This window comes from Adiantum capillus-veneris, chromosome 17, assembly GCF_014529385.1.
Source record: "Adiantum capillus-veneris isolate H3 chromosome 17, ASM1452938v2, whole genome shotgun sequence".
NCBI classification, from domain to species: Eukaryota; Viridiplantae; Streptophyta; class Polypodiopsida; order Polypodiales; family Pteridaceae; genus Adiantum; species Adiantum capillus-veneris.
In genome coordinates, this window is record NC_140947.1 from 13,571,030 (window position 1) to 13,643,118 (window position 72,089).

Here is a 72,089-nt window from a genome sequence, read left to right on the forward strand (position 1 = left end):
ATGCCCATCATTGGGGTAGGCATGGTAGCCGTGGTGTCATCAAGGGAAAGATAAGCTAGACTTGGAAAAGTAAAGCTATCACTTGTGGGCTCAGATTGCATTGAGACCCCTGGCGAAACAACATATGGGGGATCGATGGGACTCACTGGGGGAGTCTCCATTTGTGATAGAGTGGGTTGTTTCCCTTTGCCCGTGTCTAAAAATCGCATAGGACCCGTCGAAGGTATGTTTATTCCTCGATTTTGCCTCTCGGACTGGATAATCCTATGGATGACATTGCAGATCATGTGTTGTTGTACCTCTAGACTAGTGGCACTAGATGTGGATTGTACAACTTCTAACCAACCCACATGGTATGTGTACCCCATGTATAGGTCAGTCAAAGTCTCCGTGTGTAGGTCATATTCCCAATTTTCATTGAGAAATACCCCGTCCAAACTTGGTGTACTAGAGGGTTTCCGTGAGGTGGATCAATGTTGCTTCCCGTGTTTTGACTTTTAGTCACCGCTACCTTAGAGGCGACTTTGGAAGGTGGTAGCTCGGTAGAGTCCTCATTAAATGAGGTAGGTAGAATGTCCATGTGGACACTCGGAGGCAGTGTGGGGTCTACAGGAGATGTGAATGGTGATTCTACTTCCCCACCCCCTTCGTTTACCTCACTAGCCGTAGGTTCAGAGCGCGTAGCTCTACTAAAAGTTTCCATCAAACGGCTAAAAACACTAGTTCCAGGTTGTTGGGCCCAGCTAGGCACGGTTTCATTTGTTCCCCCGGGGCTTTATGTAAGATGCTCTTCCATAATATCGTAGTCAGAGGAAGAGTCGCTAGCCGCTATATTTGGGTCTTGGGTTGCACTACCTTGGGTCCCCCCCGCCGAGGGCGTAGACCCTAGCGTGGAAGGATAGTGAGTACCCCCGTAAATCGAAGCACTAGCTAGTTGTTCGGACTCTAGCACACGACCAGAGCGTAGATACATGTGTTTTGGGTGCCCTACAAGTGTCGGCAAGTACCCTGAAAGGTTACTTGCTTTGTTTTGTGGGTGTTTTGCACCCCGCTTTCTACTTGATTTTTTCTTGTTTTTTGAATTTTTTTTTAATGTTTGATTTTTTTGATTGAAGTGTGTGATAGCTCGAAACGAGCGTATCACTTAAAGGGTCATTGTGTACTTTACAGCACAATTTTCGGGCATCTAACCTTCCGTTGGTCCTCAAAAATCAATTTTTAGCTACGTGTGAAGCTAAAATTCGTTTTTTTAAAAGGCGACTGAGGCCTAGGCCTGAGCGTGAGCTTGGGCTTGGGTCTGGGAGATATTCCCAATTCCGGTCCTACCTTTATTTTTTTATTTTTTTATTTTTTATTTTTTTTTAAGGATAAGGCCGCCGCGGCCTGCGCGAGAGCACACACACACACTCTCTCTACCTACTTCTAACTAATATACCTAGTCTTACACACTAATACACTCTATTAACTCTCCCTAATCTACTTCCTACTTACTGTACATAGAAAACTAACTACCTTAATACACAGAGAATAAACACAGAACCTTTGAAATCTCTATTAACAAAGAAAACTAACTACCTTAATACACAGAGAATAAACACAGAACCTTTGAAAACTCCATTAATAAAAAAAACACACAGTATAACACCAAATCCCTCTTCTCAACACACACACACACTCCTTCCTTACCTTTCCTACAATAGAAATTGCACCACGGAGAAGCACAGAGTGCTACTCGAGCTTCATGTATGGCACTCTCCGACAGCGGCGCCAAAAATGTGCGCGTATGTCGCACGTGTCAATGCAAGGAACTTGCCGATACACCGTGTGCAAGCCACAAATGGCTCCAAGCACACAACAAGCCTAAACTAGTAAGCTCAAAGAAGGCGATGGTGTGTCACTCACCGCTCTACGCTTGCTTCGTGGAGGATTCCTCGCCGCGAAGAAGAAGGAGACGCCGCTACGCCACGCTCAACCGCTTCACCGCCGTCGTGCCTTCGTAATGCTCGATCGCCCACACACTCCCTCTCTCTCCCTCTCTCACTCTCTCTCTCTCTCTCACACACACACACACACACAAAGAGATGAAGAAGAAGAAGATGGAGATGGAGCAAGAGCACTCTTCAATTGCACAAATGAGAGAATGAGTGAATTTTAGGTTTAGTTGACTTTTATATGAGCTCACCCCATTCACACTTGGGCGCCCATGCTTAGCCAACTAATCCCTTGAATGTCCCAGTTAGAGTGCGCCTCTCATCGGCGATCACTCTTACCCTTTTCCTATTGGACCGACAAGCCCGGTACCTGACTCTACCAAATAAATAATGCAATGTCCGCCGTAGGTTACAACGTCCATCGTAGGTGATAGGGTGTCCGTGATCCGTGAGGGTTAACAAGAACCTATAATCTAGAGGCAAAGAAAATACTCACTAGTTGAGTGTGGTATTTGAAGAAGGGCCACATTTGACGAAATAGGTTTTTCCACTTTCTCATCAAATAAAGAGATACCCCAATTGTGCTAGATCAAAGTCGTGTAAAAATGGAGGAGGAGGAGTTCTCTAACGATGACAACTCAAACAAAACTAACAACCAATTATAGCATCATAGGAGAATCCACTACCAAGTGGACTCAATAGCTCTTTGATGATTAAAATCCTCATGTTCACAATCTTTGTGGAGAAGAAGATGGTTGCAAAGGTCAAAGAGAATAGAAGAGCAAAAACGAGCCTCCAAACACATTGTCAACATGTCTCTAATGACTAAAATTGAGGACTTGTGGACTCAAAATAGAAGCCAGGCTCTGTTGAAGAGGCCATGGCCTTTAAAAAGTGGAAAGAAGCAATGCATTTAGAGTATAATAGCATATCAAATAATGGCACATGGGAAATAGTGGATCGGCCACCAAAAAAGAAGGTCATTGGTACCAAATGGCTTTACAAAGTCAAACACCAAGCTAATGGCTCATTAGAAAAGTATAAAACAAGGTTAGTAGCACAATGTTTTTCACAAGTTGAAGGTTTTGATGTGAGTGAAACCTTTTCTCCACAACTGGAATGACCACTATTTGCCTTGTACTTGCTCTTGTTGCTATCTTTTGTTGGGTTGTTTTTCAAATGGATGTAGTATCCACATTTTGAAATGGACTTCTCAAGTCGCAGGTTTATATAGAGAAGCCACCAAGGTTTGAGTCTCTCCATTGAAAAGGGAAGGTCTGCAGGTTGAAAAATTCTTTATATAGCCTAAATAAATCACCAAGATCATGGTATGTCAGTATAGATAGTTTTTTCAAACAACTTAGTTTTAAGAAGAGTGCTTCTGATACAAATTTGTATGTTCTAAGAGAGAACAAAAAGTAGGTCATTGTCATCTTGTATGTAGATGAGTTGATTATCACAAGTGATCATGGAGAGAGTTTGAGCTCCAAGTTTGAAATGACAGACTTGGGACAGTTACAGTATTGTTGGGGATTGAGGCTTGGCAATCCACAAAGGGCATCTTTATCTCTCAACAACAATATGCAATACAAATTCTAAAAGCAATTTTTATGATTGATCATAAACCTGTGGGAACTCCAATTGAGCTGGATGTGAAACTCTCCATGGAGGATTCTTCTCACTTAGTCAACATCAAAAAGTACGGGAAGCTTATGGAAAGTTTGATTTTCTTATGTCATACTAGACCAAACACTCATTTTGCAGTTTGTGTTTTGAGCAGGTTTTCCAACCAGCTTATGGAATCTCATTGGAAAGTAGACATGTTTGTTTTAATGTATGTTAAAGGTACTTTGGACCATGGCATTTTCTATGGCATTGGCAAAGATACCATAAGTGCATATTGAGACTCTGATTAGGCTAGAGATTGTGATTCTACAAAGTTGGTTTTTGGATATTGCTTCTCGCTTGGTTCTAGTGCGTTTTCTTTGGATTAGCAAGAAGCAACCAACCATCGCTCTTTCTTCAAAAGAAGCTGAGTATAAAGTTGCTTGTTTTGCAGTTTGTAAAGTAGTTTGGCTCGAGAGAGTTCTCATGGATTTAGTTGTTGTTGTTAATTCAACAACAACACTTCTATGTGACAACCAGAGTTGCATGGCGATTTCTATCTTCCATGCATGCATAATAAATATCGAGGTCCAATATCATCATGTTCAAGAGCTTATTGAGGATGAGACTGTGGAGCTAGAGTATTGTTCTATTGAAGATAATTGTGTAGATATCTTCACCAAATCTTGTGGGAAAGACCAACTACTTTAACACCTTCATCCACTCAGAGTTGGTGCGTGGCCAACCTAAAGCATCTTTGGATGTTCATTGAGGGGGTGTTAGTATACCTACAACGCCCACCTATCAGTTTTTCCCACCATAATGTATGTTGCAAAGTTTGTAAGGCCACCATATGAGGAGAAGCCAATAGTGGACATATATTTGGTGTATTCCAGCTCACATGATAATAAAGTTTTTACTTGGGATGCACGACGAGGTGAGTAGCCCCTACTAGAAGTTATAGGAGTCCAACAATCCCCCCACGATTTAGGGACAAATCCCCCTAGGAAATTTTTGAAAGAATATTTTTTACAATACTAGGTCATATGTACATGCCATTAGTACTATGACTAGTGGGTAGTGGCCGGTTGCTAGTGGTTAGTGGCCGATGGTTAGTGGCTAGTAGCCGCGGACAGTGGGTTGGCATCATGCCACACACACACACACACACACACACACACACACACACACACACACACACACACTTATCTACCACCCACCCCTACCACTATATAAGGAGGCCATCTCCATGAACCATGGCATCCTATATTGAAGGATATAAGTTAGCGGATTGATCAAATGGGCACCCCCCTAGCCGACACACATTTGTACTATATTATTTTTCCGAGCTAGTGTAGTGATACTCTGTGTAAATTCTGATTCTAGAGTAGCTGGTCAATTCCCTAAGTTGTAATTATGTCATGACAATTGTAAAAGTCCATGTAAGTTAGCCACTGGCCATTTAGAAAGCCCTAGGTATAAAGGTCAATAGCTTTAATGTGAAAAGAGACTTATCTTTGCAAGAAGAAAGGCTCTATTATACGTACGTTCAAGTAACGAAGCTGCTCCAACTTGTAATCAACTTTTCTAACGACTTGGTAATCCATTTTCAATTCCAAAACTTGCATTGTGTTCCTCTCTCTTTGCTCTTTCATTCAAGTGTAAGCATTGTCAGTTTTGCTAAGGTTCGCGACAAAGTGCCCCTAGGTGTCCTAGATCTCCTCCTAAAGTTCTGTTGCATTTTGAATCCGTTTGAGTGTTGAAATGGTGTGATGACCTAGAGCTGTGAGAAAGGACATAGGTAGATTTCCATGTTCATTGAGTGATTGATTTGCTTGTTGAGTTCTTGTGTTAGCTTATTAGGTTCACTTCTTGAGATTGACAACCTCAAAGAGTCTCTGTGCCCCATCCAAGTCACTTCCCTCAGTATTGACATTATGTTAGTGCCACATAGCTATGCTACAGATGTCCATCACGACGACCCGCTAACATTGGCGTCGTTGCCGGGGATATGATCCTTAGATGGTGAGTGACCTAGTGTGTATTTAGAGCTTCCTTTTTCAAAGATTTGTCTCTCCATTCCATTTACACCTTATCAATGAAGCAGCTAGACACGGGGTTTAGTGCTTGATAGAGTCTCAAAGTTGAGGACTTGCTAGATCTATTCTCGAGAGGTAAAGAGGGTTGTGATGTACCGTTTTTCATTTTGACTTTATTTTGTACCATTTTATTTGTTTTTATTCTATGTTTCATTTTAGTTTTTAGGAGTAGGGTAAAAATTTGATGGTAGAGACCTCAAAAGTGATCCAAATTCAAAAATTTGTGGATCAAGGGCATCAACATACTCTCTAGAAGCAATCTGGAAAGTCTGGCCAGCTTTTGTAGAGGAACATGGATCATGATCCATGTACCCTAGAGACAAATTTGCCAAAAATTGATCAATGACATTGTGCATCAGTGGGACATTGCACTCATCAAGTTTACTTGAAAGAAAAACTCAAAAATCACATCAAAATTGGCTGATAGGGCAAAATTAATAAAACAGGCATTTCAGACACAAAAATTGGGGGTTTCAACTTTTCGAGATCCAAATTCAAAAAGAAGAGAAAATCTGATATCCACAAAGGGCAGACGTACTACTGATCAAATTTCATGCTCAAAAATGGTGGAACATGGATCGTGATCCATGTACCTTTTTACCATTTGGGATTGATATTTGACCAGTACATTCTTGATAACTAGTGGTACAACTTTGCCAAAAGGGACTATAGCAAAAAATTGCAGAAAAATTATCAAAACACCAAAATTTTGCCAAAAAGCCAAAAACCGCAAAGCAGACACAAAATTTTACTTTTGGTTGGGCAAAAGTGATTCAAATTCAAAAAGATTTGGGAAAGAGTGTCACCATAACATGGATTATAAGTTGATAACATTGCATGCCAAAATGAGGGCAAACATGGATCGCGATCCATGTATCTCATCATGATCTTTGGCGGAAAATTGACAAGTGGGTAACTGATATAAGTTGAAATGCATTTCCCAAAAGAACAATTGATAGAAAAGTTTTCAAAAGAGGTGAAAAATTCCAACAATAGCAAATAGTCAAAAACCACCAGAACAGACTTGAGAATTCGCTTTTGGCTCACAAAAACTAGTCCAAATCCAAAACTTTTGATACCATAGCATCTAGTAAGCATGCTGATCCTAATGGTACCAAGAAAAATCAATTTGGCTTCCAAACATAGATCATGATCCATGTACCTTTTTTGAAATTCTGCACAAGAAGTGGACCAATAGGTAGGTGCTACCATTTGGAAACAGCTTTCCCAAAAGAACCATATGTAAAAAAGTTGCAAGAAGTGGTCAAAAGAGCAAAAAGCTGAACATTCTCAAAACTGTCACAACAGACTAAAGATCTCAATTTTGGTTGGGCAAAACTGATCCAAATTCAACAAAAAAAATCATGAGTAGGCTACAAACATCTTAAGCTATCAACACACCAAAGATAAAGTCCAAAAGTGGTGGAACATAGAGTACGATCCATGACCCCCTGAGGAATTTTTGGACAGGTGTCATTAAATATCTAATATCTAACCAACCCAAATGATTTTCTCATATTAAACTGATCATTTAATGTGGGATAATAAACAGGAACAAGGGTTAGAATATAGACATGTGCTTATGGATCTATCTCAACAGGGGGCCAATGGTAAAGGGCCCAAATGAGAGATGGTCTATTAAAGAGCAAGGTTAACTAATGGAGCTTAAAAGACCTTAGGGTTAGCTTCATTAAATACCTCCAATGGTTAGTGTTAAAAGTCCTTTGACCTTAAGCAAGCTAGGGCTGAGCTTAAAGTGGAAACCCAACCTAAACTTGTCTTTGACCTTAAGCAAGCTAGGGTTGTGCTTGAGGTGGAAATCCAACCTAAACTTTCCTTTGACCTTAGGCAAGCTAGGCATGAGCTTGAGGTGGGAACTCCACCTAAGGTGCTTGTCATGCTTGATGACTAAGGTACTTGAGGTACTTGTCATACTTAATGAGGAAGTTGCTTGAGAAGCTTCATATGCATGGGGGGTAAGATGCTTGAGTCAAAAAGAGACCCTACACACTAAATGAGGAAGTTTCTTGAGAAGCTTCCTATGCATGGGGGGTAAGATGCTTGAGTCAAAAAAAGACCCTACACACTGAATGAGGAAGTTGCTTAAGAAGCTTCCTATGCATGGGGGGTAAGATCCTTCTTCTTCACCTTTCTCCTCTACCGATGAAAGCTATGGCTATTCTCCTAGAGAATATAAGAGGGAAGGACATCGCAAATCTTACCCTGTATGGCGAAGGTCACAAAAGCTCAAGAAGTTCAAAGAGGGAGGAAAGAGTTCTCTTTTCTCACCTATGATGGCATCTTTGGTGCTACCGAAAAGTATTGGCCTTCATCCAACAATTTGATGCGGCCTTTGGAGATGAGGGCTTCATGGAGTCCTCCAAGCTACGCCATGTAGCTATGCACTTCCAAAAATCGGCTCGTCAATGGTGGGCTAGCCTTCATGGCAATGGCGAAGCCCCAAAGACATGAAAAACTCTACGACTTTCCATCATGAAGCAATTCCTTGCAAGCTATGCAAAGGACAAAGTGCTCACCGAATGGCGGAGTTTAAGGCTTCTCTCTCATGAGTCTATCCACAAATATGTGGACAAGTTTTGGGATTTACATCTCAATGCTACTGTCTTTCAAAAGATAGACTTTGCTGAGCAAAAATAACAATTCTGTGTGGGATTACCTGAAGAGATGGCCGAGTATGTCAACTCTCAACGGCCTGACTCTATCAGCGAAGTAATCCACCATACCATGGTTGCTTCACGCATCAATTTCCAACAAGGGGTTAGACGGAATGTCAAACCCATGGAAAATAAAGACAAAAGTGATGCAAAGGGAAATATTAATGCCCAAAATTTTTCCCACAGCCATTCCAACAACAACAACAACAATTGGTCCAAGGAGAAAGGAGTTTACAAAGGTAAAAATAAACTCTCTCTTGAAGATCTTGAAACTTTTCACAAGGATCACAAATGTTTTAAGTGTGGGGAGCAAGGACATGGCTATCGTTCTTGCCCCAAAAGAAATGCTTGCAATGAGACTCCTAGAGATTCCACTATCGAAGCTCCAAAAGAGGATACTCATTGCAAAGGATCACCTCTCTCCTATCCTTGGGGAAAGGTAAGGGAGGATGATGCTTTCATTTTGTTTGACCCTGGTTCTACTCTCAAATTCATATCAATGGAGTTGGCCACCAAGTTGGGCATTCAAGCTTTTGAGATGGGAGATGTTGTAACTGCCGATGTCGCTTTCAAGGGACAGCAAGCCTCTATTACTCCCTTGATTGGGAAGTTGAGGCTTCATGTCCAAAGCTATGTCGACAAAGAAGACTTCTTTATCTCTCCTCTCCAACATGAGGATGCTATCCTAGGGATACCATGGTTCAACCGCATGGTTGCCACCATGAAGTTCCCTGAAAGGAGAATCTACTTCACCTACAGGGGAAAGAATATGTATATAGATGCTAATGAGTCTGGTCGTACTATACCACTTGTAAATCCTCTCGCCCTTGATAAATCAATGAAAATCTCAGTTTTTGCGTACATGATTTTTGTCAAAGAATACCTAAAAGGTCCTAATGTTTCATCAAAGGTGAATGGTAGGAATCAAGAAGAGTTAGACTTGTCTAACTTTCTAAAAAGATTCCAAGATGTGTATTGATGATATCCCTATGGACTTACCTCCAAAACGAGGGGATGATGACCACCGAATTGAGCTCCTATCAGGAAGCTCACCGCCTAACAAACCTCCCTATTGAGTTTCACAAGCTCAACAAGAGGAGATCATGAGGCAAGTACAAGAATTGGTAGACAAAGGAATGGTGAGGCCTAGCTCCTCTCCCTTTTGCTCTCCAGTCCTTTTAGTGCAAAAGAAAGATGGTACATACCGCATGTGTGTGGACTATTGCGCACTAAACCATATCACTATCAAAAATAGATTTCCCGTACCTCAGGTAGAAGATCTGTTTGATAAGCTACAAGGCTCTACCTACTTCAGTAGGGTTGACCTTAAAAGTAGCTACCATCAAATAAAGATAATGAATGAAGATATCCTAAAGACCGCGTTTCGTACAACGTTTGGCCTTTATGAATATCTAGTCGTGCCTTTTGGCTTGACTAATACACTAGCTACATTCAATCGATTAATGGAGAAAATTTTTAGACCCTACCGCCAATTCATTGGAGTGTTCTTTGATGATATCATCATCTACTCCAATTCCTTGGAGGAACACAAGCAACATCTCCAAGTGATTTTTCAAGCATTAAGGGAGAATAAGCTTTTTCTCAATCAAAAGAAAAGCGAATTTTTCCTTCAAGAGATTCAATACTTAGGTCATATTATCTCTCGAGATGGTATCCGTATGGATCCATCAAAGTTGGAGGTAATAAAAGCATGGCCTAATCCAAGGAATCTACATGAACTAAGAAGCTTTATTGGTATGTGTGCATACTACAAACGCTTCATAGAAAAATTGTCTCAAATAGCAAGACCATTACATGACTTAACAAAGAAAAACATTAAGTATTCATGGACTGCTAAGGAGCAAAGTGCTTTTGACAAGCTCAAAGAGAAGCTTATCTCCCAACCAGTCCTTATGCTTTTGGATCTCTCAAAGCCATTTGAGGTCCAATGTGATGCTTGTGGTGATTGCCTTGGATCAGTCTTGCTTCAAGAAGGGCATGCCATAGCATATGAGAGCCGAAGGCTCAACACGGATGAACGGGTCTTAGGCATTTATGAGAAAGAGCTGCTAGCTGTTCTACATGTCCTAGACACATGGAAGCACTATCTATTGGGGACTCCATTCATCTTACGAACAGACCATCAAAGTCTCAAGTACTTCATGACGCAAACAAAGCTTTCTGACAAAGAAATGAGGTGGGAATATTTTCTTTCACAATTTAATTTCCACATTGCTCACATTGCTGGTAAGCACAATCAAGTGGCTAATGTACTTTCACGACGACCAAAAGTTAATGATGTGTCAATAGCAATTCACAATGATCTATCTTCTATGATAGATGAGTATGCTACTGACCATGACTTTAAAGACTTAATGTCAGCCCTTGCTTTGGGGAATAAAGAGGAACCATTCACCTTGCAGGATGGTTGTCTTCTCCATGGCAATAGGATATGTGCTACCCACTCCCTTCGTGAGAAAGTCATGTATGAATCCCATGCTCCTCCCTATGCGGGGCATAGAGGCATCCAACCTACTCTTCAAGGAGTAGATACGTACTTTTATTGGCCTACCATGAAAGTGGACATACAAGAGTATGTTTCAAAATGTATAGTATGCCAAAAGACCAAGTATGATAGAGGGAAGCAACCTGGATTACTCCAGCCATTGCCAATTCCTAATTCACCATGGGAGAGTATATCCATGGAATTTATCTTTAGATTACCAAAATCTATCCATGGGAATACGGGAATATGGACAATAGTCGACAGGTTTAGCAAGCAAGCACACTTTATCCCTGTCAAGAAAACTATTGAGGCACACCAAATGGCAACTCTCTTCATATCACAGATTTTCAAACACCATGGATTGCCAACATCCATCGTGTTAGATAGAGATCCTACAATGATCAATCTTACGATTCTTGATCTACTAAAGACCTATGTTACAGAAGTAGATCAACGCTCACAATGGGAAAAGTACTTACCTCTTGTAGAGTATTCATATAATAATACTATCCATACTTCTACGGGAAAAGCACCTTTTGAAATCATAGAGGAAAGGCCTAAAAGTTCCTTGCTACTTAAAGTACATGGGAAGATCTTCGCTGTCGATGAGTATCCGTGACGTGCAAGCATCTTTTCAAAAGATTAAGGAGGCTATATCCATCTCCCAACTAAGGCAAAAATATGCTGCTGACAAGCACAAAAGGGCCTTAACGTTCAAAGAAAATGATTGGGTCTTACAGGGGTCTTACTTAAGTTTCCTAAGGCTCAATTGAGGCAAACGACGGGCAAAAATCCTACGGGCCATCAAAAGTATTCTGCTAAACTAGCAAAAAGATACTATGGTCCTTTTCAAATTTTGAAGCCAATCAATGAGGTGGCTTATCAACTCAAGTTGCCTAACCATTGGCTCATACACAATGCTTTTCATGTGAGACTACTCAAGCCCTACAAAGGAGAGCCTCCAAATGAACCAATTATTAAAGACCCTCCCAAAATCGAAGATCAAGAAGAGGTACTACAACCCAAAGCTATCCTTCGGCATGAAGATAAGGTACTACGACATGGTAAGATTATCCGACGGTATCTTATTAAGTTCAAAAATTACCCTTTTGAAAATGCTAGATGGATGCAAGGAATCCAGCTTAAAGATAGTATGAACCTTGTCAACGCTTACAATGCTACATTAGAGTAAGCAAATGTACATGTTTCTTTTAATGATCAATGTTTTGTCTTATAAGACTAATTTTCTCTCTATTGTGCACAGATTTAAGTAATATGCATACAAAGAATCATGTTTGGGATGACAACATCTCTCAAACACCATGTAGAATTTGTCACTCTAATTGGGAAGATAAAATGGACTAAAGAGAAGACATGCTTGCGGCAGCTATGTCTCCCAAGCACCAAATGGATTAGTCATCCATCTTGGAATGGTGTCGTAGGGTAAAAAGGGATCCTCTACCCGCTAAAACAAATTGACTAATGACTATGACTTTATCTCTTTTACCTCATAGTCGAGGATGACTATGATTTCAAGAGAGAGTAATGTCATTAAATATATAATATCTAACCAACCCAAATGATTTTCTCATACTAAACTGGTCATTTAATGAGGGGTAATAAATGGGAACAAGGGTTAGAATATAGACATGTGCTTACGAATCTATCCCAACACGGGGCCAATGGTAAAGGGGCCCAAATGAGAGATGGTCTGTCAAAGAGCAATGTTAACTAATGGAGCTTAAAAGACCTTAGGGTTAGCTTCATTAAATACCTCCAATGGTTAGTGTTAAAAGTCCTTCGACCTTAAGCAAGCTAGGGCTGAACTTGAAGTGGGAACCCGACCTAAACTTGTCTTTAATCTTAAGCAAGCTAGGGTTGTGCTTGAGGTGGAAATCCGACATAAACTTGCCTTTGACCTTAGGCAAGCTAGGGCTAAGCTTGAGGTGGGAACTGACCTAAGGTGCTTGTCATGCTTGATGACTAAGGTACTCGAGGTACTTGTCATACTTAATGAGGAAGTTGCTTGAGAAGCTTCCTATGCATGGGAGGTAAGATGCTTGAGTCAAAAAGAGACTCTACACACTGAATGAGGAAGTTTCTTGAGAAGCTTCCTATGCATGGGGGGTAAGATGCTTGAGTCAAAAAGAGACCCTACACACTCAATGAGGAAGTTACTTGAGAAGCTTCCTATGCATGGGGGGTAAGATGCTTGAGTCAAAAAGAGACCCTACACACTAAATGAGGAAGTTGCCTTGAAAAGATTCCTATGCATGGGGGGTAAGATGCTTGAGTCAAAAAGAGACCCTACACACTCAATGAGGAAGTTGCTTGAGAAGCTTCCTGTGCATGGGGGGTAAGATGCTTGAGTCAAAAAGAGACCCTACACACTTAATGAGGAAGTTGCTTGAGAAGCTTCCTATGCATAAAAGTCCCAAAGTTAAGGGAATCTTTGACTTAACCTTCCACTTACCAAGGGGCACCCCTTTTCTAAAAGGGCACATGGGACACATGTCAGACTCTCACTAAACTTAACCACATGGGGTGCTTGAATGCTATTGGTTGGGCTAAAGAGGGGTCCAATGAGCTTCTACTTCCATCTAACAAATATCTAGATATTTTCAAGCTCTCTCTCTCTCTCTCTCTCTCTCTCTAAGGGGTGAGGAGGACACTTGTCAAAAGACTACCCATGTACTTGACTGCATGCTGCATGTGATTGGCTAGGGGGAGAGGGGTCCAATGAGATTTATTGAAGCATGTGGAAAATGTACCACTCGCCCAAAGCAAGGAGGGGGGGGTGCTAGGGGGATATACTCCACACACACACTCATTTGGAAGGGCATTCTCACTTGGTGAAAGTTGAGGAACACCACCTCCTTCTCCAAGCTTGTGAGAAGTGAGAGCCTACATCAACACTCTTGGCTATGGAATGCAAATCCAACCAAGAGCCATGCTTCAATGCTTAAGCTTTCCATCTTCTCCATCTCCATTACTATGCTATTATGTATGCTAGCAAGAAGAGTAATGATAAGTGAGGAACTATTTCTTTCTCCTATGGAATGTTTCTTCTTCCTCTTTCCTATCCTCATTCCCCGCTAGCTTTCTCCACCTTCGAAGGCGTTTGAGGCCTTGGGACTGAGGCTTGGGATAGTTATGATTTCTACAAGTTTATGTTATGCTTGTGATGCATGAAGCTTTCCATCTTCAATGTATCACGTAGGTAACAAGGAACACAAATATTGTATTGTACCAAGTCTCACTTGATGGGAGAAACTATAATACAAATGCCTGTTGAAGGGGGGACCGTCTCCATATGAATCTGGTCCTCAACTATTGTCATGTTCTCTAAACTCTCTCTCTTGCAAAAGTATCGTTCATGCCAAGTTAACTAAGTACCATGTTTATGTTGCTACCATCAATTAAGTTCACACCCGCTATGCTCACAAAGTAATCTTTCAAAAATGCTTCACCTAATTTCCTAATTCCTCTATTCTCAAAGTTCATAGGCTATTTACATTACAGTAGGGATCAGTGGACCAAAGAGAAGCTGTGTGCCAAGTTTCAATGCAATCCAACACAAGGGTATATGGATTGTGATCCATGTTCCTCTATCACACACTGATACCAAACTTGCATCATAGCTAGAGGACATCACAAGGAGTCTAGTGGTCTTTTCAAAACTGAATTTGGATATAAAAAACCAAACCTAAAGCCCATAACTGCCAAGTACTTTGACAAAGTGCCACAATTGACCTAATTTTCAATCCAGAGGTCCATTTTCAAAAAAATTGATACCATAGGACCTACTAATCATGCTAATTCTGATGGTAACAATAAAAGTCAATTTGGGCTCCAAACATGGATTGCGATCCATGTACCCTTAGAGATAGCTTGACCTAAAATTTTCTAGATCATTAGTGCTTTCACTAGGAAACATATCCCCAAGTCCAATTTGGAAAAAAACCAAAAAATTTGGGTCAAAAAGGAGCAAAACAAGTGACAGACTGAAAACCACAGTGTCGACCAAGTATTGAGCATTTGACCTGTCAAAACAAGCCTAAATCCAAAAAGATTTGAGACTTAGCTTGTGGACATAGAGTGCAACAAGCTACCAAGAGATCAAGACCAGATGTGGCCGAACATGCATCTTGCTCCATGTACCTCAATCTTAAAATTTGATGAAAATGTATAGAGCCTTCATATGACCTTATCTACGTACTGTCATAATTTGGAGAGAAATATTTTACATGGGTTCATGGATCGCGATCCATGTACCTCAGCATAGTGGGGGTATCTGACTTGATGATCTTGTAGACATACTTGAGTACATCTCAAATCTCAAGTTTGAGGCAAAAATACCTTATGGAGACCAATATACAAGCCAAAGTTTTTGTGTCCTGATCCTGAGACTGTTTTGAGTGTTGTTTTAAGTGAAATTCACCAAAAATTCTTTATCTTTTGATAGACAACTCCAAATTGAGTCAGGTTTCCTAAATCCAAACTTTTAGGGTACCCCAAGACTAGTTTCCAAAGGCCAAAAGAGTCACAAGTTCTTGACTTCTGAGAGACGTGATCAAGGGCAAAAAGGGATAAGTTGCACTAAGCCAAAGTGGGCTTGTCAAAGACTATCTTGAGAGTTTTGAGTGAGCCTTAACCGTGACAAATCATCCACCACTAGGGTTTTCAAGTCCACTAGGAGACATGAAAAATGCAAGAAACGCGGCAATGCTGGCAAGTGGGATTGGGAGAATACCTAGAGGAGAGGCATCCTCTGATCAACAAACTGAACGTAAGATTCATCAAAACCAATGAATCCATGAGAGTGCTTATAGATTACGCTCATGAGGGCTTGTATAGGTTCACATATATCTTCTACAAATGTGTGGAACCCAATGCTAGGGAGTTGACCACCCTTAAGAACCTCTATGCATTCACGTATATGCCCACGGAGTTCAAGTTTTGACGGTAGATAAGAATGGAAGAGAGTACAAACTTGTCGATCCAATTGACCTAGAGAGATATACGTAGAAGGGATCTCCGATTTCTACTTACGTTCAACCAAAAATGATGTTAGAGCACAAATCAAAGAGGATTCCATCGGGATTCCCTCCAAGAGAGGAGTGAACGAGAGACGTCTTTCCAAAAGACTACGAATTGGTTAGATTGGTGACTGGACCACAACGATTAAGACCATATCAAGTGGCCCAATGTATCAAGACAACGTACAATGGGTTAGGGGATCCATATGCTCATGTTTCACTCTTCAAACAAGTTTTGAGTGCTGAATAGATTGCAAATTTTCATACTCAGAATGAGGGATTTGGGCTGACATTGGAAGGAACAGCCTTATCTTGGTTCCGACCATTGAACATAGATGATTTTCCAAACATAGCACAACTCTTCTAGAGTATCCCAAAGTCGTTCTAGAATGTTGAAACTATTGCAGGAATTCCATGAGACTGACAACACAGTTTTGAACTCACAATAGTAAAGAATCTTCGATCGGATTTCAGGCTTGAGCAACAACCTCCATGTCATTACAACTGTGCCAGGGTGTGGAAAGACGTTACTCATCAAATTCTTCACCTCAAGGTTCATAAGATATAATACGAGTGTTATCCTCACTGCATCAACTGGAGCAGCAGTGGCTGCCCGCCTTAGTAGCCTGGCGACTACAATTCACTGTCAGTTCAAGATTCCATTGTCTAAACAACATTTTCCGCAGGTAATACATCCCATAATCAAAAGATTTTTGCCATACGTGGTGCCAACATCATTATCATAGACAATATGTCGATGCTAACGAGTACAATTTGCAACATGATCGCTCGCCAGATAGTTAACATCAATAACATAACACTACTTGACCCATTCTGTCAGCAGAAGCTCATGCTGCTTTTTGAGGATTTGGTGCAGTTGCCTCCAGTCTGCCATTATCAGGGACCATTATGCCATGTTTGCAACATACAAAACTCGGCATGCATCACTACAACCACTACCCACAACATGACCTTCTCAGTTCGCCATGCCGCAGACCCCATGTACGTTTGGTTCGTGGACACAATCTGTGTCTGGCAGCTGACGGAGCAGCAAATAGCAGAGATGCTGTCGCAATGTGTGATTGATGAACCCGAACTCCTAAGAACAATTGACAAATCAACTACACTAATATGCACTCATAGGGAGGATGTATATAAGTACAACAACTTGATTCTACAAAAGTCTTTCCAACCATCTGATATAATTGCTATTGCACTCAAGACCAATGCTCTTGATAAGCCAATGCTGCAACAATGGCTCCAAGACAAGACTTTCCATGAGATGGAAAATATTGTGATTGACGTTAGATGTATGATTACAAAGAACATCAACTTGGCTATAGGTGCAACAAACGGCTCTACCTGTTGAATACTTTCCTATTCGTGTGATTGCACGTGTAATATTGTTCTTATAGAAGTATTGTTACTTTCCATTGGTGCCACCATGACTGTACAAAGGACAAAGCACGCTACCAAGGCAATCAAATGCAAATGGTTCCACAAAAGCACATTCCCCTTGGCGTTGTCTTATGCAATCACTGGACACAAATTTCAAGGGGCGATGATATCAAGAACTCCATCCTCATCATAAAACAAAGCTTTTACCCCAGGCTTGACGTACATCATGTTTGTCGTGTGATAGAAAGACGCCATCTCAAGATACTAAACATTCCAACCCCAAGGATGTTCTAGCCTGCGAGTAAAATGCTCTCCCAATGGTTAGATATTTCACCTCATTTCATCAAAAATATTTTATATATTTCGGTCTTTTAGCTCATTCCCTGTAGAAACTATGCAATCAATTACCCAACAGGTTTTCTTCAATGCATATTTCCTTCACGACGGGTAGGCTCCTCTGACAGCTTCGAACACCGACCAGGTAACCATTTCTTGCATTGTTCTATTTCGTGACTATATGCCTCTATCATTTAGATATTTGATGATTCATCAACATTGCTGCTACCTCAAAAGCAAATAATAGTTCCTGCATACACCCAACTTCAAATCAAATGAGACTAGCAAATATTGTTAGCGAGCCCTCGAGTGCATCTGCTGAAGGCTTTCGCACCACTCAACTCCTCCACTCGTACATCAATAAAGAAAATAATAGTTCCTGCATACACCCAATTTCAAATCAAATGAGACTAGCAAATATTGTTGGCGAGCCCTCGAGTGCATCTGTTGAAGACTTTCACACCACTCAGCTCCTCCACTCGTACATCAATAAATGCACGAACAGAAACAAAGAATATAGAAGTAGTGAACTCAAGTTGGCAATAGGTACTTCAAATTGTGCACGTTCTCACATCATTGACGCTCGACATTCATGAAGTTTGTTCCCCCTGAGCCCTCTATCTTTTTCTGCAGGGTGCAAAAAGAGATACTGCTATGCTTGGGCATTGATTTTGATGCTTCAACTAACCTGCTACTGGACATAAAAGCATAGGAACTACTGAACATGAAGACCACTGGAATCATCACCTACACAATTGATATGCTTCACCATGGTTACAAGATTGCGCTTGACAAATTGCCTGTCCTCGACAAGAATACAACAAGCCAAGCACTTTCAAACATGGTCAAAGAGTTCGGGAACGAACTCAAAGGAAACGAGAGGTCCATCTTAACTGACGAGAGATTTACATGGCATTTCACTAGAGACCTTTTCGATGCTCGATTTCGGGAAACCACCGAACCATTTTGAAACCTTGAACCGCCAGCTGGTGAGCTTCTGTATCACGATTTCAGAATATCATTACTTGGTTAAAAACTAACTGGACGTATGACTGCAGAGGACAACGAGATAGATGCTAGCAATGAGCTACACAACCATGCAACAAGTTCACAAGAGGAAGTAATCCGTTTCGACATCGCTCCACCCCCCAAAAGACAACGACACGCGAAGAGAGCTACATAGTATACTCTATCAAATGCAAAACCAATAACCATATTTATATATGCATGACATCCGATTTCGAAGCTAGCAAAAGAACGCACTTAATCAATCCACCAAAACGAATGAGACATGATGTGTCATCCTTTCCACCCTTCTCTCAAAACTTCGAGTTTCAGATACTACAGGAGGAATTCAATTTCTTTTTCCATGTTACCCGGTTACTCATGTCACATGTCCACAAAGCTCTCCTCTCACCTCTCCTAACCTTCTATGTTTAATACTTGACTGTAGCAACAACTTATACATGTTTCAAAAAACTTATATACGTACCAACAGTACAGCTTTCCTTCGATACAAATTGATAGCGTTCCTTGCTACTGCTTTTCAATAAATTCACCACTGCGATTCGTTCATGAACTACATCGATAAATTTCTCGTCTTCCTTCAACCTTCTACCTCTTTCTGCAATTCCCTACTTTCGCTAGCATCCATTGCCTCCTTGAATTTCTTGTACCCACATGTTTTGGTACATCTGGACGACAACAACGACTACCTCTTGCCTTTGCCTGCTTCGCGCATTTCAAGGCCACGCTTTGCCTCCTCCAAAACTTGGCAATGAAGGCATACTAGGCCTAGTTCTCCTAGATCATTAGACGCGCTGCCCTTCTCAACATGGTTATAAAGGGGAGGGACCCCTTTTGTGTTGACGTAAACGACAGCACAGGCGGATTGCCTATTTCAGCCGGGAGAGTGTATGCTGGACTGGAGAGAGCTTTCCTTCCGAGGAATTCAGGCTAAGGAGAAGCAGGACAGATATTCTCGCTGGCTGCTATTTCCATTTTCTTGAGCTTTGGAGCGATGGAAGAGCTCAAGGGAAGCTTCTCCTTAAAGCCGCTGCTCAGTCAAAGTTTGAAGATGAAGAACTTTGAGATGCCTGATGAGTCCATTCAGCTAGGAATCTGGCTTTTTGCAACGTCTGCAGGTGTCATACCTATATTAGCAACGGATTGTGGATCAGTGACCTCCATGTTTTCAAAAGACCGTGTCCTCTTTTCTTGGGTATGGCAAATGCAATGTGGTGGGTGATATGATCTATTTAGTACTTCGGAATCTTTTTTGTTGGATGCATCTAACATGGGTTTAGTAGCAGAATTGTTGCAGAGTGACGATGGCCATTGTGGGAGACCAATATTTGTAACATTAGTAAGAATCTCACAAAATAAGAGAAAATCATTTAACAAGAGAACAAGAATTACTAGCCATTGTATAGTCTTCCCTTGTAGCGTAGCCAACCGCAACATGGTCCATAAGCTCTTGGATGGTGGAGACTTGCTTGGCCAAAGAGTATTCTTGAAGTGGTGATGGCGGTCGTATGGTGTAGCTAGCGCTCACCGTGGTCCTCCAAGGTTATCGGCTTGAAAAAAGAGATTGGGAGATAGATGTCGAGATTAGGGAGCGAAAAGCCTCTGATTGTAGTCATCCATAGTTTCAACAGTGAGCATTTTCAAGTTATCCCATGAGCGGATGTGAATGTTGAACTTTGCTCAAGATGAGTGCTCCGAATTGTGCTCAAGGGTTCCTTTTACTTAGGAAGGGAGGGCCTTCCGTTCCTTTAGTGAGAGAGTGCAATGGACACAAACAAAGTGGATAAACACTGTGAATGAATGTGTTGAGACTGAGAGATAGAGAGAGAAGAGAATACGACACCAGAATGTTGTCAAACCCTCCTCCGAAGGCCCCACTCTCTATGGCGAGTGTCACGAGGACGTGGCAATTGCTAACCTTAGTTGTTGGTTTCTTTCCAATGATTTTTGTTTAATTTTTGAGACCCTCTTTTTGAAGTTGCAAATGGTCGGACATGTATGGCCAATGTGAACGGTAGTTTCATTCGCAGACGGGAAGTTGGTCGGCACTGGAACTCGTAAAGTAAAGGGATGTCTAGGCTCAGTTCAAGATCATGTAGGTCCCCCGTCGCACTTAGCAAGTTGTAGGATACTAGGAAGTGAACTCAATAAAGGCATAAAGTCAAGGTGGGATCACCAACAGAAAGTGTCCGACAGTTGGGCCACATTGCACTTTTGGATGCGGTCCCAATGAGGATAGATGGTCAGATGACCAGTGGGAGCCCAACGGAAATATCTCCTAAAAATTAGGAAGCTGCTATTTTGGACCGTGAAATCATTACTCTGTTGCAAAGTCAACTGATGTCCCAGTTGAGAGATTTTTAAAGTAGGAAGCCCTATGCGGGGAAATTGCATGTATGAGTGCCAGGTGGTACTTTTTGGTCAATTTACCAAGTCTGGGAGAAGAGAACTCGTAATTGACTTTTTGGAGCAGTTTTGGAGGCTGTTAACTATGATTTTCAGCCATTTCTCTCCATTTTTGAGCTTCCCATGACTTTGCCTAGGTCCAAGGAGCAGTTTTGGAGGTTGTTAACTCTAATTTTCAGCCATTTCTCTCCATTTTTGAGCTTCCCATGATTCCATCTAGGACCAAGGAGCTCATTTTCAGCATTGGAAGGCATCAGATGCGTGTTTATAGGACTGTTTTGCTCCGTTTTCAGTGATACGGAGGTTTTGGCAACCATGGAAATCTTCTCCTTTTTGCATCTATTTGTTCATAGATGCATTACAGGTCAAGGGCAGCAGAGGGGACGCTCGATTTATGCTGGGGGATGCTTCATTGAGAACCTGCCACAGGTTAAGAGCTATGGAGTGCTTCCTTTCCCTCTATGTACAGTGTGGTGCCAGGAGTGATGCCCTGTAGGCTACACATTGCTCTCTCTCTCCCTTACGTGCAGTTATGTGATGCCCCACAAGAGGGCTTTTCATTTGACTGATGTACAGTTGTGTGGTTTCATGCTTTTGTGCCCAGGCAAGAGCCTCCTTGAGCAGGAACGGGGGTAGCTAACTGCTACTCCAAAGCAGGCACCGGTGAGGGTCATAACCTCACCGTACAGGTGGGATTTCAGCGTTGTGTATGCATTGTAAATTGACTGTTTTTCAGCCATACGGACGCCAGAACCATTGGAAATAGTGCCCCACTGGCAGAGGACAGTTAGGAGACTGTTTGGGGCTGAAAACAGGGCAAAAACCAGTAAATACGGCGTGCTGAATTTATTGTTTTTGGGCAGGAATCAGAGGGTTTATGCCAATGGAAGTGAGTTCCAGCAGGGGAATTGGTTCCGCGCAAGTTTTGGGGCTGTTATGTTGCCGAAATTTGGCCAAATCAAGTGGTATCTAGTTGGATATAGACAAAGGATTCCCAGGACTCTACTTTGTAAATTTACCCTCTCAAAGTATAAAGAAATACCGAAAGGGGCGCCAATTTTGGGGCCTACAGGTTGTCGGCGTCTGCTCGGAGCATTCTAGCTTCTGAGCCGTGTGTGTGCTTAAGTGTTAATTCCTGTCACAGGTTTCCTTTGCACGTTCTCTCTGTGTGCGTCTAAAGTAAAGAATTTCGGGTGAAAGCCAACGCCTACCGCCCCATGGGCCGGTTTCAGCGAGAGCGGTCTACTATTGATTGCATAAATCTCTACAATGCTTGGACTTGCTGACGATGTTGACGACGATGAGACGGGTTGAAATCTGAAAACGCTAATGGCTGAAATCTGCAAATCTTTATCTGCTGAATTCTGACTCTATGTCGTTGACGACAGGGATGACGACGATGCGACGATGACGCACTGAAAACGCAGATGCTGAAATCTGCGTTTTTCGGGTTGAAACTGCAAACTTCGATGGATCTGACCGTGCGGCGAGGATCTGTTGCGGGAAGGTGAGATCTGTGAGGTTCGGGGTCTCTACTGCGGAATCTTGATGCTGAAAACTGAAAACGCTGGTGCTAAAGGTGATCTTGTTGCGATGGAACTGCAAAACGCTGATCTGCCATGCTGCTCCAAAAACACTAAAAATGCTAGGGGTTGAATTTGTCCAGGTGCAAAAACGCTAGGGGAATCTACTGTGTCTTGCTGTCGCCGGGCTAATCTGCAATGCAAATGCTGGGGCTGATCTGCAATGAAAAAATGCTGAAAATGCTGATTCTCCTGCCGAGGGGGGTCTTGTTGAGAAGGTGCACTGTTGGATGTCAGGTCCGTGCTGCCTCTTCTGCCAGAATACACTATCGCTGGGTTTTCTTATATATTGGCTTTTTGAATTTGCCCTACCCAGTTTCCAACAAAAGTCACTTCAAATTAATAAGTGAAAATTGGCTAAAATAGAGAAAATAGGTCTATGCATTGTAAAAATGCTCCTGATGGGCTTTGACTGAAATCTGATGATCATGCTGTGTGCAACCAGAGGATATGAATCTAATCTAAGTGCCTGGACATGCACGGTCTGCGAACAGACTCACAAAAGTGCCAGATCACTTCCTAATCTAACTAAACTGAACCCCTGTCATGAAGTAGCTTGTCCATGTACACATAGGGTTAGATGTGCACGTGACATCCAAAGTAACTAGTTGGAAAGAAGCTACAAGAAGTTAAAAATTCTAGAACTTATGATCATAATCTTTAAGCGTATCGTCCTCTTCAAAATAGCAACCGGTTCCATGCTGAGAGAGAATCTGCTTCAAAAGATGGTGTCAACCACCTAGACGCAAAAAGGTGCTTGAATTCACCCCATGTTTTGGGAAGGTGACCTTACAATAGGAGTGTTGACCACCACTTTTGAGCATTCCCCTTCAAGAAAAAGGAAGACTTCCTAACCTCGGAGGATTTTGTGAGATTTCCCCCAGAAAAAGCATAAATTGTTGTATGAAGGCAAAGGCCTTTTTGTTCGTTCTTGGAACCATGCAAAGTGTCAAACTTGACACTTCGGCTTTCTTGTAATTTTTTTGGATAGCCCATGATGTAAGCCATGCCTATAGGTTACTTGCTTCTACCTCTCTCTTATCTTTACTGCCAAGAGACTCTTCATGTTTGTCTTCATCACTGCCTTCGACCTAGACCTCCACTTCCTCTTACTTCTCCTCCTGCTCATTTTTGTTGATCTCCCTTGAATTCTCCATTGTTGCTGCAAATAAGCTGTCCGATCTGGATTGGCGGATTGCCCGTAGAAAAGCTATCAACTATGCTCAGATACCACTGTAACTGGCTGAGCCTACTACACAGGCAATGACAACATAAACAATAATTTTCAGCTTGTAAAACCAAAAATTCATCACTTAGATAATGGAAATATAAGAACAAGTAATTAGGAGAGATAGAGAGACTGAGAGATAAAGTTGGGATCGGGAAAAGATGGAGAGGTGGAGTTCCTCCCCTACACGGTATTGGCCTCCGAATAGGAGGCGCCTCTTTCGGTGTTTGTTGTATTTATGTAAAATTCAGTAGTACAAAGCTCAAGAGACAGATGGCACACTCCTTCTGTGAGAGTAGAGAGAGAGAGAGAGAGAGAGAGAGAGAGAGAGAGAGAGAGAGTGCGCGAGCAGAAGGCCTTACAATTGGCTAAATCAGCCCTTTAAATAGAGATGTGTGTGTGTGTGTGTTTAAACATAGCCCAAGTGCCAAGTGTTTACACTTTCTTCTTCTAACTGATCCTCTAATGGGCTGTTTTGGACAAGTCGCCTGTTGCTCATCTATGTGTGTGGTTTCCTTGGCTGAATATGGTAGTTCTGGAGTCGCAATGCACCTACCATGGAAGCACTACCCCTCTCTAGGGTCACTTGGTACTTGCCATGCTTGAACTGCCCCCTGCCATGCAAGGACTACCTATCACTAGAGTCGCCCGATACTTTCTATGCTGGGGTTGCCACCTGCCATGCATGCACTACAGTTGCCTTGCATGGACTTCCAACTACCATGCATGGGCTCCGGTTGACTTGAATGGATTGCTACCTGCCATGCAGGGACTCGAGTTGACTTGCATGGACTGATGCATGGACTCCACTTATGTCACGTGACACATCCAACCCTATGTGTCCGTGGACAAGCTACAACATGATCAGGGTTCAGTCAGTCCAGTCAGTTTAGAATAGGAAGTGATCTGGCACTTTTGTGAGTCTATTCGTAGACCATGCATGCCCAGTCACTTAGTGTAGATGCATATCCTCTGGTTGCACACATCATGATCATAAGCATTCCCATCAGAATCCATCAGAATCCTTCAGGGGAATTTTCTAGTGCATTTAGCCTATTTTCCCTATTTTTGACATTTTTCACTTATTAATTTAAGTGACTTCCCAACAAAAGTAGGTAGGGCAATTTTACTAAGTTTGTATATAAGCAAACTAGAGTTAGCACTATTTGGTAGAAGAGGCAATAAGAGCCAAGCTCAGTAGGCAACTTCTCATCAAGACCTTGGTGGTTTCCCCCACCAAGCAAGAAAAAACAGAACCTCTCCTAGCGTTTTTGACAAGCCATTGCTTGGCGTTTTTGCACCAGAACACTGTCGCCAGCAAGTCCCTGCAGATAGCGTTTGCATCGAATCCTCTCGCCAGCAGAAACCCTCGGCTAGCGTTTTTGGGAAACACAACAGTCCACCATTTTTGAAAACCAGCAGCCTAGCATTTTTGGTTTCCCAGCGTTTGCAGATTCCAGCCTTTCAGCCCGGCGATTTTCAGCATTAGAAGACCATCAAGAGCAGCCCAAAGAAGTAGCAGATTTAGTTGGGAAAGACCATCAGTTTTCAGCCCTTAAGAACCTCAGTTTTCAGCCCTAAACCAGCAGAATTTCAGCGACAAAGACCTACAGAAACAGCCCCCAGAATCAGCGTTTCTGGACTAGCCGTAGATTTCAGCCCATAGCGTTTTTGGACAGCAGATACCAGATTGCAGATTTTAGCCCTTTGGTCGACTTCGTCATCCCCGTCGTCATCGCCAACATAGCCTAGACTTGCATCAGTCACATGCATTGAGTTTGTACGAGATTGTTCAATCATAAGTAGACCACTCTCGCCAACGAGAGTGGGGCCTTCGGAGGAGGGTTTTACGTCTCTGGTGTCGTATCTCTCTTCTCTCTCTATCTCTCAGTCTCATACACTTGCACGCACAGTGTCCATTCACTTTGTTATGATCATTGCACTCTCATTAAGAACGGAAGGCTCTACCTTCCATAAGAACAAGAAGGAACCTTGAGCACAGTTCGGAGCACTCATCTTAAGCAAAGCGCAAACATTCATTCCGCTACACCTAACATTGGTATCAGAGCTTTGGCAGTGTTCTGTATCACTCAAGGAAAGAACCACAAGAATTTTTTTTGCTTGTTGAGGTCGCACGAACCCAAGTTCGCTTGGGCGTGTCGATTCCTAATCGTGTTTTTAAAGAGTGACAGGAATCCCAAGAAAGAAGGGCTTGTCCAGCCTCCCCTTGTGTTTCTTTTCACTCATTGAGAGCGGACTGTGCACTTAGCGGCCGGCCAATCGACGTGAGGTGGGAAAAAGCAACCTTGGTGTGAGTGCAAGGCCGCCAAGGGGTGCGCCCGCGGAAAGGCGTAGAACTCGGGTGAAGAGAAGATCCTTCTTAAACGCTGTTTGCAAGCGAAAGAAAACCTCAAGAACCTCAAGAACTCAAGACCCCCAAGAACCAAAGAACCAAGACCACAAGAACCCACGGCTTCAGAATGGTCATCACTTGAAGCAGAATGGATACTTCGCTTGGAGGTGATGAGCATGAGAGAGGCGAAGAAGAATTTTTCCCACCAGGAGGTTTTTCCGACCCTCCCCCTTTCCCATCTACATCAAGGATTGCACTAACTCCAATGGAAGAGTTGGAGCTGATGTTTCTGGAACAGAATTTAGAACGCGAAGCAAGAAATGCAAAAAGAATAGCAGAAATGAATCGCAGGCACGCAGAAAAAGAAGTAGAAAGAAAGGCAAGAGTAGCGGAAAGAAAGGCAAGACAAGAACAGCGCGACAGACACATGCAAGAGTTCTTGCGACTCTTTTCTCAAGTGCCGGCACAGATGCAAGAAATCCAGGAGACGGAGACTCTCTCAGTCTCTTCTTCTTCCAAGCATGACACACAGGATTTGCATGATTATGAGAAGCATGATAAATTGAATGACAATGATTTGCATGATGATTTGATTGACAATGATAAGCATGATGATTTGGATGATAATGATGAGCATGATGATTTGCATGATCAAGATGTGATTTCTCATAAGCATGATGATTTGCATGATCAAGATGTGATTTCTCACAAGCATGATGAGTTGCATGAAGAAGATGTGATTGTTCACAAGAAAGATGATGTGCTAGTGGATACTTTTTCTAGCGAAGCTAACCTCGTTATAGATTCGATCAATCACGAAGAATCGATCTTGGCTTTCGAGTCGAGGTCCACAGATCCCCCACAAGAAGATTCGATAGATCTCGAAGAATCGATCGTGGCTCTCGAGCCTAGGTCCAAAGAACCCTCACAGGAAGTATTACGTGTTCGCATGATTGATACGCACGCATTGTTCGAGTGTTCCATTCGTGATCGTTTCCTGTATTTTAGTCAGCGTCTTTATGTGATCCCTTTTCCTAGGCATGACATATTGTACGTTGAGCACGTTTCACTCATGAATGAGCACGAATGTATGCGGATTGTTCATGAAAAGCTGAAAAGTATGCATTCAAGGAAGTCACATTCCATGTCTCTTCCATAGTTACCCGGAATGCGGAACGGGAACAGCGACGGGATCCCCGCGGAACGGGGGAACGGCTAGGGGTCCGGAACGGAAACGGCGCAGAACGGGAGGTATAAAAAACACCCAAATAGTGCATTTTTTAGCTCCTTGTGTTTAAATACAAGGAGTATTAGAGTCTTTGACTCTAATACTCACAAAAAACTCGTTTGAAGACCATTCAACCTTGCTATCGGTAGATGATGAGAGAGAGAGAGAGAGAGAGAGAGAGAGAGAGAGAGAGAGAGAGAGAGGGAAAGGGAGAGATTTGAGAGAGTGGGTGGGAGAGGAAGAGAGCTTGAAGGCTTGAAGCCTTGAGCCTTGAGAGAGTGAGTCTTGAGAGGGAGAGATCTTGAGAGTGTGAGAGGGAGAGAGCTTGAGCCTTGAGATTAGCTTGTGGAGAGAAAGGGGGAGGGGGGTGCATTTTATGAGTAGGCATTGCACACTTCAAAAAGAAACCCAAACATTTACTTCAATTTTTTCAATTTTTGCCAATTTGTTTGTAGCCGTTGGCCGTTCCAGGGGCGTTCCGGAACGGTCGGAACGGTTTGCACTAGCCATCCAGAACGTCAGACGTTCCGGGACGTTTCGGAATGTTCGGGAAGGGAACTGCCCCCCCGGAACGCCGGAACGGGGGCTAGGGGGCGTTCCCCGGTAACTCTGGTCTCTTCCTTGGCATGACACATTTGTAGAAAGAGCACATGAAAGAATGAGCACCAAGCATGGGCATTTCCGTTGTGATTTGCCACAGTTGATTGCTCTAGATCATAAGAGAAAGATTCGATCTCATCGTTTGCGTGTGTGTGGTGAATGGTTTGGCACTCTGTCTATTTGTTCATCTACATTGCATGCACAGTCTTTGAGGAAGACAAGGTTTTTTCCAGTCACTTTACATGGAATATGTATGTTCATGTTTTTGTGTTGGAAGTGGTTTCAAGAATTTTTAGCCATGGAGATTCTTGAAGAAGAAAGAAGCATGACTCTCGACAAAGTTGAAGCATTGAAGGAGCCACAGAAGACTTTGTGTCGCTTTTGGCGCGGCCCAAAGAAGCAAGCGTTGCAGACCTTTATGAAGTTCAAGTATTGCACGACCCACATATCAGAGTGGGCCGGCGAAGAGTCCCTTCCAGCATTCCGGATGCGATTGGCTATCTCCCTCGACGCCATACAGTTCGGTACTAGTACCTCACTTTGAAAAGGAGGGGATGTCACGTGACGTGACACATCCAACCCTATGTGTCCATGGACAAGCTACAACACGATCAGGGTTCAGTCAGTCCAGTCAGTCTAGAATAGGAAGTGATGTGGCACTTTTGTGAGTCTATTTGTAGACCGTGCATGCCCAGTCACTTAGTGTAGATGCATATCCTCTGGTTCCACACATCATGATCATAAGCATTTCCATCAGAATCCATCAGAATCTTTCAGGGGAATTTTCCAATGCATTTAGCCTATTTTCCCTATTTTTGACATTTTTCACTTATTAATTAAAGAGACTTCCCAACAAAAGTAGGTAGGGCAATTTTGCTAAGTTTGTAAATAAGCAAACTAGAGCTAGCACTATTTGGCAGAAGAGGCAACAGGAGCCAAGCTCAGCAGGCAACTTCTCATCAAGACCTTGGCGGTTTCCCCCACCAAGCAAAAAGAAACAGAACCTCCCCTAGCGTTTTTGACAAGCCATTGCTTGGCGTTTTTGCACCAGAACACTGTCACCAGCAAGTCCCTGCAGATAGCATTTGCATCAGATCCTCTCGCCAGCAGAAACCCTCAGCTAGTGTTTTTGGGAAACACAACAGTCCAGCGTTTTTGAAAACCAGCAGCCTAGCGTTTTTGGTTTTCCCCAGCGTTTGCAGATTCCAGCCTTTACAGCCTTTCAGCCCGGCGATTTTCAGCATTAGAAGACCATCAAGATCAGCCCAAAGAAGAAGCAGATTCAGCCCGGAAAGACCATCAATTTTCAGCCCTTAAGAACCTCAGTTTTCAGCCCTAAACCAGCAGAATTTCAGCAACAAAGACCTACAGAAACAACCCCCAAAATCAGCGTTTCTAGACTAGCTGCAGATTTCAGCCCATAGCGTTGTTGGACAGCAAATACCAGATTGCAGATTTTAGCCCTTAGGTCGACTTCGTCATCCCCGTCGTTATCGCCAACATAGCCTAGACTTGCATCAGTCACATGCATTCAATTTGTACCAGATTGTGCAATCATAAGTAGACCACTCTCACCGACGAGAGTGGGGCCTTCGGAGGAGGGTTTTACGTCTCTGGTGTCGTATCTCTCTTCTCTCTCTATCTCTCAGTTTCATACACTTGCACGCACAGTGTCCATTCACTTTGTTATGATCATTGCACTCTCATTAAGAACGGAAGGCTCTACCTTCCATAAGAACAAAAAGGAACCTTGAGCACAGTTTGGAGCACTCATCTTGAGCAAAGCGCAAATATTCATTCCGCTGCACCTTACAACTTAACTTGCATGGACCACCCACTTGCCATGCCTGGACTCCCTAGTGTCCTTTCTTGCTTGCTTTGTTAGAAAAAGTTCGCCCTATAGGTTGTCCACTTTCTCTGCATGCTTTTCCAGTTTGAGGGTTGCCCTGCTTCCAGACTCCTGCATTGGCACCAATGTGACCATCTGCTCAAGTCCTTCTCTCGTAGGCGCCCTGCAAAATCCAGCAATCATCACAAATGCATTTAATAATTACAGATATCAACTGTGTCCACTGCTATGGGCCAAATCGGTGACAATCAAAGCAAAAGCCAAAGCCAACGTCCTTTAACGTTGTCCACGGCTATGGGCCAAATCGGTGACAGAGTCAAAGCAAATTCAAAGCCAACGTCCTTTACCAACAACAAAGGGTCCAATTCTATCACTTTAGAGGATTTACAAAGAGAGATCCAACACCAGCTCTATCGGCAGTATGGGGCATGTTCCAATTCGCAAGTGATTTGAGTCGAAATCTTTTTCCGGCTTCTTGGGCAAAAAACTTGCATTTTCCGACATAGAAGTAAAGGGTGTTCGTTTCGATGCATTTGGTTCTTGCAGTACCAACAGGGGTGCTTTAGTGCAATTGACTTTAACGAGGACTTGAACGGCACAAAGAAGGAAGAAGATGAGATTTGGAGGTCTCGGAAGAGGAGAGCCATGCCTCGGTAGATACCAAGGGCTCTATGATTATCTCGAAGAGGAGGAAGATGTTGAAGATGAGGACGAGGAAGATGATGGGTTTCCTCCGACTTTTGGGCAAAGATGGAGTTACATCTTGCGGCGGACACTGTATGACAATTTGGATCCCAGATGGGCTAAGAAAAATTCAATGATGGAGGACAGAGTGTCAAATATGATGTGGTCTCAGATTCAGGGACAAGAATAAGGCGTTGGGCCTATATTTAATAGTTTGATATAGCAACTTTACAGAAGCTTCCAAAGTGACGATGTGGGCATCTATAAAGTCAAGGAGCATGTGAGCAAAGAATAGCTGTTTAAAGCATGGTCCATAAGTAGCAAGATGCTGTAGGATTTGTCTTTAGACAGTAGCTGTGTAGCTTGTCTGGTAAGACATAGCAATAGTGCTCCATGTGTTCCTTCGACCAGACTTTCCAGAATAAGCTATAGCTAGGTATGTGTCCCAAAATCTTTGCTTAGACACTGAAAGTGTGTCTTTCTTTGCTCATAATCGCAAAACCTTTCAGACTCGAAACATCTCACCCCGAAACGCGGGCGAAACGCCAATTTTGTGTATATACAGAGTTATGTTAGATAGAATAGGTGTTCATAGTCAAGTGTATATGTGCACACATTTTTGCCCAATGATCAATGTTAATAAAGATATATGATATAATCCTACATGAATATTAGCTACAATTCAACACAACTTTGTGAATCTCTTGTCATTGAGAGAGAGAGAGAAGAAGAGGAGAGGTACAAGAAATACTCCCGTTTTGTTCACCAATTACTCTCTATATAACAAGTGTATACATGAATGCATGTGATGTGTGCACGAAGAGGGCGAGAGAGGAAGAAAAGGACCAAAAATAGTAGCTAAGTAGAGAGACATGCTATGTTAACCTTGAAATAGTTTATACATAATAAATAAATAACTTTTAATGGCCAAATTCTCTAAGGAGAGTTTTTTTTTTTCAGGCGTTTCACCTGTAGGGTGAAACGTTTCGGCCGTTTCACCCGTTTCGCGTTTTAGGCCTGTTGAAACGCGTTTCATAGTTACGCTATTCCTTTGTCATGCAAAGATGGCTCTAAGGAGTCAAAACTTTGTCATCCGAAGATGGCTTCAAGGAGTCAAAACTTTGGCTTGGTCCTTTGCTGTCGACCACAATGATGAAAAGAGTCGCTTAAACCCCACCCAATTGTGAGGTGCCTATCTGTGTAACGAGAGTGTCGACCACCAAGTCTGTGCATTCCCCTTTCGATCGGAGGCTGTCTTTCCCTTTGACTCTCTCTATCTGATTACGTCATTCTGTCGCAAACTGCTAACGTGTCAAAGCCCTGAAGAATGGAGCCAAACTTATAGATACCGGCCGAGGAGCCTAAACCCTAAGAAGAACAAGTAACAGAAGAAGACGTCCTACCAACTTATGGGGACCCCTTCCGATGGGGCCCCAAGTGACATAAAGGATTAAAATAAAGCAAGACCCACACACACACACAAAGAAAGACTTGCGGCAAAATCTGATGACGTGGCAGCTGTACGAGCAGCTTCCGGATTTTGCGCTGACAATACTGACGTGGCAGATTCCCGCAAAACGCACTGACAGTGCTGATGTGGCAGTTGTACGGAATTCCGTGATTTACGATGGCAGCTTTTTGGCATTGCTTTTGGACCAGAAGCTTTTGAGTTTGAAGGCTTTTCATGTAAACTGCTTTTTATAGGCTAAGGGCCTTTAAATATGTACTAAGGGCTCGGTCTCTGGCATGCTTCGTGGAGAAGGTGCAGAGTCTGGAGTATCGGCTTGTACTGTGTTGATGCAATATAAAGAAATACCGAAAGGGGTGCCAAGGTTTGGGATCAATACTCTTTGGGGTTGAATTCCACCACTCCGTGTCGCGTGCAATCTCTCTCTTTCAGTTCAACTGTTATTGAAGTGCTAAAAGTTTGTTCAGTCTGTTCTTTTCTATTGACACATGGTGCCTGTCTTGTGACAGTGGTATCGGAGCATCACGCGTGTGCTTTTTTGAAAGCATACCAGTCCTACGAAAGAGCAGACAGAGCTATTGGAATTTTTACTTGAAGTATCTTCGGGCCCCGACCCCGGACTTATTAGGCACTCCCACCCTTACTTCATTGTGCATTCAACAAAATATTTGCAGTTTCTGCTCAACGAACTCCACGACATTCTTTCGCGGCATCCTCAACAGAATCTTCCGATACTGTAAAGTTTTCAACAATTTTTGAACTACATGTTACCCCCTCTGATGCCCCGGGTGGTACCTCCTCCGGCATCAGAAAGTACGAGAGCTTCCAATTGGCAACCTTCTCTACTGTCTTTTTCGATTGTGGGAGTTTTCAGGAGTATGGTGCAACCCTCTGACCCTAATCCAATGCAACCGCCTTTGCCACTGCCATTGGCCCCACCTCTACCACCACCACCGCCACCAGGCTACAATGGTTGGAGCCCATATGGATACCCTTATTATTGTCACGTGACACATCCAACCCTATGTGTCCGTGGACAAGCTACAACATGATCAGGGTTCAGTTCAGTCAAGTCAGTCTAGAATAAGAAGTGATCTGGCACTTTTGTGAGTCTGTTCGCAGACCGTGCATGTCCAGACACTCAGATTAGATGCATATCCTCTGGTTGCACACAGCATGACCATCAGAATCCTTTAAGGGAATTTTCCAGTGCATTTAGCCTATTTTCCCTATTTTTAACATTTTTCACTTATTTTAAGTGACTTTTGTTGGAAAGTAGGTAGGGCAAATTGAGGAAGTTTGTATATAAGCAAACCTAGACTAGCACTATTTGGCAGAAGAGGCAGCAGGAGCACTAGTGCTCAACAGGAAACTTCTCAACAAGAACCTCCCTTGGTGGCGTTTGCTCCTCCAAGCAGACTCCCCTAGCCCTAGCGTTTTTCATCAAGAAACCCCATCGCTAGAAGACATTAAGCCTTGGCGTTTTCAGCACTCAGCAGTCCATGGCCATCAAGCTTAGCAAGATTCATCGCCAGACCATCCCAGTCTGCTAGCGTTTTTCCTCCAAGAAGGCTTTGCAGCCCTGGCGTTTTTCAGAAGCCCTAGTGTTTCCAGATTTGCAGCCTCAGCCATGGCGATTTTCAGCAGATAAAGACCAGCAGTTTCCAGCCCTAAAGACCAGCAGAACATTTCAGCCATCAGCGTTTTTGGGACAGCAGCAAATTAGGGATAGAATTCAGCCATTAGCATTTTTGGACAGCAGATAGGAAGCGTCAGTTTTCAGCCCTTAGATCGGTCTCGCCATCCCCGTCGTCGTCATTGATCTAGCCTAGACTTGCATCAGTCACATGCATTCACTTTGTACCAGTGTGTGCAATCAATAGTAGACCACTCTCGTCGACGAGAGTGGGGCCTTCGGAGGAGGGTTTTACGTCTCTGGTGTCGTATTTCTCTTCTCTCTCTATCTCTTAGTCTCATACAGTTGCACGCACAGTGTCCATTCACTTTGTGATCATTGCACTCTCTCATTAAGAACGGAAGGCTCTCCCTTCCATAAGAACAAAAGGAACCTTGAGCACAGTTTGGAGCACTCATCTTGAGCAAAGTTCAAACATTCATTCTGCTGCAACTTACAATTATCTATACCCGGGATATGCGCCTAACCAACCCAAAGATTTCAAAGATGGCGGCACGACAGTCAAATTTTTCACTTTTTCCGGGGTGAGAGATCGCAAGAAAGCATTGCAGTTCCTACAACAATTCGACAACATCTATGCTTTGGGGAACTATACAGAAGAATCCAAGATTTCTTGAGCAGCGAGATTTCTTAAAGATAAGGCTATGCAATGGTGGAGTTCAGTCTCGACACAACTGCATGCTCCAAGGACCTGGCAAGCTTTCAAGACAGTTTTTGCACGTAGTTACATGACTACTATGTTTGAAGTCCAGATTTTGGCAGAGTGGGGCAACTTGAAAATGCTTGCCACCGAAACCATGGACGAATATAACCAAAGGTTTCTCGACGTGTACCTTCCGGTGTCCTTCTTAAGATCTGTTCCCTTGGAGGCCCAATGCGAGCAATATACCATTGGACTACCATCATCATTGCAGGAATATTGTCTATCCAAGCAAGTCTCCACCATGCAAGAACTTATGGACCATGCCGCGATCGGCTACAAACTGATGAAGGGAAAGCTAGAGTTTACCACAAAAGAATCTCCGGCCACTAACCACAACTCTCTGCAACAACGAACAAATTCTCGAGAGTCTCGGGAAAATCAACCGCAAAGACCTCGTTTGATGCCTCAATAACGAGACACCTTACTACAAGAAGGCCGATGCTTTGGATGCTTTCAAACAGGGCATAATCATTCTAGTTGTCCCAAACGCACTGATAGACCAGAGGAGCCGACGCCCGCACGACAGAACCCCAACGCCACCTCCTACTAAGAGAGCTAGACCCGCTATTGGACTAGTTCCTATTATTTATGGCATACGCCTCGAGAGTCCAAATGAATTGTGTCGAGCATATGGCAAAGTCAATGGCTTTAAAGCCCTTATTTTCTTTGACCCTGGAGCTACAAAGAACTTCATCCATCCAGAATTCTTAAAGCAGATGCACTTTGATTATGATGCAAAGGGTGGAGAAATTGAAGCTGAGCTAGCCACAGGGCAAACTCAGAAAGTGGTACCGCTCATTGGTGCTCTTCCAGTGACTATTCAAGATTATCATGGAAAAGTTGATTGCCACATCATGAAGTTGGGCAATTGCGACGTTCTCTTGGGCATGCCTTGGCACGACAAGAATGATGCGACTCTCCAGGTTCGGAACCGAACCATCACCGTGATGCAGAAGGACAAGCCAGTCATCCTCAAAGTTCAGTTGTCCGAACAAAACCTCGAATGAACTCTTTACTTGTTTTTTCTTTACAGCTAGAAAATACTGTTTGAAATTTTTTTTGAAATGGATGGTATCTGTTTTGAACTTGTCTTGGTGCCGATTTGAATTGTTTGACTCTGGTTTTAATACTGGTTTCAATGATTGGTGATTTTACTCCGGTGTAAGGTGCAACGGAATTAAAATGGTGAAGATCTAGTTTTACACTTCCACAAAATCCTTTCCTTCTTTCCTTGTGAATGCTTTGTACTTCAATGAATGTTCCTTTTATGTTCCCCTGAAGAGAGGGGTTGAGAGAATGCAATAGAGATGTGTAGAGGGAGAGAGAAAGAGAGAGAAGAAGAGCGCGACACCCGATGGGGTCCCAACCAACCCTATCAAGGGCCCCCCACACCGTTACCGATGTGGTATTTGCTTTAGATTGCGTAAATGGAATCTATACACAATGCAATACCTCAATGCAGACTCTAATGACTTGACGACGACAAATCACCGCGGTAACTCCTCGGGAAGAGGCACCTCCGGGGCTGATTTGATACACCTTTGGATCCTTCTCGATGTGGGATTGCAAATGGCCACCAAGGGTAGATTTGGGGCTGATTTGCACTCCCGATGTGTGACTTATTTCTTGCCCTTTCTTGACAAAACCGCGAGGCTGCATTACATAAACTTCCTCAAATATATCACCATTCAAGAAAGTAGTAACAATGTCTGATTGATGCACATCCCATCGGATGTCTCCAGTGAGAAAAACCCTCTCACTTAAAATTCCAATAATTCATTTAGAATTATTTTTCCTTGGTGTTCCAAGCGAGAAAACCCTCTCACTTATAAATCCAATAATTCATTTAGAATTATTTTTCTGTCAGATAAAGCCAATTTAGCAACAATTTTACTATGCCAGCATATCAATAGTTCCAAACTGGACGAAAGGAGAAGCAAACTCCTTGATCAAAAGAGCAGAAAGGAGAAGCCAGCTCCTTAACAAAAAAGAAAAATAGCAAATTGATTGTCCCTCGGAAATTTTTGAGCTAACTTTAGTTGTTTTGCAGATATGCTGTAATCACGGACGATTACTTTCTTTCAAGAAGGGGGGATGTCACAAACTACTGACGTGTCACAGCCACAAACTACTGACGTGTCACAGCCCTGAAGAATGGAGCCAACTTACAGATGTTGGCCGAGGGGCCTAAACCCTAAGAAGAACAAGTAACAGAAGAAGAAGAAGTCCTACCAACTTATGGAGACCCCTTCCGATGGGGCCCCAAGTGACATAAAGGATTAAAATAAAGCAGGACCCACACGCGCACACAAAAAGAAAGACTTGCATCAAAAACTGACGACGTGGCAGCTGTACGGGCAGTTTCCGGATTTTGCGCTGACAATGCTGACGTGGCAGATTTTCGCAAAACGCACTGACAGTGCTGACGTGGTAGTTGTACGGAATTCGGTGATTTACGCTCACAAATTTTTGGCATTGCTTTTGGACCAGAAGCTTTTGAGTTTAAAGGCTTTTCATGTAAACTGCTTTTCATAGGCCAAGGGCCTTTAAGTATGTACTAAGGGCTCATTCTCTGGCATGCTTCCTGGAGAAGGTGCGGAGTCTGGAGTACCGGCTTGTACTATGTTGATGCAATATAAAGAAATACCGAAAGGGGTGCCAAGGTTTGGGGCCAATACTCTTTGGGGTGGAATTCCGCCACTCCATGTCGCGTGTTGTCTCTCTCTTTCAGTTCAACTGTTATGGAAGTGCTAAAAGTTTGTTCAGTCTGTTCTTTTCTATTGGCACGTGGTGCCAATCTTGTGACACATTCTCTATAACAGATCTCTCCTCATCGATCTGCCCTATTTACATTGAGAGGTCCATTTTTCCATGTCTCTATTGATTCTATAACAAAACACCAATAACACAAGGTTAAGCTAAGGATTTGTGATTGTGTGATTTTCTTGATTCTGTGTAATCCCTCGATTCCGTTGCATTTGGCATCGTCAATTTTGCGGGATGGATCATGGATGGAGAGTTATGGAGAACCCACAAGTCATTATGATCTCCAAGATGATTCGATGTAAGGCTGCAATGCCACATAAGTTTGTTAGAGAAGAATTGGGGGCTACACTAATTGTGTTTTAGGCACTTACTTGTGGGAGCTTGGAGGTCATTATTATGCTAGATTGGCCTTTGAGTCATCTCGACAGCTAGCCATGGGGGTAGAGACTGTAGATGCACAGATGTCAGTCTGGTTCATTCTTTACTATGGACTGATTGCCAGCCTTTCAGTACACCTTGGACACATCATGGCTTGCATTTAGGTGTTTAAAAATCAATAAATTATCAGACTGGATCTTATAGAGATTGATACAGAGAGGACATGGGTGACGACTCCTAGGGAGTTGTGGAAGAAATGCCCCAAGAAAATAGCTTTTTGCAAAGAGCATTTTCTTCACATTACTGAGGCTGAATTGATCCTATGGCAAAGATGTATGGATTCACACCTCTTGCACATGCTGCAATGTGTCAAAGGACATCACCCCTCATGAATAGAAGATAGACATGTAGATGCACTTTGGTAGTGGTTATGCCAGCTATGCGACTTCAAGCCAAAGACACAGGATTGCATATGTCGGTGCCCAGTATACGGGACAATTTTATTCTCTTCAGATACGCTTCGTGCCTCTGTCAAGAGTGATGGATTACATTGATAAGAGATACCTCGGGTTATTTTTTACTGAGATTTTGCAGACACAAACATGCTTTATTACGGAGTATGGCACAGTAGCAGAGGATCCATTTAGAGGCAGGTGATAGTTTTGTTTCAGAGCAGAAGCTCTCAACAGGACCTAGAAGATGTCACTTTTCAGCTAATGGGACTGTCCAGATAGAGCTACAGAGATTAGATCTCAATGCCTTCGTCCCTCTCGCAGCGCATGTCAGCATTATGTTTTACCATCGCTGCAACCAAGCCATCATTGAAACCCATACAGTAGCTTGTACGAGGGTTTTTTTACAGAGGAGGAGATTGTTGCCATGATGCATTGGCCCATGAGGGTGTATGCGATGGTACTTACAGTGGCAGTCCAGTCGTTTGTATTTTCTGTACTCAACATTTGAATCACGTGACGACGATGTAATTTTCTGGTCTTATAGGTCTTTTAAGCCTTTTGCAGACGTAAATAAGCATATCATTTCTGTGAGTGGTGGCTCAATATAGCTGGTATAAATCTCTCTCCTGCTTGTAGTGATGCTGACTTCTCTTATAATATGATTTGCCATGTGTTCAAGCGTGACTAAGATTTATCCAGAAAATATGCAACTCTAGTCCCAGCTACACAACTTAACACTGAACAGTTTAAAAGTTGAGGACGTATTTCCTAGTTTAGGCTTATAAGAGCTGGTCATGTTGAGTTTTACCTGTAGGCCAATGCAGTTGTCTAAAGTAAAATATCGTAATGGTCATTGATTTTTCATGTATAACTGATGTTGTGGCCAGACATCTGCCATAAATGGACTTCGTAGTCAGAACTCTATACTAGCTGATAGGGCTCAAGAGAAGCACAACATAGAGCCTAAACAAATGAAAAGCAGCAGGAAGGAGATATAGAAGTCCTTAACCAAGTCAAACCTACAACATTTGTCATCATGGATCTCAAACAATCACTGGCTCACGGTGGCAACTTGTAGGTGAGATTAAAGTTTGAATGTGATGTGTTTTGGATTGTGAAGACCAAAACAGACTAAAGCATTGTACATGAAAAGCCAAAAGAGCAGGTAAAACTCTTGGTCCTCAAGAGTCTTAGCTGATGTTCAACAAACTTAACAGATGCAAGAAGTCCAAGCACCCTCAAAGTGATTTGAGATTAGCTTTATGGAAGAAAAAAAGAAAAGTACCAGATAGTGGTAAGCAGGCCTGGAGGCCCGGGCTGATAGTTCAGTTTTCTTGGCTATCGATAAGTACTAGTCTATGCCAAGGTTTTTCATGTTTTTCAAGGCACAATCACACCTTCTCGCTCACAGGGGAGGTATTCAATCTTCCAAAGTAATAGCAATGAACATGGCTGGGGGAAGTGCATTGTACCATTGCACAAGATGCATGACATCATTCATGCTCAAACATTTAGAGCAGTCCAAGGGTCGTGAGGAGTTATGATCCTCAAGTTAACCACCCAGAAAGGAGCCTTGGAAACGCAAAAATGTTGTTTGAGATTTGAATGTAGTATCCCTTCTTGATTGAACTCAAAGGGAGCTGAACCCACAACTGTGTGGATTATGAGCCCTGAGCCTTCCATAAGAACAGCTTTAAGGGTGACTAGAGTTTTATGCAAGAACTTGTGGCATAGAACAACAACTTGCAAGTGGTTAATGAATGACGTTCCAAGGCAATCAGCATGTCAAAGGGATGTGGGGCATGCAGGAAAGATCTCCAAAAATTGTAGCTGATGCAGGAGAACTTGGTGATGGTTCAAAATTTCTGTCTGCAATTGATCAAAGATTAGACTTACACTCACCATGCAATGGCTGATTGGAGTTGCATGATTGTTATCCTATGCTTGTCTAAACGTCACAAGGGCAATGGGCAAGGCTACTTACAATGGCACAGATAACTTAAAATTCAACAAATGTGCAAATGTAAAAGAGGAAGAAGTTCCACCTGATTGTAATATTTACAAATTGTATGTGTGACACTATAAAAGCATGAAATACAAGCACTACAAGTAAGTTGCTCTGACTTGAAAAGAGTCATCAGGTTAGCATTGTTAGATATTCGTACACAGTTCCCACTCTTTCTCCACTTTAAGAGTAAGATTGTATGCCTATTGGCTGACCCTGTTAGTTATTGCTGAAGAGGTGACTCATTTCAGCATCCCCCCCATCATACAATACCAGTCAGGTTCTTGTTTGAGAAAGGGAATCAACTTGCCTAGGTTTTGCAATTTGATAGATCTTTCCTGCGTGACCCTTGGTGGTGAGTAGATTTGAAGTGGATACAAAATGAGCTCGTTGGCCCAGATTCAAGCTTGCATGCTGAAACTGGTTTTTCCTCTTTCAGAAAGTCAATGTCGATCCAGTACCCGCTTCACTGGCCTCAAAGTTTTACTTCCTTCTTTCCACTTTGCCATTGGACCTCCACATTGTTCTGCGATTGGCATTGACAATCTGCTTTTGAGTCTACGAAGTGCCAGACTCTTGATGAGGCCGTTATCAACAGATGGTGTTGACATTTTGAGGCACCTTATACGTTTACCTGTGCAGCCTTTGAATAAGACTTTTACGCATAGCAGATTTTCTGTAGTGCCACCCAGAGGCAAGACACTCCAATGAAAACATGAAGTATCACAGATCGTCCCCGGGCGTATTTGAGTAGCCTGCAGATGGCAGTGCTTGCAAGATAATTTTTCTTCCATTTCTTGACCCCAATCCAGGAGAGAAGTTACCTGAGCTTTTCAGATTCTGCTGATAGGAGAAAACTCGTTTTTGTTGGGGCGACCTTGTCTTCCTGATGATGTTTGGAGCACTGAAAGCATTGATTTCCCGTAAGACATTAGGGCTATCGTCATTGTCAGAATACCAGGCAGTACTCTGAGACTCCGATAAGTCCTCCAAGTCATACTGTGGACGGGATGCATGTAGAGTGGAGAGAAGAGGGGTTACAGGGATGGTCAGGCTGCTGTGTGGTGTTTGAAATTGGCTGATACTGGGAGAATATTTGACAAGAGGAGTGACTGGCTGTATAAGAGAGCATTGATTGGTTTCTGAATTGCCGAAGCTGGCGGGCACACAAGAATTGATGTTTGAAGAGGAATAGTCATGGGACCTCCAGAGGGAGTTGGTGATAGTGCTCTTACTCATGAGGGCATCAGAAAAATCAGGTGCAAGGCGTTGAAGAGGTCGCATGGAAGGTGTTGGAGTGTAAAGTTCATCCTGTCCCTCCCATCCAGTTGACATGTGCATTAAGTCACTGACACTGCCTTTGCCTGGAGCCTGACAAGGCGGTAAATTTGCATTTCCAAAGTTCTCTGTCTCTTCTAAAAGCTCAAGTATTCTAGAGGGTGACTCTGACATTATTGATGCCCTGTGCTCAAACACGGAACTGAGGTTTTCGGTTGACCTCAACTCTAAAGTAGACCTGCATTGCCTGCAAGTGACCAGGCAGACATGAAACAGAGTTAGTACATGAAGCTTGAGGATTGCCAAGCTGTCATTTAGTAAATAGGAAGATGAGACCTTGAATTGCAAAATCAGAAGTTATTCTTGCAAAGCCACATGAAGAAGCTATAATGACTTGAAATAGAGCAAAAGGGACTTAGTATTGAGGTCATCAGAACTGAGGACAGGCAGCGAACTTATAGTGAATGGTTTTAAAATAATTTACTGAAGGTTGAATCAAGATGTCCTACGTAGAGAATAACAATTAAAGGAACAATGCAACTTGAAGCACTCAGGTGAATGGAGACATCACATGTTCACCACCTTAAACAACAAACAGGATGGTGGCAAGTGATGTCCTGGGGGTAAGATGTGTTTTAGGGCATGTGGATCAGGAATTAATTTGTCTTTAATGTTTAATAGCAGTGGAATGTCATAGACAAACACATGAAAATATAGCGTGCAGACCTCTGATGTATGGTGAAGATATCTGATGCTATGAGGAGCAATAACGAGAATAACAGGATTGCCACTACGTGGAGGGGTTTTGATTTATTAAGCATGCAAGCAAACAGCAAGGAGAATGGATGACTTTACCCTGAGTTTTCAAGGTATGGTGTAATGGGAGAAAGCTCTCTGCAAAGCTGATCATTTTGGTGCTCCGGTGTTTGCTTCATTTCTATTTCAGTCGATCCTTCATTTGTGGTAGGCTTCTTCTCCATAGGAGCTATTTGTTGGTCTTTATCATCTATCTCTCCATTGCCTAATAACAAGTTGACAGGATGTTTGGATACTGTGCCATTTAATCTGAGCATTGTGAAAGACATTTTTCAGAATTGATGCACGTACCTTCATTCCTACCGTATATATTTTTGCATCCTTCACAACGACATCCATCTGCACAACCAACCCCTGCCTGCATGATATGTGATGGGTTATAGTTTGTGTAAGGGGGTGCGGTCGCTGTCTGGGTCTCAGAATAACACACTACCTGATAGCATTCACAATACTTTTTCAAGCAGTGAGATTTCTTGCAGTTGCAACCCCTTTTGTGTCTTGCTGAAGCAGGAGTGTCATTGTTCTCTTCCTGCATGAAAGGCGGACGCTTCTTTCACATCAGAAATCATGTTAATAGGTCTTCTGCCAAAACAGCTAAAGAAACTTACTCCTTGTGCAGGGGGCGTATCAGAAGCACGAATGATCTTTGGCAGGAAGGCAAGAGGGTTTCTTGACTCAATCTGCTGCCTGGTGCCTAGCACCGTTTCCTCAAACTCGGGCTTGTTATAACAGTCACGGCAGTTACAAATATCGATGCAATACACTCCAGCAGCAAAACATTCACAATACCTGCATTATTTGGAGTTCCAAGTCATTCCATTTCTTAAAACGTGGGTGCACAAAAAGAAAACATGCTACGCTTGCTTACAATCCTTGCGCCAGCATTTTTGTATGAATAAACATGCACTTCAACACTCACAATTTCAGGCATTTTGACTTTTTGCATTTACAGTTTTTGCAGCCATCTCCTGATATGTCAGCTGTTTGTGTCGAAATTTTTCTGTCAAGGAACGAAAGCCCGTTAGATGCAAAATAGATTTTGTATGATTGACCTCTCATAAAAAGTGTCACTTAATACCTCTTCTTCTTGGGACTTATTGGACTCTGAGTGGAATCCTCTTGATGATCTGATTCTGACTGATGAGAACTTTCCTGTAGGACAATGCCCTTTTGTGTGAGCAACGAATAATCATTTTCCAATTCACCGACAAAATTGTTTTGCCCAATCAGATCAATCCCAAGATTAAGAGGTTGAAAGTAATTCATGGGCCTTGCTGTGCCCAGATGAGCACTGCCATTTGCCAAGAGCAGCTCATGATTATTCATTGCTGTGTTCTTGACAAGAGCAACCAACAAATCTTGGTCAAGAGTATTGAAATAATTAGACTGAGGATATCCTCTGCCCTGTAAAAGGTTGTTTTCAATTTCTGCCGAGGAGCCCTGAATGGCCTTGAATGGTGCAGACCTTATGGCATGCAAGGCGTGGCTATCAACTGACTTGTCAGACCCAGAAAAGTCCATCTCTGGCACGCTGGACCGAGAATGTGATCTGTGGCATGATGGATCCACTTGTAGAGGAAGCCCTGGATTAGAGAAACAAGAAGTATGGTGTTGGGAAGGAAAGTACGTGGCAACTGGGGCGAGAGTTTTGTGTGGTACACAAGCATACTGAGACAAGGTATGTGAGCTGGAAGATGTGTGCATGCCATGACCCCAGACCATTGACGGTTGACCTCTGATGGAGATAAAGGATGGTGGCTCGGCCTCTGACACCACCGAGAAATTTTCATGAGATTCATCATCGGAAGGGCTTCCCAAGCATTGAGTGGCCAGATTGTCCTGATGAATTTCTGGAGTTTCAAAGTCCAAACAGCGCCTTCGGACCCCTGGGATGGTGGTCTGCAACATGCCAAGTGAAAGCTTAGACTAGAGATTAGATCGACATATTAGAAATGGATGTGAAACAGCCTATCATGGGGTAACTAGTGATTTGAAGTTTTCTACTTTCTTTGTGGGCTTGACACAAGACACAATTATTAACACTAAGAGATCCTCATTTACCTTGCAGCCTTGGTCTATGTTCTGGGTTTGGAAATCTTGATCATGGCAAACCAACGGAGGCTTAGCTTTGGCTTGATGGAGGTAGCTTCCGTTCTGACTGTCTCTATTAAGCACTCCATGTAATGATGCTAATATTCTAGACAGGCCTTCCAGTTGGACTGGCCCGCATGCTGGCACATTTTTTGAAATGTAACTTGCAAGGCATGCTGCATGTAGGTTTTGGTCCATGTCAGGCTGATTCTGTACAGATGGATTGACTGTCTCCACTTGACGGAAATCGCTGGAATTCAAATCTGCAGCATGTGTTTCTGCCACACAATTGTTCCCACCTTTTGCATGAGTAGCAGGCATTGCAGAAGGGCCTGCATTTTGTTGACCTGGTTCTTCTCTTACAGCAGCAACCGAGGAGGCCTCAGAAGTCCAGCATGTTTTTCCCCACTTAAAGCACTGCACATCCACTGAATTGGCGGTGGCGGAGGGCCTCTTTAATTCGTGCTGGGAGGCTTTTATTTCATGTTCTGAGTGGCCTTCAGGCTCTGGCGCAGCTTTTGAGCTTGGGACTTGGTCACATGTAGGAAGAGATTGACTTGCTCTTGAGGCAAGAACTGGTTGCTGTTCGTTTGTAACCTGCCTCCATGTGAAGGATTCCTTCTCAACATCGGGTAGAAGCTTTAAGGAGGCTCCTGTAACACCCTCTGATGTTTCAGCTACTCCTGCCAAGATTTTTCTGCATAAAGATGCAAACAAGCTCTGTCTGGTTAGGAGAAGCATTTGATGTCTACAAGGCAAAAGACACATTCTAGTATTGGTGGGCAAGCTGTTGATGTTACAGGTGCTATTTTTATCTGCTAAAGTATCTTAGGGGTTCCGAACCCAAATTACACTAGTCTTCTTCTGGTCAATTTGAAGTGTATGTAGGGATTAAGTGGTGTTACAAACCACAGGGGCCAATTTACCAAGGCTATTTATTAACCAGCTAAATGGGTCCAACATTTATGTGTTGACATGGAGCATATTCGCCTCGGGATTATCCCTTACAACCAGAAACTTCAGGGAGACATGAAAACCCCCCTACTTGTGAGTAAAGAGAAATAATTTTGCTATCATCAATTGATTGATATATCCACTCCTGGATGGGTGACTCTATGGAGAAAGGCTCTCAGCTAGACTGCTATTGCGAGAGTAAGGTAATAAAGCGCTTGAATCTACAAGTTGTGATACTGTTTGTAATCAACAGAATTGCATGCTGAGCAAGAATGACACAGTATGTTCAGGTTTTGTCATCAAATTATCACAAGACAAAGCCCCTCTTTCTGTAAAGAAATTACCTTTTTGAACGAGCACTTTCTTTTTGGCTTTCAGCTTTAGGGGACACAAAGACAGCAGGTGGTGGAGGAAAGCTTAGTTCTGCAAATGTCTGAGTTCCGTGGCCTGACCTGACCAGTTTGATAGGAGAGAGGCTGCACAAGAAGTGAAAGAAAGGTGACCCCTGCAGGCAAAAATAGTGTGTAAGCTAAAAATCATTGATGTGGTAGATACTCTGTTATGTCCATTCTTGAGATTGACGGAAGTCACCTGGTTATCACTGCTTGACACAATGGGTTTATGATCGGGAGAATCCATTGCAACATTCGTCCTCCACTCAATTTTGATGGCTGATTAAGTCAAGGACAGGGAAGACGATTAAGCTGGCATGGGAGCTCTCGACTTCATGTGATTGTTTATGAGCAGGAAGTTCGAGCCCCTAGAGACACAACAGTGAATTTCTTATTTGTGTGCACATATTGGATAGAAGTGTCCAAAAGCAGTGTGCGGTGAAGCTATTTGGAACCACAGTGCCAGCGTGCGCGTGGTGAAGCCACTGGGTATCCATACGAAGACCATTACCATGCAGAATAGAAGCAAAAGGTGACAAAAACCACCTTCAATGAGCCCAAAACAGAATTCTCATCTGGTTTGAAACACTACACTCACTAGCGAAGAGCCGATTTTCTGTATGTTCGGATGTTCAGTTTTCTAAATCTTGATTAATGGTCTCTTGACAGATTCTGGTATAATGGGAAGCTTAGTAGACTAGTCTCCTTGCTGCATCCTCTCTCTCTCTCTCTCTCTCTCTCTCTCTCTCTCTGGATAGTTTCCTACGATGTTAAAACTCTCTTCTTCTTCTTCTTCTCTCTCTCTCTAGCTATGCGGACTCTTGTCTGATCATTGATCGGACAATGTTACCCGGAACATTATTTGCAGGTGGAAAATGACGTAGCAGCATTGCTATCCTGTTAAGACAGTCTGCTTTGAAGTTAGTGGCTACTAGAAGCAATGAAAATTCGAAGAGGTAGCAGGCAAGGTAAGTGGTTAATGTATTACTGGCCGGCTGTGAGTGTTTATTGTGGTAATCTAATTTGCAACATGTGCCTGTGCTTCCACTTACATTCACCTCAGTTGAAGCATCTTCTTCTGCTGGTCTCTCACAAGGCGAGCTTGAAAATTCCAAGGCGGCTGGAGTGTAGGCAAGCTGGAGTAGAAGGCAATGCAGGCGGGCGGAAGCAAGCTAATTGAGAGCCACTCGCCCCCTCAACACACACACACACGCGCGCGCGGGCTCACACTCGCAGAGAGTAACAAACGCCAAGAGCAGAGAATGTAGAGGATGTTCAGAGCGCAAATTCTGATGAGAGAGAAAGCCGGAGTGAGCGGGGTATTGATGGGCGATGGGCGAGGAGAGAACGAAGGAAAAAGGGGCGGGAAGGTGGCAACACAGTGCGCTTTTGAGAGAGAGAAGGATTTTGGGAGAGGATTCCTCGGTAGAAAGTCTAGCAAGGGCGTGTGTATGTGGGAGAGAAAGAGAGAGAGAGTGTGAGAGATTCCCTTTCTCTCTTTCTATTTCACCGTCGCTCATTGTCAGAGGGAGGGGGGCTATTCCCGCAGAGCCCAAAATTGCCCAACAGTTTTTGGTGCTCTCTATCCCCTTCCCTTTTGTGTATGGACATTGGCGACATGCGCAGCCTGCACAGACTTTTGGGTCCCCCTCTGTGTGTATTTGTGAGTGTGTGTGAGAGAGAGATAGAGAGAGAGTACAGGGCACCTCTGCGAACCGCAATGATCTCACTATAGGCATATGTGCATTTTGTGCGAATGCCTCTCTCTCTTCTCTCTCATCGATTGAGCCGATTCTCTCTCACACGCACATTGGTGCCACACTGCCATCCTCCATTTTCTTTCTATCTCTGACACGCTTCAGCCTCCGCTTTAGGATGAGGATGATCAAGCGACTAACATTAAAGCTAACAAAATAGCTGCAGCAGATCCTTACTCCAAATTTCCTAAATTGCGCTTTCAAGCAAAACAGGCAACAAGAAGTTAGAACACAAGCATTTACGAAGGTTGCTCTCACGAGTCACGATAGATAGAAATTATAGAATCATACAGCGGAAAACTCAAGCCAGAGAGAGAGAGAGAGAGCAGAGAGTGTGTAGAAAGATACACACGCTGCACACGTTGACTGGCAAGAGCTGCGCTCTTAATTGACACCGTTGCCAATCCGTTGCCCCGGCCTCCTTCCTCTCACCATTTCTTCTTTCCGCTTTAACTAGCCTTGTAGAACTTGTAGCTATCGCATTACTCTACCGAAAACTACCATTCAATTGCCGACTCGCCCTCATGATGCATCTCCTTTGCCAAAACCACCAATTTTTGACACAATTTTAGCGTTAAAAACCCCGTGTAGAATTCTCACCTTTTGCCTCTGTTTACATTTGCTTAGACCCGAGTCGCACTGCTGTGGGCTAGCGGGATTAAGAGGGGGAAGGTTGCACCCAAGTTGTATTTTGAGGACTGCAAAAAAATATAGTTGAAAAGTAATTAGTCTTCCTGCAATTCCATTGGACCAAGTGTGGAGAAAAGGCCCCCAGTTCTCCTCCTCCCAATTAATAGGGTAATCCCTTCAATTTTGAAGGGATTAGAGCCGAGTTGCGCCTTGTGTCAATCGGGGCAACAGAGGGAAGCAAGAAGCCAATTATGGAAATGCCGAACTTTGTTGCGGAATTACAGAAGTGCTGTTGTGGTTTTGTTAGCACGTCGAAAAAGCAAGGTATTAAGCTATACACTAGGGAATGTATGCATCTCCTTATTTGCAGGCGAAATTCCTCCAATAAAAAATCGGAGCTTCTTTGACAAACTTTATACAAGTTTCGCTTCTCTATTTGTGCACATGCAGGAACGACCTGTGAGTATCTTTACCCCTCCTCACCCTACTAATGGGGGCGCGACCCGGCTCTTAGAGCAAACCTCCCGAATATGGCAGGTTCTCTTTTCCACTAGCCCTACTAGCACAGGGTGCGACCAGACTCTTCTAAAAATGTTTTTGGTGAGCACTATGATCTCTCTCTCTCTCTCTCTCTCTCTCTCTCTCTTTTGCCACTCCCACTTTTTACTTGCTGTAGCACGTAGTACATTCAAAAGCCTTCCTTTGTGCTCAAATTCTATCCGTGGCTTATTAATGCTTTTAATATTAGGGTGATCTAGTGCCCTTTGAGTCTTGACTCTTGCCCTTGTACTTGAAGATATGAAATCCACTTTCACATGTGAGAATGGCATGTGGGAATAGGAAGGAAGACTTGGAAGTGAAAAATTGACAACTCCATGCCTCATAGTATAATATATGGACAAATCACAAATCCCATGATCAAGTCACAAAGCCCACCATATTAGAGTACGCACACATGAGGCTTCATTATTAGGGTGAATGTACCAGTAAAAAGACATGCCCCACTCTAGGGCCCGTCCTACCCCCCAAAAAGCACATTATATTGCACCATTTTTATAACACTTTTACATCAGCTTCCACTAGCTTAGTGGTTACATGCTCTCCTTCCATTTTTCGCGACACTGGTTCAAACTCTGTTGTCATAATTTCTTTAAATACCACCAGGGTTCGTCTCCCCTATGGCGTGCTTTTTTGTTATGCCGGATTTTCATCTTCTGCCTCTCTCTCTCTCTCTCTCTCTCTCTCTCTCTCTTTGCATGTGGAGCATCGATCGTGATAGTATTTTTAGTGCCAGATAAGCATGCACGTTAGCTATGTGTTGCGCCTTCTACTCAAAGAATGATGCAGAGTAGACAAATATCAATATATATATCCCAATCTCAGCGTCTCTAAATGGGGACGTTTCCCCTATCTACTTTTTGAATAAGTAAGCCCTCATGCATGGCCACACCTAATGTTTTGTTGTAACTTTGCATGTTGTTCTTCAAGTATGTCATTAGAGGCATAGCTACATTCAAAAGACTTCTAGTGAGTGTCGCCTCAACATTGTGCATGTTGTTCCGCTTCCAATTGACTTTCACAGTATAGAATGTCCCAACAAGTCGGTACGAGTTCCAGTGTCTTCGGACATATTCTACTTTTATCTTTGAGAAATGAGTAGGATAATGCATTTCTCCAAATCTAAGTTGCTATTACATGTTCATGCTCAAGACTATCTTGTAGCTTATATTCACATCCAATTGGCTAGTCCACCTTGTCCTATACGTACCAACTGTCTTACCAATTCGAGGACATTCTAGAAATATCCATAGAACCCTCGCAATATATTTCCATTCATGCATTTCTTCAAAGCCAAAGGCATCTCTCTCTCTCTCTCTCTCTCTCTCTCTCTCTCTCTCTCTCTCTCTCTCTCTCTCTCGCCCCCACCTCCTTCATACTCTCTGACTCATCTAATCTAAGTGGGTTGTCATGCCTTGACTCAACCTATTTGTTCTCTAGGATAGACTAAGTAGGCGTCAGGCCTTTGGCTGTGAGTAGAGTTTACGCTAAGTGTAATAAGAGTGTATTGACTATAAATTATGGTAATTAACCGCTAGTTGCATATGATAAGAGAGATTTAGGAAAGATTGGAGAGAGATGGAAAAGAATTTAATCCAACAATCGATGATTAACTCCAATTAATGAATCCAAAACCCCAAACATCACAAATCAAACATATACTTAATAATCGATTAGTATATACACCTTGATTGTGAAATTCAAATCATAAACCAACACCAATTGAACTGACTAGCTCTAATTTTGATCCAATCCTTGTTTGTTCGCATTATTAAATCAAACAATGTACCACTTCTGATCGCTAGCAAAAGCCTTCTTGGTCTTCAAGAACATGAGAACGATAGGGAGAGCATGAGAATCTAGCTCCTCCTCCTCCTCCTATTCTGTCTTCGAGCTCAAATTTTCTTCCTCTTCCTCCCCTCCAAAAATTGAGAAGTGAGTGCCAAGAATGACAAAAAATTCTTCTTCTCCCCTTTCTTTGATCGTTGGCCAAGGAAGTCTATTTTTAGTCTCTTTGAAGCCCTCCTCTTCCAACGGTTGTCACGTTGCCTTGACATGCCCCATTCTAGCATGAAAAATACCCCTACAAGGTCCATTTTGCATAAGGACCGGCTAGAGGGCCACTCAAGGTGAGGCTTGAGGTGTGAAAGCAACTCTAGAACACTGCCAACAACAACCCACGATAAACCCACATCAATCTCAATTCCCAATATTAGTGGTATTCCACATAAAACTCACAAATGAAACTTAAACCATGATCTTAGGCCGCGCACACAAAGTGGCACGACATTGTAATGTCTAGAATGAAACTGTGAGTTGTCCAATGTGCTCTAGCACTATGCAACAAATACATGTGTCCATGTACCCTACCCTCTACATGAAGCTATCCTCTAAGATAGTTGAGAAGTGACATCTATAGTACAATATCCTTTTTGGAAATGATTGACTAGGTGTGAGCGACATATAACTACCAGACATCTTGTTTGAGAACCTATGTACTAAGGTGATGACTCACAATGGATTTCTACATGAACATGGTAAGCATGGTTTATGCACTAAGTTGAGACAAAAATTAAGTAAAACAAAGCGTTGTTAGCACTAAAAATAATGCTAAGATAAAAAGGGACGTGGGTCAATATGTGGTAGAAGGGCCCTTCAAGATAGTGGACTTGCTAGCTTATAATGGATGTGCATCTTTATAGAACTTATAACCCCTTCATTAAATAATCATTGAAATAATTTCTTCAAAAAATCCTTATAAAATAATGGGTTTACTTAGTATATGAAAAAATCCATTGGTTGTATTTATAAATCTTGCTACAAGAAGAAACATTGTGAGGAAGAAGAGAAACAATCTCAATGCCTCTATTTTAGGGCCATAGTCAAAGAGAGAGTTGAGGTAGATGGAAAACAAAGAAATAGAGGAAAAAGACTCGTGCACATTTAGCAATAATCAATAAAATAACTCACAAATATCTTTTTATAAAACATAACCTTATATATGTAGAGGGATAACTTGCCCATGCAAACCTACCAAAAAACTCTAGTTCAATTCCTCTTTGATTGTATGCATCCCTAGCCATGCATCTCAAGAATAGATTCCATATCTTAAGCCTCCACTCCCCTCATCAGGTGTGTGATGAATACCAACATTCCCCCTATCACATGACTCTTCTCAAGTGTGTACTCAACCCAGACAGTAGATCTATCACCATAACAATGTCGTAGTATGGAATCCACAATAGAAGGTCACAAACACATAAGCTTCCATATGGGTGGTCCTACCAAGAATGGCAATGCCTATCACCACAACAATTAACGTCTTTGTATGGAATCCACCATACAAGGTCACAAACACCATATGGGCGGTCTTACCAAGAATGGCAATGCCTATCACCCATATAACGGATTTTCTCAACCATAAAAACTGCTAACTACTATCTCATAATTAAAAATTAACATTCATTTATTCAAAGAAATAGAATAAGGTTCCTTGTTGATAATATTATCATAATCTTTAAGCCCTGTTACACAAACAACATGAGAAAAGTCTTCATTCTTGGACTCTTCATTTAAGGTAGGCTCATTAATAAATGATTCTTCCTTCTTTGCTTCAATAAGCTTTGCCGCTTTCATGTTAGAAGTCCTTGGTTATCTTTGACTAGAGCAATTTTCTCCTCTTTGAAAGCTTCGTCTCTGGTCTTCACAGCCATTGTTGAATCCATCTTTGTAAAGAACCACGACAACACCTTGAACTTACTCGTTCAACATCTTGGAGCTTGCTAGATAGTACATGTAGCACCCATCTTGCTTTGGTATCATGTCCATCTGTGTAAACGAGATTCACATCAATGGGTATTGGAATTAGGGTTGCAGGGATGCACACCCAACTTGGAGCAGATGAAAACCTCCTAGTGAGGGAAAAAGTGTCCCTGCAATCTTAAGTGTGTTCACACACATCACTACCACCACATACATGGTAACAAATCCCCCATGGGAGTGATGTGGTGAACGAGAGCTCGCACATTGTGAAGTGCCATGCCCTAAGGACATGATCGATCCACAAAGGGAAGCAAGGACAAAGCTTTTTGAAAAGCTTCAAACTCCTCATGAGGAAATGCCTTTGTGAACAAATCTACAAGGTTTTCTTGTGTGAGAACATAAGCCAAGCTGATCTCTCATGATGAGAGGCTCTCCATGACATAGTGATAATGCACCTCAATGTGCTTTTTACGAGCATAAAAAACTAGGTTCCTCACAATTGCCAATGCGCTTTGATTGTCTCAGTGTAGATGATGTTTGTAGTGTCCTGTATGACACCCTAATCATCCATAAGATGTTTGACCACATTCATTTTGGCTTGAGACTGTCATGTGTGCTACTTATGTACTTAACAGGTGTCCTACCAAAGCCTTGCAGTCTATGACTCCTTATGAAGCATGGCATGATAAGATGCCATCTATTGTTCACATGTGGGTTTTTGGTTATTTAGCTTATGCTTTGGTGCCACAAACACAGTGCAAAAAATTGGATGGCTATTGAATGCATTTTTGTTGGTCACGGTCCTGAAAGGAAAGGTTACAAGCTATACCATCAGCAAACAAAACATATTTTGATTTCACAAAATGTTGTATTTGTGGAGGATTTTGTTCAGCCTTTCATATCATGTACCAGAGACAATTATGTAATCTCACATGACATTTATGACACTTTGTTGCCTCTTTTTAATGGTAGAAACTTGAATGTAAGTTCCAATGAGGTAAATATATAGCCTATGGCGATTTCTAAAACTGTTATGGATCAACCTATTACTGATGCAGATGTACATGATGTACTTGATGTGGAAATGGCTAAGGAGGCTAGGGGTATGCCAAATGGGCCAGTGTACACTTTGTGTGATAGTAAATTGGATGCACCTATGTCTAATTGTACTCGTTCAGGTTCTCATAGTGTTCTCACCATGCATCATATGCGTCAAATTGTTATGCTTTGGTTGTTTTTAGCTTATGTGATGAAGAGGAACTTCTTTCTTTTGATGAAGCATAGAATTCAAAAAAAAAAGGATGGTTGCAATGCAATTAGAATATTATGCACTTATAGAATGAAACATGGACTTTATGTGATTTACCTCCTAGCAAAAAGGCCATTGGTACAAAGTGGTTGGCAGATGGTGAGATTGATTGTTGCAAGGCTAGACTTGTTACAAAATGCTATGCACATTAGAAAGGCATTAACTATGAAGAGACTTTTTCTCCTACTTGTCATATGACTACTGTTTATTTTCTATGTGCATTGGCAACTCATTTTGGATGGAACATACAACAATCAGACATCGTTGCTATTTTCTTGAGTGGTGATATATTTGAGGAAGTATATGTAATGCAGCCTCACATTTTGTTAAGAAAGGACAAGAAACAAAAGTGTCCAAATGCAAGAAAGCTATGTATGGCTTGGTATGAGAAATTTGCACTCATTTGATTAAACAAGGCTTTCATAACGGTCCAATTGAAATCACTTTGCATGTCATGTGAGGATGTTGTATATCTCATTGCCGTTTTGTATGTAGATAATTATGATTGTTCCAAATGAGATGCACAATGTTGATTTCAAGGTTGAACTGAATTCTACTTTCAAGATGAAAGGCTTGAGTTTTTGCATCACTACGTGAGCATACATTTTAAGCAGTGTGATGGAAGTATTTCTTTCTGTTAGGTAGGATACATAGAGACATTATTGAGAAGTATCCTATAGTTTGGGGAATGTGCACACTACACATGGCTAGGGGTCATGGCCTATCGTTGTGGGAGCCACCTCTAAGGATTGATAAGGGCCAAGTCAGATTTTCCCATGCACGAAGGCGGCACAAAAAAGACCATGAGAGGGTGTGTGGAGATGTGTGTGTGTGTGTGCCTGGCCAAGTTGAAGCTCTTCATAGTCTTCCTAGCTAGTGCTACACATGATAATTACTATGTAATTTTGGACATGAGGAGTGCAAACCTATTGCTACTCCAATGGAAACAGGTTTAAAATTGAGTCTTCATGATGCAAGAGATATTTTTGATGTCACTCTTTATCATACTACTATTGGATACTTCATTCATATATGCAATACGATGCCGAATATTTAGCTTGTAGTCTCACGGGCGAGTAGGTTTATGCATAGCCTAGGGTCTAAGCATTGTCATGAAGTTTACATATTGGGTTGTTTTATCCCAAGGGGGGGTCACTGCAGCTAGATTTGCATGCTTTTTCGGACTCAAATTGGGTTGGTTGTTATGACACATGAATGTCCACAAGTAGTTTTTGTTTCATGCTGGACAATTCATGCATATCATGTGCTGAGCAAGAAGCAACCTACTGTGGCCACTTCTAGTTCTAATGCTAAGTACAATGCAATCTTCATAACTACACTTGAGTGTGTATGGTCTACAAAAATGAGTTGCTCATTGAAATCCTTGATACTAGCAAGAAAAGTGTCCATGTCATCTTCCTCTTGCATAATCTTCGACTCTAGCTCTTTATGCAACAATGCAATTTTTACCTCATTGCAACTTGCACAAAGAACAACCATAGTATCCCAAGCTTGTTTTACTGATTTGGTTGAATGAATATGAGGAGTAATATTGCACTTCACAAATAATGCAATCAATGCATGAGCCTACACATCTCTAACATCCAAATGAGATTGAGCTTAGCTATAGGAAAAATAACTCTAGCAACAACAAACCTGCTAGAACCTATAACATCCTCACCGGATGCACATGAATGCCAACATCCTAGACGCCCTTTGACACAAGAACATATGTCATCATGTAAGCCCACATTAAATAGTTATCCCCATCTGATTTGTCCCCAGCAACAAACATCTTTTAAACTTGTTGTTAGGCATGGTGAGTGACGGCACCTGATGTGAAAACTTCTCCAAAAGAGGAAAAATAAAGTAGGAGTAATACGTGTTATAATGTAGCACAACCCGAAGAGGACTGTAAGAGACTTCTTATGCAAAAAATTACATTGACAAAAAACGTGCACAACGGGACGAGCCTACATAGTACTACCTGTAATGGAAATAGAGGCTGAAATGAGCTTGAATCAAAATTTTGAGCATATCAAGCTCTACGAGTATTCTTGAAGTATTAGTCAACCTATTGACGCTCGCCAAAGCTCTCCCAATTTGAAGAAAGTGAGCATGGGGGTGCTGGTGATGTTGGCGACTATGCATTGGGGCCGCAACCTGCTCTGATACCAATTGTTGAAATTAGGGTTGCAAGGATGTGCACACAGCTTGGAGAAGATGAAGAAGCTCAAGGCACACAACAGAGGATGTATTTCTTATTGCACAAATAGAAAGATAAGTTAGCCCTAGAGTGATGGGCGTATGTATAATGCAAGGGGGGAAAACTTGCTAGTGAGGAAAAAAGTGGCCCGACGGTCCAAAATGTGCTCACACACATCATTACCACATACATGGTAACAATGGGAAGTGTTTGAAGTGTACCAAAACCTCCGAAAAAGACTCTTGGGTTGCACAATTCTTACCAAGATGAGCACATTATGAGAAAATTTGTGTTTTTAGGCTCCAAAACTCAAATTTGACTCTCTTGTATTGAGTAAAAGGAAAAATTCTCTTGGTTACTTTTTTTCGAAAGACACTTGCCCTTAGACTATCCAATTTGTAGTGCATCGTTGCTACTTCCACTACTTTTTTTTTTTTGGGCAAAACTCACAATAGTGAGTGAATTATATTGAAAACCACAAAAAATTACAATCGAGCCATACTCGTGCCAAACCATGACAACTCTTAGATGTCATTGGTACATCGGCTAATCAAGGAGCCACCCCGAGATAACATAGGATCCGTATCTATGACAGTAGTTAAAGTGGTGTCAATTAACTTGTTCCATTCATCAGAGTTCTCGCATTTTCTAAGGGCTAGGATCGCCCCCTTGCTTTCTTGTATTATCTTTGTGAACCTCGCTATCTCCATGGTTCTATCGAATAAGCGACCGTTCCTAGCCTTCCAAACCTGTTTGAAGTGGCAAAATCTAACAATTTGTGTTGCAATAAGAAACTCCTAGATTTTCAATACCTTCTCAAGAACAAATTGTCCTTATAGAAGCCTATCTTCCATGTCCTTTGCACCCATTTGCTTCTACTACTATTTCTATGCACACAAGTTATGAGAGCATCTCTACCAAAGCCTGGGTTTACAAAAATAGGAGATGTGTGCCACTATAATTATCTGCTATGTGAGCCTACATGTGATATAAACTATATATATATTTTTGGTAAAAAATTCCAAACATGTCTTTGTCTATGTTAACTTACAAAATTTTATAGTTGAATTACAAGAAAAGATGTCCTTCTGGAAAAGTTATTATTGACCATGGCAAGAAGCGGTCCACCTATTAATACTCATAGATTTGGGGTGCACTACTAAGAAGTCTTGTCTATAGCATGCTACGTTACCCTATTGTTTGAGCTTTCATACCATGTGTTGCTTATTGTAAAGCTTAGGGTTTTTTGATGGTTTTGCTTCCTCTTTACTAGATGCCTACTATTGGCATATATGTAAATGGGAACAATTTGATAGTCCTCAAAACTTTAAGTAAATAAAATTTATCTCTAGTAAGATCTCTAGAGTATCAAGATTGTGTTTTTACTTTTGGGATAGAAATAGCAAGTGTTCGAAATCCTCTCAGTTTCAACTCAATGACATTGGTAAGCTACTTGTCAATAGGGTTGTAGAAGGCCTGGACAATGTTCTAATGTCGATGCGTGAATCTACTTTTGAGTGGAATGCTTGGAAATGGTCCATGAGTAGCCAATTTTCTAAACCCCATACCATGGGCATTTACCAAGTGTTAATTCATGAGGCTAATTGGTTCTCCCCTTTAAATAAGCAGTGGAAGAAGCAATGGTCAGAGACTCGATGCATAGAGGTTACGAAGAACATTTGGAATTCACAATGGCCTCAATTTATGTGGAAGGTACTTTGGGGGGACCTTGCTGATAGGCGTCAAGATTCAAGCACATGGTATCGGGCCTGATGTTCAGCTTACCATATACATGGGGCAGTGATGTGTGTGAACACACTTAGGATTGTCTAGGCATTTTTTCGCTCATTAGGAGGTTTTTTCCCTCGTGCATTGTATATACGCCCATCACTCTAGGGCTATCTATCTTTCCATTGTACACTAAATAAAACACTCTCTATTGTGTGCCTTGAGCTTTCTTCGTCTTCTCCAAGTTGTGTGTGTTTTCCTGCAACCCTAATTCCAACAATTGGTATTAGAGCATGTTACGTCCTCTCAAGCTTAGTCGCTAGCAGCTCCAGCATATGCCTGCTCATTTTCTTTGATTTTTGTGAGCTTTGGCAAGCGTTCCTAGGTCGACAAATTTTTTGGGTAAGCTCAAAGAGCTTAGTCTGCTCAGATTTTTGATTCGGGCTCATTTCAGCCTCCGTGTTTCCACTATAGGCAGTAATGCGCAGGCTATTTTGTCATTTTTGCAAAAATTCTGTTAGTGCCATTTTTTGTATAACAGGTCCTTATGGTCTTCTACGGTTTGTGCTATATAGCAGGTGTTGATCTCGCTTTCCTTATGCTCTTTTTGGGAAGTTTTCATATTAGGTGCAACATTTACCATGGCTGACAACAACATAAATGTGTTCAACATAAATGTGTTCAAGATGTTTGCTGTTGAGGACAGATTTGATGGGGACAATTACCCTATATGGGCCTATATGATGCAACATGTTCTTGTGTCAAAGGGTGTTTGGAACATTGTGTAGGGCATTGATGTACGTCCTGGTTCTGAGGATACAGGCGATGTTGAGGATGTTGTAGGTCTTGCTGCAAGGATTGCTGCTGTTAGAGTTCTTTTGCCTACGGTAGAACAAGCTCATTGAGATGTAAAAGATGTAAAGGCTCATGCATTGATTGCGTTGTCCATGAAGCGCACTAATACTCCTCACATTCGTTGAGCAAAATCTGCAAAACAGGCTTTGGATATTCTGGTTGGTCTTTATGCAAGTCGCAATGAGGCAAAAATTGCATTGCTGAGTAAAGAGCTGGAGTCGAAGATTATGCATGAGGAAGATGATATGAACAATTTCCTTGTTGGTGTCAAGGATATCAATGAGCAACTTATTTCTGCAGGTGAAGTCATTTCAGGCAGTTCCCTTGTGCAGACTGTTCTTGATGCCTTGCCAGATTCTTACTAGACTTTTGCTAGTACTTGGAGACTTATGACCCAAGGAAATCCTAAAGTTGTCAATTTTGATGCATTATACACATTGCTGTTGCAAGAGTCGCTTTCCAGGCTATTTTAGATGCAAAAATTTGGCATCTAACATAAAGCAAAAATACTTCAAACTTTGCTTTAAGTTGAATCTAACACTTTGTGGATTCAAAGGCTATTTTAGATGCAAAAATTTGGCATGCATGTTTTGGTCATTTGAATTTTGCCCCAGTTTGCTGTGTTTGTAAAAATTTGATATGGTTGCTTCTTTGCCGCCTCTTGAAGTACCTGTCAAACATGTTTGTGAAGGCTGTATTTTGGGTTGAATGCAACGTTCAAAGTTTCCAAAGGATGTTTCAGTTAGGGCCACATGCAAGTTGCAGCTTGTGCATAGTGATGTTTGTGGGCCCATGCAAACTCCATCCTTGGGAAATTACCTTTACTTTGTGACTTTCATTGATGATTACTCCAGGCATGCATGGGTATTTCCGCTTAAAGCAAAGTTTGAAGTATTTATGGGCTTCAAACAATTTATTGAAAATGTCTCGAAATGTACTATGGGCACTCTCCGATCCGATCGAGGGGGGGAGTATATGTCTCATGAATTTAATGCATTTCTGGCTAGTCGTGGGATAAAACACCTATGTACAGTGCCTTGTACGCCTGAACAAAATGGTGTTGCTGAGAGGAAAAACATGTCACTTACAAAAAGAGCACGATGTATTGTCAAAAGTCAAGCTTTGCCACATTCTTTTTGGCTTGAGGCCATCATGTGTGCCACTTATGTACAAAACAGGTGTCCTATGAAAGCTTTGCAGTCTATTACTCCACATGTAGCATGGCATGATAGAAAGCCTTCTTTTGAGCACATGCGTGTTTTTGGCTGTTTGGCATATGCTTTGGTGCCACAAATACAACGCAAAAAATTGGATGATAAAGGTGTCAAACGTAAGGCCATTGGTACGAAGTGGGTTTACAAGTTGAAACGCAAGCCGGATGATGAGATTGATCGCTATAAGGCTTGACTTGTTGCAAAGGGTTATGCACAACAAAAAGGCATAGATTATGAAGAGACTTTTGCTTCCACTTGTCGTATGACTACTGTGTGTTATACAACGCAAAAAATTGGATGATAAAGGTGTCAAACGTAAGGCCATTGGTACGAAGTGGGTTTACAAGTTGAAACGCAAGCCGGATGATGAGATTGATCGCTATAAGGCTCGACTTGTTGCAAAGGGTTATGCACAACAAAAACGCATAGATTATGAAGAGACTTTTGCTTCCACTTGTCGTATGACTACTGTGTGTTTTCTATGTGCGTTGGCAGCTCATTTTGGTTGGAATGTACATCAATCAAACATTGTTACTTCTTTCTTGAATGATGACATATTTGAGGAAGTTTATGTAACGCAACATCGCGGTTTTGTCAAGAAAGGACAAGAGGATAAATTGTACAAATGTAACAGAGCTTTGTATGGGTTGAAGCAATCTCCTCGTGCTTGGTATGAGAAGGCTGACACTCATTTGGTCAAACGAGGCTTTCCTAAAACAGTCCAAGAGAAAGCACATTGTATGTAAAGCGTGAGGGTGATGTACTTCTCATTGTGGTTCTTTATGTAGATGATTTGCTGATCATTGGACCAAATGAGAGACATATTGCTGAATTTAAGGCTGATTTGGATGCTACTTTCAAGATGAAAGATTTGGGGTATAGAGTTTAAGCAGTGTGATGGTGGTATTGCCTTGTGTCAAAAAAGTTACATAGAGACATTGCTATGTAAGTTTGGACTTGAGGATTGCAAACCTATTGCCACTCCCATGGAAATAGGTTTAAAATTGAGTCTTCATGATGCTGGTGATCCTGTAGATGTCACTCTTTACCAAACTGCTATTGTATGCCTCATCCTGTACATGTCACTCTTTACCAAACTGTTATTGGATGCCTCACAGGTCATCAAATTTATGCATAGCCCAGGGTCTAAGCATTGGCAGGCTCTCAAGAGAATTTTTTGCTACTTGAGTGGCACTTTACATCTTGACTTGTTTTATCCCAAGGGGGGATCACTTCCACCAGACTTACATGCTTTTTCGGACTCAGATTGGGCTGGTTGTTTTGACACACGAGTGTCCACAAGCGGTTTTTGTTTCATGCTTGGCAGTTCATGTATATCATGGTTGAGCAAGAAGCAACCTACTATGGCCACTTCTAGTTGTGAGACTGAGTACAGGGCAGTCTTCACAGCTACGATTGAGTGTGTATGGCTCAAACTCCTTATGGTTGATTTGGGTATTGGACAAGACACTACCAGTTTCCTTCGATGCAATATGTCTGTATAGGCTAATGATATGAATATTCTCTAGTCTCTTACTAAATTCCTAGAGTTTGCAAACTTTTTAAAAGAAGTGTCAAAAGTCTCTTCGCTATGCGTGCGCTGAGAGCTCCCGAACCCTAATGGGTGCGTCTCTAGTTTGTTGCAATATTTGCTTGCAGGGTGGGGGACCCTATTGGAGGACTAGATGGAGGATCAGACCACGTATGCATGACGTGTAGTGGGCTGCGATCACTGCATCTGACAAGGAGGTGTTTCCCTGTTGGCTATGGAGATAGGGCTGGCTCCGAGAGGGGGGTTGTCAGCTATTCCTCCCTTCTCTGTTGGCATTCGGGAGGGTGGATCTTGAAATTTTTTCTCTACCAAGAGAGACCTTCCCTCATGCTTCCTCATGGGAAGGTAATGAAGGTCAGTGCTCGGCAAGGGTGGAAGGTAATGAAGGTCGATGCTTGACAAGATGGTGATCGGTTGGAGGTGAGCTCGTCTACAACAGGGGCCTTCTCTTGGGAGGCTATGAATGGTGGTGTATGGTGATTGCATGGTTGTTCAATTGGCTATGGCAGTTCTGGTTCTTGTTCTGTTGGGTCTCAACGTTATGATTGTTGGCGGATGGCTCTTGTGGAGAGCCTGTGGGGTCTATATTTCATGACCTGAGGATTTGTCTGGGTCTTGGTGCTTTATCAGCAAGGGTGGCAAGGGGGATCTCTTGTTATTGGCTGAGGCTCTGGGTCGGACCGCGTCCGTTGGTATCTGGTTCATCATGCAGTGGTGGTGCTTGGGCACCTGTTTCTTCCTTTGGCTTTATTTGCAGGTTCTCTTTTGATCAAGTTTTGTTTGGCTTGCGCCATGGGAGGATGGGTTCTTGGTGGCAGTAAGAATCTATAGGTGGCATCCTGTATGGTGCGGTGCCCGGATCTTGCAGGTGATGGAGCTTCAAGGCTCCCCCCTTTCTTCGAATCTAGTGTCTAGTCTATGGGTGGCTCCCAGATCAGCTGATATATTTGTGTTATAGTTTGCTTGGATGGGTGGCTCTGTTTCAGTCGATGTACTTGATGAGATGTCGAGTGTGTTTGTATGTCATTTTGCTATTATGGAAGCCATGGCTCGGTTAGAGCATGGTTGGGGATATAATTCTTTGTTATTAATTCAATCTAACACACTCATAATTGTGAGTTTTGCAAATATATAAATATAAATATATATATATATATATATATATATATATAGATATATATATATATATATATATATATATATATATATATATATATATATATAAAAATTGGTTTCCTTTCTTGATGATTCTAATGCAGATGCAAGCTTATGTTGTCATCGTACTTGCTCCATTAGGTGGAATCTTACAAGATTGCATCTCACATTTCCTTGCTTTGCTCACAACAATGACACTTGATGCAAGCTTATGCTGTCACCATACTTGCTTCGTTAGGTGGAATCTTACAAGATTCCACCTCACATTTCCTTGCTTCGCTCACAACAATGACACAAAAAGTCCCCACACCTCAGATCGAACTCACCACATCACCTAAACGTGTTCTATTTCTCTCAGCTAACCAAGTCAACGAAGAGCCATCGTTGCATACATAGTGCAATCTCTATGTAAAAAAAAAAGCAACACGCGACTCAGATCTTAGCTCGCTCGCCTTCTCCCTTGCACGACATGTGTTCAACATTCCCTTGTCCCCTCTTGCCCCTGCCCCCTATGTTCCGTAGCTCCGGTCCTTGCTCCCTAAGTTCCTGCCACGTTGTCCCTCCCCCCCCCCCCCCCCCCCCTCCCTTCCGCCCCCGCCCCCTCTCTTTCATTCGCACTTTCACTTTCATTAACATACAATTGAAAGCATCTTCGTTGATTCTCCTTAAAGAAATAAGCCCAGAATCAGGATCACATACTTTCTTCTGATTCGAATAAACATGCAAATCATAAATAGTGCAAGGGATGGAATTGGCCTCCTACGATTGGCTTCCTTACCTGTTGGGGTATAAAGCCCAATGTGGTCGCCCAGGTAAGTGGGCGGGCTGCCAGGTATGTACACATATTCTTTTGTAAAAACCTAATAAGAACTCACTATGCTCTACACATTACAGTAGAGAGAGTTCACCATATCGTCGTGATCTTCTTCTCGCACTCTCTCTCGCGTCGCACTTCCGCTCGTACTCCTTCAACTGGTATCAGAGCTCAGATCGAGGCTCGGGGCAGCACTGCAGGAGGCTAGAGTCACTAGCTCAGATTGGAGTGAAATTCGACAGGCAAAGACACGGCCCCAAATCTCATGGGCGAGCTTGAAGGGCTCGGTGTTGTCAAAATTTCATTCTGAGGTCATCTCGGCCACCGTTCGGCTTCTACAAAGGTCTGCGTAGGCCATTTTCGACTACGTAGTCTCGACGGGTGCAGATCCGACTCTACAAATTTGGGGTTTTTGGCCTACGACTGCAGGTGATGAGGATATCGACACTCCCAGAGTGTTGATTTGTGGCTGTCTACACATCGAAGGACGGCTCACAGTTCTTGGAGGCGTGTCACATACGACACGGGCGCATCTACACATAGACTGTAGGCGACATCCACTAGTTCATCAGGTAGCTTGTGTTTGCTGCTTGATCTTCTAGATTTCACCCTGACATTGCAGGTACTTCCACATGGGATGTATTGTCAGAGATGATGTATGTTTGTTGAGGGTTTGCTGGCTGTGAGTCACGCAACAAAGAACCGCAGCAGCGGTTACAGCATACAGTGGGAAATTTGTGGATGTATGACTTTGTGGGAAGTCTATGTACTGTCAGGTTTACTGCAGCCTTTGTTGAGGGTCGAGTGAGGTTTTATTGAGCTGGGGGATTCTCGAATGTTGAGATCCTTTCGGTGATACAGGTCTTGGAGCGATCCCTCGAGCACCCTTAGATAGGCAGCTAGGATGTATTGACTGTGAGTTAGACAGTTGGGATTGCATCTTTGCTTTACTACCGTTGAGGCATTGTCGCAGTCTATGCTTAGAGGACAATGACAGGACAGTGAGAGACAGTACAAGTGCAGGACAGGTTTACTCGCAGCTTACAGTGTCAGAGAGACAATGTTTTTTGAGCTGTTTTTTGGTCTATTTTTAGTACACCAAAGCCATTTTACAAAGGAGACTCTGCCAAAATTTCTGCAGAATCTGAAGCTTTCTTGGTTCAGTTGACAGGTTGATATTGGTTCAGAGGTCAGTTTACAGGGGAAACTCTGCTGAATTTTTGCCAGGAAAGTAAACCACTGCAAAGCGTAGCTATGGCTGGATCACAGGACACTGCTCTTTACAATATCAAGAAGCTGAATGGAACCAATTTCCCATTGTGGAAGAAGCAGATTTGGCACGTGTTGGTACAAAAGAAGCAGATAAAACCTATAAAGCTCAAAGGGATAAAACCAGAAGATATGGACGAAGATGAATGGAGCGAAATGGATGAATTGGCACTTTCTACCATTATGCTGACTTTGGCAGAAAGCGTTTACTTCAATGTAGCAGACGAGATGTCGGCTTATCAAGCATGGTTAAAGCTGAGTGATCTTTATGAGAAGCAGAGTGTAGCTTCACAGGTATACTGGCTTAAGAAGCTTGTTGACTTGAAGATGAAAGAAGGGACACCTATGTCCAATCATCTGAATGAATTCAACACAATCTATAGTCAGTTGTCAGCTCAAGGTGTCAAGTTTGATGAACCTGTTAGAGCTATGTTCCTGTTGATCACATTGCCGGAAAGTTGGGACACTTTTTGCACAGCTTTGAGTAATTCTGCACCTCCAGATGGTTTGAACATAGCAGGTGTAGAAGGAAGTCTGCTTACTGAAGAAACCAATAGAAAGACAATGGACAAAGGCAAAGGAACAGCCTTAGTTGTCAGGGGAAGGACCAAATAAAAGTACAAAGGTGGAAAGAGGAATCAGTCTCGTAGCAAGTCCCACAGTGCTAAAGGCAAGAGTGACATAGAATGCTACCATTGTGGCAAGAAGGGTCACATGAAAAGAGACTGTAGAGAATGGAAAGCAGAAAAAGGCAAAGAGAAAGCTGAAGACCATGGTGAGAAGAACAAGTCCTCAGTGAAGATTCAAGAAATAAATGTGACAAACACTGTTGCAGAGGATGACAGTCTAGTGTCAGGAGACATCTACTTCTCGAAGAATACAATGGACTCAGCTCTTCTTACAGCATCTGATGGAAATGCACTGAGTGACTGGATTATAGACTCAGGGGCATCACTTCATGTGTCTCCAAACAAGGAGTGGTTTACCTCTTATGTGACCACTAAAGATCATGTTCGGCTAGGCAATGGGCAGACATGTGATATCTTAGGTGTTGGAGATGTTCAATTGAAGTTTCAGAATGGCTCTTCTTTCACGCTGAAGAATGTGAGACATGTTCCCGCAATTACAAAGATCTTGATCAACACAAGTTTACTTGATGATGCTGGCTACGTCACCACTTTTGGACAGAACATGTCGAAGATATCCAAGGGTTCTATGACAGTAGCACATGGAGTAAAGTCTGGAGGACTTTACATGATTTATGTATCAAATGTCTCTAAAAATGTAATCAATGTAACCGAGCAGCCGAACGTTTCTTTGTGGCATAGCCGGTTAGGACATATGTCCAAGAAGGGAATGGAAATCTTGTCTCGTTCTGGTTATTTGCCTGGCTTTTCATTTAATGATTTTGAATTCTGTGAACATTGTCTGTATGGTAAGCAAACACAGTAGCCACATAAGCATAGAAGCAGTAGAAGAGATACACAGTTGGCACTTGTTCATAGTGATTTGTGTGGACCTATGACTAACCTATCTCTAGGCGGAGCTTCTTACTTTATGACATTTATAGATGATTACTCGAGGAAAGTATGGGTTTACTTTCTCAAGCACAAGGATGAAGCGTTTAGTGTTTTCAAAACGTTTGTGACACTTGTGGAGAATCAGAGTGGCAAGAAGCTTAAATGATTACGCACTGACAATGGTGGAGAGTATGTTTCAAAGGCCTTTTAGGAATTTTGTGAGTCAAAAGGTATAAAACGTGAAATTACTGCTCCTTACAATCCTCCTCAAAATGGTGTTGCTGAGAGGATGAATAGGACCATACAAGAGAAGGTGAGAAGTATGTTGTCTAATGCACATCTGCCAAATGGGTTTTGGGCTGAAGCTGTATCAACAACTGTTCATCTTGTAAATAGATCTCCTAGCAAGGTTTTGCAGAAGGATTCAGTGCCAGAGATGGTATGGTCAGTCAAAATGCCCTCATACAAGCATCTCAGAGTCTTTGGCTGTGAGGCATATACTCACGTTCTAAAGGAATTTAGGAACAAACTTGAGCCAAAGAGTAGAAAGTGCATCTTTCTAGGCTATGGTAATTCTGGTGAGATGGGGTACAGACTTTGGGATCCCGAATCCAGAAAGGTTGTCCGCAGCAATGATGTTCACTTTAATGAATCCAAATATCATTCTAAACCAGAGAGGGTTGAAGAGATTAGAAGAGTTGTCTTCCAAGAAGATGGACCTGCACGTGCAAGACAAAATGTCAGGGCTCAAGAGGAGCAAGGACAGGATAGAGTGGAACCACAGGTTGTGGCTGAGCCTGAGCCACCTATTGTGCATAGATCTGGACGTGTCACGCGACCTCCTGATAGGTTTGTTCCATCTATGAATTATGTCATGTTGACTGATTGCAATGAGCCTTCATGTTACAAGGAAGCAGTGCAAATGAAGGACTCCGGGAATTGGCAATTGGCCATGCAGTCAGAGATGACAGCTCTGCACAAAAACCAAATATGGAAGCTAGTTAAATTACCACGGGGCAAAAAGGCTCTACCCTGTAAATGGGTTTACAGGTATAAGATCACCGCTCATGATAGTCAGCCAAAGTACAAAGCAAGGCTTGTTGCCAATGGCTTTAAGCAAGAACAAGGCATTGACTTTGATGAAGTCTTCTCTCCGGTGGTCAAGATGACTACATTGAGATGATTTCTTGCATTGGTTGCCATATTAGATTTGGTGTTGCACCAAATGGATGTCAAGACAGCGTTCTTGCATGGTGATTTAGATGTGGAAATTTACATGCAGTAGCCAGAAGGGTTTGTTGAGAAAGGCAAGGAAGATTTGGTATGCCAGTTGTTAAAGAGTCTTTATGGCTTAAAACAATCCGAGGGCATGGTACCATAAATTCCACAAGTTTATGCTTTCTCAAGGCTACAAACGTAGTGAGTTCGATCACTGTCTATATACAAAGAAGGCTAAGGATGGCAGTTGGGTGATCCTTATTTTGTATGTGGATGACATGTTGATTGCTGGCAAGCACTTGGAAGAAATTTCAGCTTTGAAGTCAAAGATGGCAAAATCGTTTGACATGAAAGACATGGGTGAGGCAAGTCATATACTTGGTATGCGCATTGAGAGAGACAAATCAAAGAAGTTGATTTGATTATCTCAAACAGAGTATATTGACAAGGTTTTGCAACGTTTCAATATGGAGAAGGGAAAGGCACTGAGTGTTCCATTGCCACCATATGTGAAACTTAGCAAACAAGATTGTCCTGTGTCTAAGGAAGAACAGGCTGAAATGGATAAGATTCCATATGCGCCTGCAGTGGGTAGTATGATGTATGCAATGATTGCTACTCGCCCAGACATTGCATTTGCAGCGGGAGTAGTAAGTCGATACATGTCAAACCCAGGCAAGAAACATTGGGAGGCACTGAAAGGAATATTGAGATACCTGAAAGCTACAAAGAGTATGCGTATATGCTATGGGAGTCAGGAGCTAAGTGTAAAGGGTTTTACAGACTCAGATTATGCAGGTGACTTAGACAACCGAAGGTCTACGTCAGGGTCTGTCTTTACATTGGCTGGTGGAGCAGTATCATGGCGTTCTAGATTACAAGATTGTGTTACTCAGTCTACTACAGAGGCTGAATATGTTGCAGCATCAGAGGCATGCAAAGAATCAATTTGGCTTAATCGACTAGTAACAGATTTGGGAATCAAAGAAGAGATGCCTGTGTTATATTGTGATAGTCAAAGTGCTATACAATTGGCTCGCAATCCAGTTTATCACTCAAAGACAAAGCATGTGGATGTGAAGTATCATTTCATCAGGGAAATGCTCGAGGATAAGCAACTTCAGCTTGTCAAAGTTCACACCACAGAAAATCCTGTTGATCTACTTACAAAAGGACTTCCCTCAGAGAGCTTTACGCATTTTCGCAAGCAGTTAGGTGTAGGGTAGTACATCACTTCTCTACATCTCTTGTATATTAGCTTGTATAGTAGCTTCTCTCACACTTAAAGTACCACATTGGACTTTAAGTGGGAGGTTGTTGGGGTATAAAGCCCAATGTGGTCGCCCAGGTAAGTGGGCGGGTTGCCAGGTATGTACACATATTCTTTTGTAAAAACCTAATAAGAACTCACTATGCTCTACACATTACAGTAGAGCGAGTTCACCATATCATCGTGCTCTTCTTCTCCTACTCTCTCTCGCGTCGCACTTCCGCTCGTACTCCTTCATTACCTACTACAACAATTAGGTTTTTAGATGGAACCTTAAGTTGATGGCTCATGAGTGGATTTATACTTTTTCTTTCTTTGCTTTCTAAAAGAAGCCTTAGAGGATTACAGGAGAATTGAGTTAGGCATATTGCATTCGAGGAGAGTTGAGTTAGGAATACTCTCAATGTTTTCAACGATGATTGAGATTTATCTTAAATGTTATTTTGGTTTTAAAATGTTAAATGGATCTTTTTGTGAATACACATGCACGCGTGCACACGCGCGCACACACACACACACATATATATATTATATATAAAATATTAATGAGTTCTTTTTCTTTTACCTTTCATTTCAAAGCCTCACATGACCTGACTTTTCTTGCATTCTATAACTTAATTCCAGTTAATGTTTAGGAAAGTGTCATAATAATCAATATCTAATTCTCCTAAATGATTTTCTCATATTAAACTGATCATTTAATGTGGGGAAGTGCCAAGGGAGAAAAAGCTAGAATATTGGTTAAGTTAGCAGACCGGCCACAGTAGGGATCCAAAGGAGGGAAAATAGGGATCCAAAGGGGGGGCCATCTGCAAAAGAGTCATGTGAAACAACGGGCTAAAAAGACCCTAAGGTTCAGCCCATTAAGACTTCCAAAATGCTAAGGTTCCAAAATTCAAAGGTTGTGTCCAAAGGTCAACCTTAGGGAAAATTGGATGCTTAGTGTGTGCCCAAAAAGTCTTTCTACATCCCTACATGGGAGGGGGCGAGCCCCAAAGCTAGGGGATGAGAGAGAAAGCCACACACACACACACACAGGCTCCCTTTACACAAAGGGAATGAGGGACACATGTCAGCTCCCTAGGCCAGATGCCCACAAGGTATGCCCAATTCCTATTGGAAGACCCTTGAAGTGGACCAATGAGAATTAGGCTAGAGTAAATCTAGTTTAATTAATTTAAAAACATTTAATAAAAGAAACCAATAGGAATTAAGTGTCCTAGAAGACTATTGGGCAGTCTCCCAAGGGGTCCAATGAGCATTCAGGAGCCCCATGGCTTGCCTGATTCCTATTGGCCAGGAGGCAAAGGGGTCCAATGAGAGTTTAGTTTAATTATTTAATTATCTAAAGCTCTCACAAAAGGGGAAAGGGGGACACATGTCAGAAGGCTATCACTTATGCTGCTTAATCCCTATTGGCTTGACCTGGGGAGGTCCAATGAGGCAAAAGCCAGACTAACTTAGCAGCTAGGGCTCGCCCAAGAGAGAGAGGGGGCTGATTTTTGCTTGGCATTGACACACACACTCTCACACTTGACCATGGGTGAAGGGAAAATACTCTATCTCCTCCCAAGCTTTAATGGAGAGCTCATCACCTACTCCAAGCTTGTGAGATAGAAGCCTACATCAACACTCTCTTGGCATGTGGATGCAAATCCAACCAAGAGCCAAGCTTCAATGCATGCTCATCTTCTCTACCAAGCTAATTACTAAGCTAAGCTATGCTAATATGAGTGATTATGTGAGGAGATGTACTTCTTTCTCGTAAGATACTTCTTTTTCCTCTCAATCTACTCTCATACCCTGCTAGCTCTCACCATCTTCGAAGGTGTGTGAGGTCTTGGGTCTGAGAACGGGGATAATTCAAGTTGTGATTGATTAAGTGTTTTGCTTGGTGTATGAAGCTTCCATCTTCATTGCACTAGCTCGTCTTGAAGGAACACAAAGAATTGTATTGTACAATGTCTCTCTTGATGGGAGAAACCATAATACAAAGCCTTTTGGAGGGGGGACCGGCTCCATGCAAATCCGGTCCTCAACTGTTGTCAATAGCTTAATTGCTCTCTCTTTTGAAAGTATTGTCGATGCTATCTAACTAGGTGTTATGCTTTTTGTTGCTCTCTCCACCCAAGCACTCTTGTAATTCTCATTAGGAATCAACTCTAATGAAATGCTCACTATGTTCATGCTAATTTCCGCTACACATAAGATTTTAGGCCATTAAATGTTACAGAAAGTCTCTTTTATTAAGCAGTCGTTGATCGAGTTTTCTCCTCGCAAAGAAGCAAACCAAAAAACAAGCAAAAAACTTTGAAATTTACATGATTTTTGAACTCTTTTCTCACATATTTCACCTATTGTTTCTTCTCTTTACCATGATTTGCAACCGGCTAGTCTCAATTTCAACCAGCTCAAGGCGAAGCGATGGCAATCCTTTCCTGGACGCTAATTCCAACTAAACTCAACCTATCACTTTCTTATTGTTTTAGAAAGCCACCGTGAAACTTTCATAGGTTTTTAACAATGCTCAATTATAGTGAGCTAGTTTACATCAGCACAAAACAAAGGGTTACATACTTAGCTTGTGACTACTAGTACATGAGGACCACAAAATCCTTACAACCACATAGTATCATGGTCTTTATAGCGGGCCTAGTGAGCTAGTTTACATCAGCACAAAACAAAGGGTTACATACTTAGCTTGTGACTACTAGTACATGAGGACCACAAAATCCTTACAACCACATAGTATCATGGTCTTTATAGCGGGCCTACCCATTGTTACCTACATACATCCTTACAACCACACATTATCACCGACATTACAGGGGGCACCCACCCACAAGTACATTTAAATTTACAATAAAGAAACACCATCAAAAGGACATTACTTTGCTGTCATGGTGCCGCCAATCACACCTCTACCACAAGGCATGCACTAACCTGAGCAAGATGCATTCTTGTCGGAGAAATTTGCATGCTTGATTATGATTATTGTTGCTAGAATGTTGTCATAAATTGATCTTCCTTTGATAAATCTATGTTGATGGGGGTTGATTACTTTGATGAATCCATGTTGATTACTTTGTCTAGGACAAATGGATGCTAGTGAAAAAAGGGATTATCGAGCCTATTGTTTCTTTTATAAAAATTCTCAATTGAGTTGAGCATTAACCACAGAATGTTACAAAGAGCCCATCCAAATCCTTTGCACATGGTTAACCCTAGAAAGAATACATCAAAGGGGGTGGAACACCCCCGCGCCCCCCCGACCCCCGACTAACCTTACTTGTGTAGTTTACAGTTTTGGCTCTTATTACAATGGAGTTTCCACCAACATGTTTCTAGAACAACATTTGTGTCAAGAGGGTCACACTTCTTCTAAAAAAGTAGCACATTTTTGGGCTGCCACATAGCTCTTAATACAATAGCTCTTACGATGTATATGTTAGTTAGAAGATCCAGATTGTCAATGTGTTTGGAGCCCATAGCAAGGTCGCGTCTAAAGAAGGGAATTCCCAAATGTGAGAAGACTCTCTTGTAGACTGAGGCCGTGAAAACTTTGCTTACACCCAATACGGAAGAAGAATCTACCCCTTCCATAAAAAGACCTATTTCTTTAACTAACACTCCAAATTCGCTTACTTCTTTTTTGACTCCCTCTATTACCTCTAGTTCTAACGTTGGCAGAGGTAAAACTAAAAGCTACACAGGGAAGGCAAAA

The 72,089-nt window shown here is 42.3% G+C and overlaps 2 protein-coding genes and 2 long non-coding RNA genes across 4 annotated transcripts; 3 read left to right on the top strand and 1 right to left on the bottom strand.

Annotated features, from left to right (window-relative positions):
• The first annotated feature begins 16,636 nt into the window (after positions 1-16,636).
• LOC147436829 (uncharacterized) lies at positions 16,637-17,224 on the top strand. The gene has a single exon (XM_086486143.1). The coding sequence runs from the start codon at positions 16,637-16,639 to the stop codon at positions 17,222-17,224; it is 588 nt and encodes a 195-aa protein (XP_086342269.1).
• A 1,931-nt stretch (positions 17,225-19,155) lies between these two features.
• On the top strand, positions 19,156-42,855 carry LOC147436830 (uncharacterized). Its single transcript, XR_015184767.1, has 2 exons — positions 19,156-19,810; positions 42,731-42,855. It is a non-coding gene; the product is annotated as an uncharacterized LOC147436830 (long non-coding RNA).
• On the bottom strand, positions 40,033-45,886 carry LOC147436831 (uncharacterized). The gene is made up of 10 exons (XM_086486236.1): positions 45,748-45,886; positions 45,501-45,661; positions 44,173-44,899; positions 43,190-44,010; positions 43,031-43,111; positions 42,720-42,900; positions 42,545-42,640; positions 42,403-42,469; positions 42,151-42,316; positions 40,033-41,542 (listed from the first exon to the last, which is right to left on the bottom strand). The coding sequence occupies exons 1-10, from the start codon at positions 45,793-45,795 to the stop codon at positions 40,741-40,743; spliced, it is 3,150 nt and encodes a 1,049-aa protein (XP_086342362.1). The 5' UTR covers positions 45,796-45,886; the 3' UTR covers positions 40,033-40,740.
• Positions 43,951-44,526, top strand: LOC147436832 (uncharacterized). The gene is made up of 3 exons (XR_015184768.1): positions 43,951-44,089; positions 44,180-44,253; positions 44,389-44,526. It is a non-coding gene; the product is annotated as an uncharacterized LOC147436832 (long non-coding RNA).
• Positions 45,887-72,089: the final 26,203 nt, after the last annotated feature.

Bases quoted from the DNA above. Each gene is read 5' to 3' on its own strand.
- LOC147436829 (XM_086486143.1), top strand. From the start codon at position 16,637: ATGATCGCTCGCCAGATAGTTAACATCAATAACATAACACTACTTGAC.
- LOC147436831 (XM_086486236.1), bottom strand. From the start codon at position 45,795: ATGGATTCTCCCGATCATAAACCCATTGTGTCAAGCAGTGATAACCAG. The intron at 45,662-45,747 runs GTGACTTCCGTC...TTTTGCCTGCAG, and splicing joins TGTCAAGCAGTGATAACCAG to GGGTCACCTTTCTTTCACTT. The intron at 41,543-42,150 runs GTAAAGTCATCC...GGTCACTTGCAG, and splicing joins CCATACCTTGAAAACTCAGG to GCAATGCAGGTCTACTTTAG.